This window comes from Hetaerina americana, unplaced genomic scaffold (assembly GCF_022747635.1).
Source record: "Hetaerina americana unplaced genomic scaffold, ioHetAmer1.1.p SCAF_4, whole genome shotgun sequence".
NCBI classification, from domain to species: Eukaryota; Metazoa; Arthropoda; class Insecta; order Odonata; family Calopterygidae; genus Hetaerina; species Hetaerina americana.
Genome location: NW_027286985.1, coordinates 95,615,497 through 95,687,585, shown reverse-complemented (window position 1 = coordinate 95,687,585; position 72,089 = coordinate 95,615,497).

Here is a 72,089-nt window from a genome sequence, read left to right as displayed (position 1 = left end):
CCGTGAGAATATTGCCCGTCGCATCAATTCCGAGCAATTTTGTGAAAATCGCAGGATGAATTTTAATGGTGGAACTGGAGGAGCTAAGGGGGTTGCCGCGAGGAAGCCGTCGGGCAAAGAAAATATGGCATCGTTAAGAACGCAATCCCGGTCCCCCGTGACTCGTGCGGCTTTAGGGATGTTCGTCGCCGTGCCGGGGGGGTGGGGGGTGGGAAGACAGCGGTGGCCATCGCTTCGGCCATCACCCCCGGACGCGTGCACTCTTCTCTCCAGTAGTCTTCTTCCCTCTGCCCTTGCCCCGCAAAATGACCCCGTGGTCCTTTTGACCTTACGGATGAGAAGCGCGGCGGAAATTTCAGCGGAGATGAAAATAAATGGGAAGTGATCTCCGGCGCTTTCGGCGGTGGGGGGAGTGGGTGAGGGAAACGCCACCCCCCGGGCCCCGTCGTTGGAAGTCCTTCTCGTTGCTCCTCCGCCCGGAGGGGGAGGGAGGGCGGCTTCCGGAGCCGACCGTCCCCGGGCGGCTGGGAAACTCGCCGGTGGATAAAACAATCGCTGCTCTTGGACTGATTTTCGGGTCGAAGCGACACTGAGGTAGTGCCTGCATCCCTGTGATACTCGGTGAGGGTTGACCTATCCTCATCCACCTCTGAGAATGTCTTCGAATAGAGTTAAGAATTGAATAAATAATTTCCCGCGTAATTGATAATAACGATTACTTGGGATGTAAACTAGATTGATAATTGGACAAATTTACATAAAGAGAAATTGAACGCCCACCATTTGATTCCCGAGCTAATGACGGCATTCTGTTAAATAATATGAAGACTTTCCGCGCCTGGGCTACGGAAAGTCAAATGAAAACCGAACACCCGCCATAACACACCGTTCCCGCGAAAGGTGGCAATACTGTTGTCACCTATCGATACCGCCATCGCTGCGGTAGGAGAACTGCATAGTGACAATTCACAGGGGCACACAGTAATTGGATGATGCCCTTGTTGGAGCGCGGACTGGTTGTTGTATCAGATACTCGGTTTTCCTTTGATTGCAGCTCACGGAGTTCATTCTTTTTCCGAGAAACATTTGTCAAATATTTTAGCGACCTGAAGACCACTCCCGGAGTAGAATTTGCAGAAAATGCCGAGTATGAACGGCTAATACCAGGAATAACCAGAATGAACAGATGGAAAATATCGGCCGGGTCACTCCCCGACATCCCCAATGCAAACGCACCACGTCCACTCGAATCGGAAAGAGTATGACACTCGGAAGTACGTAAGTGAAACAAAAACGAAAACTTATGCCCACATACGAGGCGATATAACAAAGCTTCATAGAATGTATTGATGTGAAAAATACTAATTTTCAAATGCAGTTTCATCCAACCAACTTCTTACGTATGGGCTTAACTAGGAGCCAAAGTGTCGCAACAGGCATGATTAATCCTCCATGGATTCGAAACTGCGACTTACGGATTAACCGATGCAAACTATTTAGTTACACGTGTGGGATACACATATGGCTGCCGTATGTTCCGCAACTGCCAACCCGCCAAACTGACCTCTCGGAGGGATTTTTCCCTGCGAGTACCCTATTCGCATTTTGCCTCATTTGGCCTGCAGTTGTCCAGGGAGATGTGCACTGTTTCCATGACCCGAGAGAATATCCGTTCGATGGACGGCGGATGGAGACCGGAAGAGCGAACTGGAAGGAGAGTGGCCCTCCGGCGCCTAACCGTCCAATTTCCCGTGCGCCGCCGCACGACTCGTGGGCGAAACATCCGGACGTCGCCCCCCCTACCCCCTCGACATACTCACCCTCGCCCCCCCCCCCGGGGGGATCGCCTCCAAACGCTGATGATTTGAATACTTCCATCACCAGGCTTACACTCCCTCTCTCTTAGCACTCACCTTCGTTAAAAGTAACCCTCGCTAAAATGGTTTGTATAAAAGTATTGGGAAACGTTTTGGAAAAATAGATTTTTCAGATATTGTTACAATGCCAAAATTCTTTAAAGTAAATCCCTTCCGGGTCGACAAACTTTTACCGAAGCGGCTTTTTCACAACTCAAAGGCTCCCTGATAGGCGGATTCCGGAAGGTTCTTATGGGTACGCGTGCAAACTTTCTCGACGGCACTTAGGATCACATGGTGGTGTCCTTTGAGGGAGGGAGGATTTCACTTTTAAGAAAAGGAAATAGTCTACTGGTGCCAAGTCGGGACTGTAAGGGGGTTGGGAAATCGTCACGATGTCATTGTAGGTCTTTGCGAGGAGAAGTCGACCCTGCTCTTTGTCGTCCGTCTAAAGCCCTTTGGGACGAGTTTAGCGCAGATCTTTTGCATCGCCAAACATTCAGTGATAATGGTGTGCACTGTCATTTTATCAATGTCGACACGATCTACGATCGTGGACACACTTAACTGAATGTCTGAATTCAAGTCTTCACCCACACATTGCACGTTGTCCTCGGTTCTTAACGTCGACGGCCGTACAGGGTGGGGTTTGCCCTCTACACTCTCTCGGCCATCTTTGAAGACCTTGTGCCACTTAAAAACTGCAGTTTGTGGCATGCTTTCATCTTTGAACACTTGGCAAATCATTCCCAATGCCATTGTACCCGAGTCTACCTCTGCAACACAAAATTTGATGGCGTACCGCTGTTCACTCGCTTGCTTCTCTTCCACCAAGTCACTTGACAGGGGTAAACTAAAAGCACGATTTAGCCTGAACGAACGCTCGGAGGCGATTGGTGCTTGGTGCATGTTAAACGTCAGACCCCTCATCCCCGAGCCTGCGCGGTGCGAGAGCGCTGCGACGTATAGTCGCACCAGGAAAAAATTGTTCCCGATACTTTTTATCCATGCCATTTATTTTTCCCTCAGTGTACCTACACATTATCTCATTTCAGCTCTTCAGTTGACCTAACTATTGACCGCCTAGGATGTTCTGCAACGATTCTTCCCATCAAACTGGTTTCCAGGAAGAAATTTAACTGCTGAAATATGTTTGTAATTCCAAATGTTTACTCTTTTACATTTTTATTCACATGTTGCTTTCAGCTTGATAGTTAGATTATTTACAGTCCATTCATTCCATTTAGTAGATTGAGCAAATGAAGATTCACTTCCCTGCCGCCTTGCCTCAGATTCAATGATGATGCAGACAATATATCACTGATCCTCTTTATGTGATTCCTCCCTCCATTACTCAACATTAACCGCCCTCGCTTCGATGAAATGAATAATAAATGTACTCCTAATGCGTCACGTGGGCCCAAAGATAAACGGGGGGGGGGTTAATCGATAGGTTGAAGGGCAGAGTAAGTAGATATAGCGACCACTGGGGATGTAGAATCTAAGAGGTACACCACTAACCACACGTTAGGTTCAATACAGAGGCATTTTTATCCTCATGATTTAATATTCAAAAATGTTTTTTTGTTTTTCATTACACGCGATACAATTTTCATTTAATTGATTTATTTTACCCGCGGCAGCCATTGAACTTTGGAACATGGTCAGTTTTCCGGTTTCCAAAATGAAGAAAATAGCTGCCGCCTCGTACGGTGTTTCTTCGCATTTCGGGGAAAATAATCGTCTCGCAGACAGACGGAGTAATGGCATCAAGTCAATGAAACTTTTATTGCATATATATATATATATATATATATATATATATATATATATATATAATAAGCTTGGACAACAACAACTAATATAAGAACACATAAAAAGATCATTCACACGTTATTTCGTGATCAATTCGACGGAATTCAGCTCCGTCTTCATCGGAAGAAATAGAAGTAATGACTCCAAATACATATATGTATATGTATATATATATGTATATATGTATATATATGTATGTATATATATATATATATATATATATATATATATATATATATATGCACACACATGCGTTTTTATATATACATTATACTTTAATAGCAAAACATGAAATTTAAATGATTCATGATAAATTCCGTGAATTGAAGAGTTCATGACCCCTCTTCACTGAGCGTTTCTCGTACAATAGACATTAGAATGTCCCACTTGAGACGCGCCCCAGGAAAAATTTGGGCAAGAGGTCTGGTGTTCCCCATTCCCACCCAGAAAGTGAAGGGAAGGGGTGGTGGCGCCCGGGGTCGTATTCCCCCCGGGGAGGGGCCGACCTCCACCTCTTTTCGTTTGGCCCGTAGGTCCTCCTTAAAGATTCGCCGCCCCCCCCCATCCGGGCGTTCGGGAAGGGGGCGCGCATGCGGAGGCCCCTCAACCCCCCTTCCCTCCACCGTGGTTGATCGCTTGCTTAGCAGATGGCTTCTGCTGCCCTGTCCGCAGTGGGCCGGCCTCTAATCTCCCGGGGAACGTCCTCATCGTCTTCGGGTTAATTAAATTTCTTTTGAGTCTCTCGGTGAAATGATTAATCGCCGTCACGTTGTATTCTCTAGAGATGACCGGCAGAGGAAAAAATACCGCGGCGATTTAGGCATGGCATGGACTCAACACTTTGGTCGTGCCACGCATGTCCCACGATCCCACCACCACTAGGCAGTTCTGTTATAGAGGGGCAAATACAAGTACACATTATAGTTGAGGAATTCCCTCTGCATCCAAAACGGTTCCCGCAGTGTCGTTACTTTACTTTGAGGAGGAGAAAAAACAGAACATTATGGTCAACTGCCTTCAGTAATACTCTAACTAGAAGAAATTTGGATGCATAAAAATCTGAGCTGCCTAAGTGTCCTTAAAGTTTTCTGATGCATGCACGAGTACTATCAAATGACTGCCAGGACGGTTGTCAAGATGGTCTCGTTGACTGGCCTAATGTCTTTGAAACGTCCAGACACTTCCTCCGGAAACGCCAGAAGAGAGACGTCGAGTGTTTCATTAACATACAAGGTATATACAAAAATATCGGTAACAACTTCTTCCTCATATGTGCATAAAGTCCTGAATTCAAATTTTCTGTTGAGTGTGCGCATGATGGTAGATCGTATTGGTATTTAGAGGATGACAGTGAACACCATTATTCCTGCACGTTTTGCGATGGGAAAGATCTGCGCTAAACTCGTCCAAAAGGTCTTGACAGGCGACCAAAATCAGAGCTGTTTGTCTGCTTGCAAATGCCTTCTGCAATGGCATCGCGACGATTTCCCAACCCCCTTACAGTCTCGACTAGGCACCAAAAGACTATTTCCTTTTCCCAAAAGCGAAGTCCTTTCTCACTCAAAGGAAACCACCATAGGACCCTAAGTTCCGTCAAAGAAGCTTGCACGCGTACCCTTAAGGATCTTCTGGAGTGCGCCAAACAGGGACCTTCGAGCTATTTAATAAATTTGCATTTTACCACAGAATTCCCAAAATCTCTGGCAAAGTGTAAATTTGTTTTTCTCATAATGGCGAACTTCCGCTACATCTTGCCTGAATCTGTTGAATGCTTCGAAGAGACTTCGAGTTGTGGAAAAGCCGCTGGCAAAAGTGTGTCGACGCCCAAGGCCAAGTTAAACTTTGAAATTAGAAGGAATGAATCAGGGCGCATAGCGCCGTTAACTTATTTATGCAGTGTTTTGGGAAAGAACGGTGATAGAACGGGAATAGTTTGGGAATCAGTATAATAATTTTATTCGGCAAAAAATGCTTTCAGAAAGAGGTAAGGATTGATGATGGGAGGTTAGCCAAAGCTTTGATATGGAGCCTGCTTTGGTGCGGCGAGGTAAAATAATGCGTACACTAATTTGGAAAATATTTGACGTGAACATTTTTATTTTTAAATTTCGACGAACTCGTAGAGTTTAAGGCAGAACCAAAGAACATTTCTATGCATCTATTTAAATTTTTGGTATATTCTGCGGTTCACATATTAAAATATTCCAGGACACGTGGGGTATTTTGAATTTCAATATTTCCAAAAGTAGTGATCACCCCACACAAGTACACAGCATTCAGCTTCTTAATAAATTATAAAAACATTTTTATTTGACATTTATTTTGGTTAAATAAATATTGGTCATTTGTACAACAGCAGCATATTAAAATCTATCACTATCATTATATTGTTTTCCTTTATTCCTCCCTAAAATATCTATAAATGTCCTCATCCACGTTAAATCATATTCCGTAGCCAAAAATGTGGCGCTCAAATTGATAGTGAGCCGAGAAGTGGTTGTGAACGCTGGACCCGTGGACCCTCGCGTGGTGCCCACTTCTTCGTCGGCAATCGCAGTTTCGAAGGACATACGATATTGTAATAATTTAAATTAATGGCATAAAAGTGGTTTATCACAAACAATGTACATCAGTTTACAATTGAAACGTCAATTCAGTTACCACTGACAAGAATCGTTGTGGCTAAGTATTGTTGCTGCAGTTTATCACATGCAGAGTTTGTACAATAAACTTTAAATTATATATAAATAGATAATAATTTTATTTAAATATTTTTCTATTTTACTAATATAGTTATACTCATACAGATACTTTGTCTGAGAAAATGTGTTCCCATTATTAATTTTCCAGATTGTCTCAAGAGTACTTCGTCAAAGGTTTCAAATGAAGAGTAAGCCTCTTAAACAGGGCTTTAATAAAGCATTCAAAATCCTCGCTAATTCCCATCATAGCGTCCACGTTTTCTGTTTGATGGATATGGACCGATTCCAGAAGGCGCTGCTCGACTGCAGAGCTGGCTGGGGTTTTCGCGCTCAGGTGTACCGATACGGACGGAGCGCCGGCGAACGATTGTCTCCAGACATTTCAATCATAAATCCCTATCTTACTTACAATTAAAACTTAAGTAAACTTACAATTGTTACACTTACTTACTTACTTACACTTACGAACTTACAAAAGTAAACTTACAATTGTTTCGTCTTGATGTGTGCACTCTCCTTTGAGGCTGTTGAATTTTGGCGCAAGATTGAAAATCGCGCGTCAGAGATTTCCTCTTAAAGCCTAATCGACTTCAGCTCAAAAAATGAAAACGGCTGAAAAATGCCATTAGAACCTGAAGCCTTGAATTTATCCGAAGCGGGTGACTTTGGTGAACCCTTGAAAGAGAGCGTGGCTATTTCATGGACGCTGCTCACATTCCTCGTGGATTTCAACCGGTATTTTGCAAAATTCCCGGCGAGTTTTTGTCTCCCTCACCAAAGAACCATCCAAGGTTTTTTTGCTCTCCTCGCCCCTTTGTCAAGAAAACACCAACTTCCACCTCCACCTCCATCTATCCCTCCCCACTCCACTTCTCCCTCCCACACTCCTTCGTTCCATCCTCTCTCTATCTTTCGCTCCCTTGAAAACTCCGCGCTGTCTTATTCCCTTTTGTTTCTGAACACTCTCTCTCCTTATGTCATCTCTCTCCGTCCCTTTGTTAGTCCTTTCTCTCGATTCACCCCCTCCGCCCCTTCTCGCCCCCGACAGGCAGCACACGCCCCCCTTGCTGCCAGCAGCCTTCCTTCCCGCCTCCGATCTCACAACACAGTGGGTAATTGTATTTAAAGCCCCCGTCACTCAAGGTTTCAAACTCTACCCGCAGAGGTTGACCAAGCTAATTTAAAGGTCTCCCTTCCAGATCCCATTATTAATCAAATATTTATGATTATTCAATATTATGTTAAATAGTTCGCAGTCGAAGTTAATGGAATATTATATTTTTTTATTTTTATCTTTTCTTCTGCCCTAATTCATTAATTGTAATGCCTCCTTTAGCGAATAAATCTGGCCAATCTTTTCACTAGCTGTCTTAACTTTGTAGATAACTGAAATCAATTAACAATATGGTGATATTAATATTTACGCCTCCTGAATAAAAATGTTTATACGCCATCGTTTTAAATGTGCTCAAGATATGAATGTTTTATACATTTTCCCAACACCGGGGAATCCAAAATATTAGAGGAGCTATGCTGGGAATCACTCACGGAGCGAAGGTTGAATTACAGATTAAATCTCTTTCACAAATTGGTAGGATATCTCTTCAGTCATGATGCTGAAAATGTGTCGTTGGCCTCATCGTACAACGGTAAGAAAGATAATGCAAATAAAGTTAGAGAGATTAAATGGATAGATTAGATGGGTACAGATTATATGGATACTGATAAATTTAAGTTTTCATTTTTCCCACAAACGATAAAGGATCAGAAAAACGTTACTCGACCGTAGTAGAGGGGAAAAGTATTTTATGTAAAAGGTAGTCTGCCTTGTAATCACCCTCTGCCACACACCTTTGCAATGGCTTGCAGGTTACCATGACAAAATCAAATGTTAAAATAATAATAATAATAATAATGTTCTGGGCGTCCGTAAGTCCAGTTTATTTTCGAATCGACGCATCTTCACGCGATGTGCCTGCGATTTCCATTTCGAGAGACTTGGTCGGAGTCGCGGAGGCGGTCAAGTATTCTCTTCTTCTGCGATGCAGATGTCAAAACGCTGTGGATTTCTTTCGACTTTGCCCCCATCCCCGCCACCCTGGCCCGGGCCGACCGCAGGAACACTGGGGTTATCAGTCCCCCCACTCCTGACCTCTGGTTATCTTCCTCCATTGATCAATAATTCCGATTTTTTCACCTTCCTTCCTCAAGAGATAAATCAATAATTTCAAAATAAATTTAAAACTTAACATCAACTTGTTTAAAATCAATTCTAGAAGCAATTCGAAATGACCTAAGGTAAACCAAAAGGTTTTTGGCCCAAAAATACTTTTTAAGTATCGAGGGAATACACATGCGGTTTATGGGATTCAAAAACGATGGGAAGAAATATGCTTGCCACTGCGACGTTTAGTTCACGGTTGTATGGGAAAACACGACACAAGAATGAGGCTTCATGATACAATAATATGTGGTGGGGTAGCGCGGGGAACTGTTTCGTCAGAAGCGCATTGAGTTCGTTATTGGCAGCATGATTGGTAGACGGGAGAGTTGTGGCGTTAAATTGAGCAGGAATAGTTAAGCGTATGAGTGTCTCACTCAAACTCATCCGCATGATTGCGGTGCGAATTCCATACTAGTTTAAAAATGGATAACACGGTCAAAATAGCAGGCTCGAGGGTGACTAGGGGTGCCTAGGAAGGACAACTAGGGGGGGTGAAGGGTAAATGAAGAGGGGGTGTGGACAGGGGATGAGCGGATATAGAGTGCATGGGATAGATAGACGAGGAGGGTGGGTAAAGGGCTTGGGCGGAAAAGGAAACAGAGGGTGGTGCAGAAATTGGCGCTCGGAATGGTGCTCAGGAAAGTTGTATAATCGGATGCAATGAGTGATGCTGGGCACAAAAAACGGGCGCTATGTGTATCGGCCACCGAGGGGAATAGAATATTTTACCCTATCCAGAGTCAAACCTTAGGATCAATCTGGTCAAGTCTTGAGGAAAAATGAAGTCGCCCTGGTTGTTTGGAGTCGGTATTTGATGTTGATTGGTACTTGAGGCGGGGGAGGGGAGGGACCCTTGGTTATTCCTTAACTTTCGGATCTTTTACCTTGCGATGGAATCAATAATATCAGACTTTCCGCGTATCTCCCTCCGCGTGCTGCTTCAGCATGTCCTCTCATTTCGACCGCCGTCTGGAGGTACGAGGGGACCCTCGGGCAAGCACAAGTAACCGGCGGACGGCAACGGAATCCTCCGTTCGTTAGCTTTGCACCCGGTAATAATGCAAAGGACACACACCAAAAAGAAAGAACTATTGACTCGGTCATATTACGACAAACCAAACATACATAGTCTGCATTAAAAGTATCGAGAAAAGTTTCGGAGATATAGATTTACTTCAGATATTGCTACAATGCATCAAAGTTCTTCAAAGTACATCCCTAGAGCGTCGACACACTTTTACCAGGGAGTTTTCCACAACTAAATGGCTCCTTGGTAGGCGGATTCCGGAAAGTCCTTAAGGGTACGCGTGCAAGCTTCTTTGAGGGCACATTGGGCAGTGTGCTTTGAGGGAGAGAGGTTTTGACTTTTGGGAATAGGAAATAGCCTGTTGGTTCCAAGTCGGGACTGTTACAAGGTGGGGGGATCGTCGCGATGCCGTTGCAGAAGGCATTCACAAGCAGACAGAAGGTCGACTCTGTTCTCTTGGTCGTCCGTCCTAAGACCCTCGGGCCGAGGTTAGCGCAGATCATTCGCATTGCCAAAATTTCAGTGATAATGGTGTGCCCTAACATCTTATCAATGCCAATTCGATCTGCGATCATGGACACACTTAAACCGACGGTCTGACTTTAGCGCTTCACGCGAACTTGTCAAGAAAAAATCGTTACTGATACTTTTTATACATACCTTGTATGTTTGATAGATTTATTAACTATGATAAGTACACCGGGTAACATCCTAAAAAAACCTATTGCATTGTCCTAAATGCTTTAATAAGTTTATCAATGAATGTAAGATGAGCCAAAGCCACAACTAAATGTTTTCGAGTCCATGTTGCTTGTTTAAAATTTGATTCCAATTAATTACACCTTTGCTAGTTTGAGTAAACGTTATCATAGCCTAGCATATTTAATTGATAATAAATTTATTATGTTTCAATTCTGGAGTAAAAGGCTCGAGCATTTATCCACATGCTTGTATATTATTCCAGAGAAGAGGAAATGAAAATATACGGATAATCTCCAAGCACGAAATGAAACGGTAAAAGTAACGCTTTTCACCTGGACATGCGTAGGCAATCTTCTTCACTGAGAGGCTCCTCATGTCGGGAGGGGGGCAGGAGGGGTTGGGGGTGATGCGGAGTGGCGGGTTGGATGTTGGTGCGTGGGCCTCTCGAGAACCAGAGGGAATTTGATTGTGGAAACGCTTCACATAAAGACACAATGATCGCCTTTCACTTTGGTATACAAGTTCAATTTCGTGTGCTCATATTCGCTGTTTTCCTACCGCGGAAGATGATTCCTTTACTTTGATTCCATGCTTATGGAGTTAATTTCAATTGGAGTCACGTAAATGGGCGGGGACGGGAACTGGTGCGGTGCTTCTCTTTTATTACCCTGACAGCATATTGTGTGAGGCCGAACCTTGTGATGACACGTGTGTGGAGAGGAATAGTGCAAGTGACATCCCCTCCCCCTTTAGAGGTAGAAAAGAAGTAGAACTGAAACTCGATGTTTGCTTCGGGTTGAGGCGGGCCCTACGAATTGGACTGCACCCTCGGGAAGGGGGAGGAGTTTCCCGGGGCAGGAGCGTGTTTTCCGATGGCTCTCGAGGCGAAACCCAAGTGCCCCCTGAAATTACGTCCCCGCACCCTGAGTATGCCTTCTTGTAATCTGAAGTCCGAATGACTCCAGCTTGATCCCTAATTACATGACGATCTGCAGCGTGCTTGAAAACCCGTGACGACCTGACTCTCGTCCACTTGGTGGGTCATGTTGGTGCCATTGAGTGCGGATGCAGGTGAGGTCAAGCCTAGTTGCATTTTGAATTCCTTCGAATATTCTTGGCAAAGGACGGAAATAGAGGGTGGCGCGGATTCGGGTCTCCCACCCTGTTTGCATGAACACGTCCGGCGGGGTCAAAGGGCGATCAAGGCACGCGAGGCCGCGTGTCTTCTTTCCACCCCCGGCGCCTCCCACCTCCCCGCCGTGCAAGAACGACCCACTCGAGCCTCGTCGCCCTTGGGTTGACCTCGGGTTGACCTAGGGTCACTCGCGCCTCCGACCTCGTCCGAACATTTATCCGAATCCAGCGCTGTTCTGATTTTTCAATTAAGCTGGCGAAAAGGGAAGAAAATTCCTGCGAATTACGCTAATAAAAAATACTTATTCATATAACTGTAGAGTCATTCAATTTCACATAGTCTGGCATTAAATCTCAAATAAAGGCAGAGGTATCTAGCGCCGATGCAACCAAAAATAGTTTTCCTTATTATTCCAGTACTAGTGATCGAGATATCGTAGGCACCTCAGTAGCAAGCAATAATTGATATTTTATTACCCTGTAAGCCACCGCTAGGGGATGTGGCAGGGGTTAATATACACCAGACTAATTTTGGCCCGAATATGACCCCTACCGCGGTCGGACAATATCATTCTGATCCCTTATCGCTCGTGGAAAAAATGACATCTTAAATCTGTCTGTTCTACACTTAATCTATCTAATTTTATTGACATGATCTCCCCTACCGAAGAACGATGGAGGTAATAATACATTTTCAACATCACTGTTAAAGAGACATCCTTCTAATTTATGCAAGAGCTTCAATCTATAGTTCAACCTTCGCTCCGTGAATGATTCCAAGCCTAGTTTCTCTGATATTTTGGATATGATACTAAGTTTAGCGTAATAGCGTTTTAGAAATCTACCTCCTCTACGCTGCACGCGATCCAATTCGGCAATCAATCCAACTTTTAGAGGATCCAATATACGTCCAGCATATTCTAAATGAGGCCTAACCAGCGAAAGATAACCTTTATCTTTGACGTTTTCATCACATTCACCCAGTATTCTTCTGATAAAGCCTAATCTTTTATTAGCTTGTCTACATATTCCCCGTGTGAATGAGGTTTTGAATGAATGAGGTTGTCGCTGAAATGTCGATTAATGGTTAAATTCAAAAGCGATTACGTAATCTTAAGATATCGTTTTTACAATCCTCAAATCTTGGATCGGACTCTGGGAAAACCTCTTTCAATTCAATAAATTGCCAATCAAGAATTCAGATTTTGCACATTGATTCGATGCATTCGGTAATGGAAAGTATCACAACAGATGGAAACTCCCGCAGTTTGAACAGTAGAATATTGGTCTCCTTTTGATAACCTTCGGCTCTCGTGGTCGAAAAGGCGAAACGAGGGAATCATTCCCAGGTCACGACCCCTCGTTCCTTTTGAAACTTAAAAGAGCGTACTATGCGTTCGGCATAGGAAGTGGAGTTAAAGGGTGGATGGAGGGTTGACGATAGTGCTGATGGCGAGAGGCGGGGGGGGGGGGGCGTAGGAAGTGGTGGGGAAGGTTCAAAGGGAAAGGTAACTCGATTGATACCTTGAGTGCGGCGAATCTTCTTCGTTGAAGGTAGACGCGAGCAAACCGTGGCGAGTGAGAGAGGGAATCGAGGGAATGAAAATAGCTATCGAATAATACTTAGACTGGCTTCGTGGATGAAATGCAGAATAATTGGAGCAGATAACTAAGGCGAACATTAAAAAATTACTCTGGGACATAAGTAAGCGATAGCGCACAAAATAAAACCCGAGGGCGTGCTCCTTTTTACGAAAAAATAACGACATACGTATGCGTATGGTCGAGTGTCCTCACTTTTTTCCCTATTTTGCCTTAATATTTGCTGAAGGGAATTTGTATAAACACTGCGTTGGTAGTAATTCCATGGGCGGTATTCCTTTCACGGCCAATTTCGTGCATCGTTGAATCAGAGTCAATGTAACGTTCTAGAATTATATGAAAACAATGTGTTCTTTCTGATCATTTTTTAAAGATGAAAACACAGGCGATTTCAACATATATTGATCACCCTCACCACCGCACGATGAGGACTTTCGGGATTTAAAAAATATTATGGGACAATATTGTTTCAAAAAATTGTTTTTAAAGAATCCAAATAACTTAAAAATAACACAAAAGCCGTAGCATACAAAAATATACGTGATTCTCAGTGATTTTTCGTAGCTCATCACTGGTGTTCGAAAAGACAAGCGCATTATTTCGACCAAGATATCGTCGGCTCCAACTGAGCAGGAGAATGAAGCTTGCTAAAAAATTGCAGGGCCAGGAAAACCAGTTCATCTTCTTCTGGAATTCTATCTTTCAGTTGGTAGTTTCCGAAACCCCGTCATTTCTCGTCTCGTACAAAAATGAAGAGCGCTATTATATGCGTTCGTCTATTCACGAGCCCACCAGAAGAGACTCCCACGCACGCGGCATTTAATTTACGAGAGGCGCTAAAATATCGCCGAGTGTTTTACTCTTGACCGAATGTTATCAAATTAATGAGCGATTTATTTTAAAAAAGGGAATTCGCTTTAAATCATCAACAGAAAAATGTCGTTCAAGGACACTTCTGAACTGAATTTGAACCCTCTTACAAAAAAAAGTCGATAGTAAATGCTTAAGTCCTGAAGTAAAATTGAGCAGAAAAATATACTGTGAAGTTTCGAAGCCACTTAAAAGATAAATCACTGATAACAAAAAGAATTAACTTAAGATAATTGTTCAAAGGAGGTGCTAATTAAGAAAAAAAACAATCCAGTCCCTGAATATAGTCCGGTGGTTTAGGATGCCACCTTGTAGTCGAGATGGACCTCCGGGAATACGACGAGAAAATTGTCATCTTGATATTTTGAAAAAAATCCCTGGAGGAACTCTGCTTTCTTTACTTTGAATTATCGAGTAAACTAGAAGCATTCTCTATATTCATTCCGTTTTATAATGTCAAAACATTTTCCCGCGTCAACTATATGCAATTCGCACACACATACGCATGGCAATCTGAGCGGTAGCGAAGCTTCGACGAAAACTAGCCACTGTTCCGTAGAAACGAAGATTTAAATATACACATCAGAAAAACTCGAGCGATGAATCCTTGCGCGGGTTGAGAATAGTTCGCGAGGAGGAGAACTGAGCTGCGTACCCGAATTTCTCACTCCGATGTTGCTTTCTCGGTGGCGCCACCGGGACAGGCGGATAGGATTCGTGCCACCTCTAAGCTAATTATTTACTTAGATTCTGGCCACAATATTGTTCGGGGCTAGTCGACTACGGATCCTCGGCCCCTCGCCCCGGCCGGGAATGTGGAGGGGTCGAAAGGGCGATCCCCGTCTCCTCCCGCACTCCCACCCCCGAGGCTCGTGTCGATGATTGTTTGTTTGACGATGTGGGAGGGGGGCGAAGGTGCCGTCGTATCTTCCTCACGAGTCCTTAAACGCACTTGAGGATTAAAGAGGAACAAGGGGAGCAAGAGAAGTAGCGCTCTTCGGCTTTGTAAGGCCTGAACAGGGAGCGAGGTCATAGCTGGGCCCGAGGCGGGGGAGGGACAGGAGGGGCCGGGCGAGCCTCGGGCCCTCTCTGCAGAGACGACGGGACGCTGCCCGATTATTGTGTGTGTATATGTATGTGACTTACAGGGTAATAAAATATCAATTATTAAAAATTCGTCAAAAATATGTTCCAAGCGGTCCAAGTTTAAAACTCAGTTATTAGCTTAGAAAAATGCTTAATAAATCAACCAATTATCTCAGGTTTAGAAATTAGTCAGTGTCAACTAAACGTTTAGAGTTGCACAAGCAAAACTCTCCGCAGAGGTATGTGTTATAAATGAAAGGATATATGAATTAATATCTGATAACCTGGAAACAATTTCTCTTTTTCTCTTGTTTGACAATTTTTTAAATTATTATAAGCAAAATAGTTATTCTCATGAGATGACTGACATCATTTTTTCAGGATTTTCCGTCTAAAAACATTGCGGTTCATAGTCGAAGAGCTCGGTTTAAATAAAATTATATTGACTAAGAAATTTAGAGTTGACACTATAATGATGAGATTGTCGCCTCCATCAGATGGCGCCACAATTGCCATGAACGTCCATCTTCAGGATGCATTTCGAAGATCGCAGTATGTAAAGTTGTGCTGACTTTCAAACTTAGAAGATGCTATAATTCCGGATACAAATAATCTCCGTAACTATATAATTACAGTATTTTTCAACCACGCACGAGGTATTTTGTAACTACCAAGAAATAATGTGTTAAAATGCATTTATTAATTGATATTTTTGATATTTATTAAAGTGAATGAGGAACAAAGCGCCATTGGCTCAATAATCAGCAAATTTGATTTCAGGATTGCACAAAGAAAGAATAATAGTTTTCCGGGGCCGTGCAAATCTCATCTAAAATTGCATTCCTTCTCTAGTGCTGAGAACTTCAAGCAAAATGAACTTTCAAGCGAAATGAACAGTAGATCACTTTTTGACGAAATGACGAATATACGGGCGAGATTTGAAAGCTAAAGATGAAAGGGGATCAAAGTATCACTCCTTAATCCCGCCTCCACCTGCTAGCCCAAAGGTCATATGTCCGAATCCCGCTAATGCAGGTGTTCCCCGATCTAGGATCTGGATATTTGAATGTTTTTGCTGTTATTTTAATTTTAAACGACCCCATTTAAAAGCCAAAACGACTGTTTGCGAATTAATACTAAATTGATGAATAAAGTTAAGGTATTCTACATAAAACTACTTATTGTAAAAATGTGCACTGCATTGAACTAAAATCAAATATTTATAGAAGAAACACCATGATCTGATCCAAATTTGTAGCTACAAAGTTTTTTTTACAAGTTGGAATAATATTTCTGGAACAATGGTGAAGTGTATTGTTACACTGAAGATCATTTTGCGGCAGAGAAAAATCCTTTACTCGGTTTAATGGGAAGAACGAAATGCATATTATATCGAAAGGTAGCCACTGTTGCATTATTTCCCATGATTTATTCTAACGCTGTGGTGTAAGGAAATGATTGTCATTTTATGTATCTGAATTGTAGCCAAAATTTCGCAATTTTACGGGAAGCTATACTTCAAATCCTAATGGTATTTCTCCATGAAATGTTTCATTCGTATTTCTCTCATCCGGAGTTCCTTTCGGCAGTGAAGGACCGCATGCTCCCAGTTGCATCCAGCACTGCCCTTCTGGGATCGGAAAAATTCACTATATAATATTGATTTGATGAAAAGTGAACTAATTCTACAGTCTATTCCGACTTGCAAAGGAAATTAGTTATATATCCATCCCCACCACACGCCCTTTGTGGCTGCTTGCTGGGTATTATGTAAATGTAGATATCCAAATGCATTGAGAGTATTTCGACTGATCCAGGAAGTCTGCAATTTCTGCATAGTTGACCTTGAGTTAATTAAAATAATGCGAGGCAAAGCATCATCGTGCGGTACAATGGTAAGATCACCTGATTGTGATGGTTTCTATGGTGTTGCAGACAAGCACCCATGATGGCACCCGCTCGCCCGCCCTGAGCTCGGGCGCACACTTCTCGAGATTACGCCCGCACGGACTCGAAGCTGTTGCGCGCCAGAAATGCGTCTCTCGACGGTCGGCTGCTCGTTTTATACCCTTTGTATTCTACTCTGCCTCGCTCTCTCCCTCTCTTTCGCCGATTTCTGAGGAAAAATGGGCGTCAAAATGTTAAAAATCCCCGAAAAAAATCACCACCTATGAACCAGCAGAAAGAAAAAGGATTCGGTCAAGTTTTGTCGTTTTCAGAATCACCGTGGAAACCGCGAACAGCACGACTTAAAGGTAATCGCCACTTTCTAAACCATCTTACGGTGACCGCACGACATTCACCTAGTTGGACGCCGATGGTCATTCGATGCTTGGTGATTGGGCGCGTGAGGGACAGGATTCAATCTCTTTTCAAGGTTACAAATCATTGTCAAATAAACACGTGCTCCTTCGGTTGTTGGCACTCCCATCTAAAAGGAGTGCGAGCGAAACTTAATCGAGGGTCGCCGGAAGCCGGAATTAACCAGCGCTGAATACGTGCAGGACCCGAGAACTGTCGTGGAACAAACTTGGCGGCTCGATTTGATGAATTCCACGCCGGCATCTCCGCCCACCCCACCCTCCACCCCGCGCCAACCCTTAGCACGCGACCCTCTCCCACTTCCATTCATCACACATGCCCTCTCCTCCAGAGGAGGAGCCCTCTTCGCCCAACGACTTCCATACCTCCAACCACCTGTTCCGACGAGAATTTTGAGCGTCTGTTTAATGCAAAGTGCAACCATTCGGTCCGAGAGACATTTGAGGACTTCCGTCCCCCTCCCCCCACACCCGCGCAGTGCGCCCTCCTTCCCTCGTGACGTCATGTATCGCTGCCCAAGGAACACGAGGAGGGCACGGGCGCCCCGAACGCGATCTATGCGTTCCAAGGTTTGGTTCATGGCAAAAGAGGTCGCCTCCCTCCGACGGAAGGAGGTCGTGTGCCACTTCGGCGTGTATCGGCAACGTGAATACTCGAATGAGCAAGTGAGTGGGCTCAAGTGCGGCCGTTAAGTGCCAGGGCAGGGAAAATGCCAGGTGACTCAGGAAGATATCAGTTAGACTACATTATGGTTGGGGACAAATTTAAGAACACCGTAATCAATTAGCAGAGCTTCCGGGAGCGGATGAAGGCTCGGATAATAATTTAGTAGCAATGACGTTTACCATCAGATACAAAAGGATAGAAGAGGCAATACATTTAAGATATAGAATGTAAAAGCAGAGGAAGAGGCAACAAGAAGGAGTACCAGAAAGCTATAATGAAATCTATGATTGAGGAAAGAATGCTGGGTAATGTGGCAAAAAATAGAAGGGCATCAATAAAGAAATACCGAGCGTCGCAAACGAAACTAAAGGAACTGTAACTAGGGAAAGGACAAGGAACCCTTGAATTGCGGACAATATGATTGAGAAGGTAGGTGAGAGTAGAAAATGGAAGAAAATAAACTCGGAGTTTGGTAGAAGGAAGTATAAAAAGTGTTTATACTTCCTTCTACTTCCCTTTGCCCTAATTAAATAATTCTATACAAAAGAAGTGTGTTAGAAGACGCAGAGAGAGTATATGATAAGTCATCAGAGAAAACATAAAGTTGGTGAGCTATAGCAGAATATCCTTCATTTCCTTTTTCCTTCATGTATATAGTATATACGTACATGAAGGACAAATATGGCTACATGTGTACATAGTAGCTGAACTTATTTTCAGGTCCATCAATAAGAGGTTAGATAGCAGAGTAAATGAGTACTTAGGGGATTAACAGTTTGGGGTCAGGAAGGGAATAGGTACGCATGATGTTATCGTAGTAATGAGGTCACTAATAGAAAGGAGCATAGAATAAAATCAGGATGTATTAGCATTTTCCGTAAAATTCGAGAAAGCGTTCGATAGAATGAATTGAGTGAAATTTATGATTGGATTGCAGAAAATAGGAGTAAATTGCTGAGATAAAAGACTTATCCGCATTCTGTACATGTCTCTGAATACTCAGGTACGAGCAGGGGATGGAGAGTCCGAGTGGGCAATGCTAGAAGGAGGAATAAGGGAGGGTGGTCCATTATCACCGGTGCTGTTCAAAATATATGTGAAGGAAATGATTAAAAAGGAATGGGAATAACTGGAAATAGGAATGCAATCACTGGGGAATCCATAAAATCAGTAAGGATTGGTGATTATCAAACATTAGTTTGTTAGTCAGTCAAGGGGTTGCAAGCTTTGCTGAGTGTTTTGGAAAGTCAGCGGCTTAAGTATGAGATGATAATAACTGTAAACAAAACAAAGGTTATGCCTTTTCACAGAAAGATAAAGTCTAAGTTAAATATTACAATAGGATGGCAAAAACTAGTGCAGGTGGAACAGTTTGGGGTCAGGAAGGGAATAGGTACGCATGATGTTATCGTAGTAATGAGGTCACTAATAGAAAGGAGCATAGAATAAAATCAGGATGTATTAGCATTTTCCGTAAAATTCGAGAAAGCGTTCGATAGAATGAATTGAGTGAAATTTATGATTGGATTGCAGAAAATAGGAGTAAATTGCTGAGATAAAAGACTTATCCGCATTCTGTACATGTCTCTGAATACTCAGGTACGAGCAGGGGATGGAGAGTCCGAGTGGGCAATGCTAGAAGGAGGAATAAGGGAGGGTGGTCCATTATCACCGGTGCTGTTCAAAATATATGTGAAGGAAATGATTAAAAAGGAATGGGAATAACTGGAAATAGGAATGCAATCACTGGGGAATCCATAAAATCAGTAAGGATTGGTGATTATCAAACATTAGTTTGTTAGTCAGTCAAGGGGTTGCAAGCTTTGCTGAGTGTTTTGGAAAGTCAGCGGCTTAAGTATGAGATGATAATAACTGTAAACAAAACAAAGGTTATGCCTTTTCACAGAAAGATAAAGTCTAAGTTAAATATTACAATAGGATGGCAAAAACTAGTGCAGGTGGAACAGTTAACATATGAGGGGCAGTCAAAATGGAAGGCACCTAAGGGACGAATACATAACCCAACAACTTCGTGCGCCTATGAGTTGTGCGACTCCTACCACAGCGTGTCGATACGTAAGGACAGTGTTGCCACCTTTCGCGCGGAATGTGTGATGTGGCGGGTGTTCGATTTTCATTTGACTCCCCCTAGTATTACGGAAGTGTTTTGGACCAAAATGGTTAAAGTAGTAGGGACCTACGGAGAAGAATTGCACTAGACAAATTGGATTTCACAAGGAGACAGGGACATTGAATAAGGATGCTAAGAAATAGCTCATTAAAACTTTGATAAGGAGTGTAGATATGTATGGAACGGAAACATGGTTATTTAAGCAGGATGATAGGCGTCGATTGGAGGATTTAAAATGTGGGTGTGGGTTTGGAGAAGGTAAAGTTGATAGAAAGGAAAATAAACGGGGAAGTGCCAAGAATGGTGGTTGAGGAGAGGGATTTATTGGGAGCAATCCAAAAGAAGCAGGAAAGATGGATGCAAAGCATATTGATCGGCTGTGGGATGTTGAAGACTGTGAAAGAGGGAGGAATGTTAGGCAAACGAGGAAGGGCCAGGAATAAGATGGAGATGTTGGCCGGAATGAAGGGAGGAAGGAAGTATTCGGAGATGAAGAGGGACTTGTTGTAGAGTAGGATGTTGGGTTTTGTTTTAAGAGAGACAAAGTAATTGTTGCTGTTTGGTAAATTATCCACCCAAAACCTAATTTAACCGATAAAATACCAATAATAATCTTCTTTGTTGAGGGAATCCAATATTATGGCCCTTATTAAAATAGTCGCAATCTGTGGATGATACACTTTGAGAAAATAATCCTGATGAGATAACAAGTTGTCTAATTAGGCGCCATGTGTCAGCGTGAATAAATATCAAAATATCAATGGGAAGTGCCAAGGCAATGCAAAAGCGCCCTCGCCTTTTGCAGCAGGACGGATGAGTTAGTCACCACCATTGTACAAGACTTGTTTGCCGATTTTCAATCGCCGGGACGACATAGGTTTGCTGAGAACGGTACTTAGTGACTGCATCAATTAATCATTATTTAAAAGATTACTTTGTAAGAAATTCCATTTTTAAAATTACCAAAATTTGAAAATTAACTACAAACCCAAACCCAACAATAGTTAAGCGGAACCAAAAGTGCATGTGTATTTTTTTCAAAAGTGCACTGATTTTGGCATATATGTCTGTCTTTATTTAAATGAACCTCCGTGCAATTTAAAATAAAAGTACATCGAAAATTAAATTTTAAATAAATCACCACTGCGACAGTTTAATTTTTCAAAAATAAATTAAAATATTTCTGTTGGGCGAATACGTATGTTTTGGAAAATTTATTTGCGTTGCTGTTCAATCGAGGGCAGTTTCAACGTGATGCTCACAGTTGACCTTTGGAAGTCCAATAATTTCATTCACATATTTTGAGAGATGCTGTGACGAGGTCATTACCACAGATTCCACGACCGCAGCATCTGTGGTGCCAGCTCACGCCACGCCATCGAAAACAATTTGATTTGTTTGCCTGCAAAGTTTGTTTCTGCCTAGGATTCCCTTATTTGCCAAAAAAATCTCTCTTTGCATTCAATTTTCGCCAGCCTTCTTGTTCTAATCTTTTTTTTGGACACTTCCGTCGGTATGATTGTCTCCAGCGCAATTGCGAAGCTTCCATTGACGTCAATTTATTGCAAACAGCGACATCATTTTTCCCTCCTTCCTTCTCTCGCCCGGTGCGGCCCAACTCCACCTCGAGTGTCGCGCCGATAAGTAGAGCGTAATCGGCAATTAGGAGCGCCTTGGGTTCCGGCCGAAAGAGGACTCTGCACCCCGCGGATTTTATCGAGTGGTGCGAGTCCGCCCCTCGTCACCCTTTGCCCCGTCCTTCAGTTATTTCCGGCACGTCGAGTGTGCGCGATTGGAAGCGCTCGCGACCGCGAACTCTGTCATCAAGGGGGAGCCGCCCTCCCATCCCTCCCTTCGTTTTGGGGCCTTCCCTCGTTCCTCTCCTGCTCTCATTATGCTCCAAATTGCGGCCGAAATGGGACCCTCGCCCTCCGAAATTAAAAGCCTCTTTGTCTCTACATGGGAAGGCCGACCTTTCGATTCTTGTTGGACATAAATTTCAACGGAAAAATTCTCCTGACGTAAAAGACTAAAAGGGGCTAAATATTTCAGTCAGAGTATACACTAGTTAGATTGTTTTCATCAATACCGTTCCCTTAAATTATTGTATGACCCGTTAGTCTCGACATATACGTGACTATGGTAGGGTAGTTTTTATTTTAGAATTCAGTCTTTCATGAATTCTGGCACTCTTTTCAAGGTTGCGTTGACGCTTCTCATTCTATAAAAAAACACTCGTTAGTCAGGAGCTGTTGATGGAATATCAACACGGTTTCCAAAAGTGTTAATCCTGCGAGACGTAACTTGCGTTTATCTTCTCGATTTCCTGATTTCAGGAGAAAGCTGTTCCAGTGGACGCAGTTTTTCTAGATTTTAAGAAAGCTTTCGACAAAGTACCTCATCATGAACTACTCACAAAGCTAGAGGCATATGGCATAGATAAACATATCCGGGGTTGAATTAGAGACTTTTTGAATTGTCGGGTGCAAATAGCAGTGATGGATCGAATTATCTCAAATGCAGTAGAGGTTACTTCAGGTGTTACCCAGGGAAGTGTTATCGGACCTCTTTTATTCCTACTTTACGTTAACGACACTGACTCTGTAGTCACTAGTAAGATACGTTTATTTGCTGGATGCAGTGGTTTACCGTTGTATCCATGATCCTGAGGACACAGCAGCCTTAGCAGATGACCTTAATGCTATACAACGCTGGTGCGATGACAATTAAAAAGAAAATTCCGTCCGGAACGCCTACTGCATCAGGGACACTTACATGGAAATTATTAGACTCAATTAAATACATGGGCGTTACCCTGGTTGCTGTTGTTTAATGATCATAACATAGACCAAATTTTAAATGTCGTAGAATTTCTGCGTGAGGACTTGCAAATTCATATTTGACCCCGGCAACCAGAATTAAATATTTAGGAGTTAAAATCGACCCATTAGCAATGACCCTGCAATTAACCCGCTATTCGTTACGTAGAGTCGAATACATTATCCAAGTGGTCAAACGCATTCGCGCGCGAGATATCCCCTAAGCAGCGGGATTTATTTCATGGTGTGTCTATGTGCTTCGCCTTCCGTTGTTCCTGATCACCCAGACAGCACAACGCGACACCACGTAGTTGACCCGCCTGTGGGATGAAGGAACTTGGCACCAACCTAGAGAGTTCTTAAATTTTAAATATATATTGGACGTATACTCAGATGCTACGCCATGGCAAGTGGCATGGGTAATCCCCAAATCTGGGCACTAGAGGAGGAGCGCCCCATCCTACAAGCAGAGGCACTGGGGGCATTGATGGCAGCGCATCATGCACTGAGTATAGCAGAACCGGACACTTATGTTAATGTGTATTGTGACAACCAAACTGTTATTGCTAGTTTTATTAAAGGCAGAGGAATTGTATTTAACTGCCTAGATGTAATTGATTTGTATATGCTATTAATAAAGGAATCGTCACGCAATGTGACCTGGAGGTACGTTCCCTCGGAATTGAATCCGGCCGACCGTCCTTCTCTGACCGTCCTACTTCCCTATGCCCGCTCGGCCTCGGATTCGGGGACCGGGTTGGTATATAGTTGGGACGGAGCCTGATTCGAGTCAGTCGATCGAGATTCAGCGAGTGGAAGGCTCATGGCTTCTCCTGGGTGGAACATATACGGGGAATACGTGGACAGGTAGGATATATTAGAAGATTTTAGAAGAATGTGATGATTAAGTTAAAAAATAAATGTTATCTTTTACTGTTTAAGTTTCATTTATGATATGCTGCTAGTATATGCGATCCTCATGCATTTTGATTGATTGCTAAATCGGATCACGTGCATCGTACAGAAATTAGATTTACAAAACGTTTTTATGATAAACTTAGTGGCGTATCCAAAATATCAGAGCATGTAGCCTGGGAATCACTCACGGAGCGAAGGTTAAATTGCAGATTGAATTACTTGCGTAAATTGGAAGGATGTCTGTTAGGCAATGATGTTGAAATGTTTTATTACCCTCATCGTACTACGGTAAGATAGATCATGTCAGTAAAATTAGAGAGATTAAGCGTATAAGAGAGTCATTTTTTCCACGTACCATAAGGGATCAGAATAACTCTGTCCGACTGCGGTAGGGGTAAATACATTCGGGTCAAAAGTAATCTGGTGTTTATTTATCCCCGTCCACAAACCCTAGTGGTACCTTGCAGCATTACTCAAAAACAAAAATAATCATATGGGATGGATCACTGTAGCTCCATCAACCTATCATTCATTCTAATTGACAGGGAATACGAGCAAACGTTGAGTGTATCCCTTGAGAAAAAATTCTATATACGTTACTACTTTTTGAATTTTTCGTTTAAATTCCACGCCAAAACTTACTTTTTGCCGGTGTCATGCAATTGATATGCATTTATTAGTATCACTGATGTTGTATTATTAACACCTTAAAGAGTAGTGTATTCTTGCTGTAAGGAGAGTTAGTTTAATGGGCATTAATGCCATGAGAGTTATGCTATTAGTTGGAGTGCATGTAAAAATAATGAAATGTGGATTCTTTTATGTGAAGAGCAATTGCCCTCGTCCGTGCAGTTCGCGTGCCTAAGAGCGAATTGAAATCGCTTGCTCCCGATAGTGAGACGTTATTTCGGACGAGCCAGCGAGGAGGAATGCATTTCATTGCGCAGCACTACAACTGGGAGTGAAAAGCAGGAATGCAGCCGCCACACGAGCAAGTACTAAGTGTGCATTCGCTTGAACTATTTCCATTGCCGACGATGCACGCGAGGTAAGCAAACATTGAATGTGAGCATGCACAATATGGAGCGGCATATCTTCTAAGCACTACAGATTACTTCCAATGCGTCCGTCTCCTTATGGATATAAATCGAATAATTGGCTGTTTTTTTTCTTGTTTTTCCCTAAACTCTGAGAATAACTTTTCTCACCCTTTTAATTCCCATTGGTGTTATCGCTCTTATTTGGCAACTATAAACATTTACTTTAGCTTCTTACTATTATCATATTAGTACACAAATTCACTTCATCAACTTCCCCAAACCCTCCACCCTTGTGTAAATGGAAACTGATAGAATCAAAACATGTCACCGCATTGAAATTTCTAAAGGGCGAATCATGATTGAACCCGTTACTAAATAATTGGAGAAAAGCAGTAAGACTCTCCAACGTTCACGTGATCGATCTTAACTCTACTGGGCAGCGTAGTGTGGGGTCTATTCATTGTGAAATAAGTGAGAGGTCTTAGCGTAGATGAGACATATTTTATACTATATTACTTGAGTCAAGAATTTTCAAGTTCTTTACTCGTTCATTCATTCTGGTGGACGAAGTTTTTCTGACGTTCCAGTCAATATTACGGTTGGTTATTTTGTGGAAAATTCGTTTATACATCTACAGAATACTCCGAAATACCAATGCAATGGCGTGTGGCGGAGGGTGTTTGGTCACCAGCATTCACTTCACTTCTAGACAGATAACAGTTCGAAAATGCACTTGAACAAAGGTAACCAGACGAATGATGGCCCTTACAGGCGACACTATTCAAGAATACGATACTTATATTCAAATCACACGGGAGAAATGCTATAAATTTGGCTCTATTCTAAGATCATGCACGATATTGGCAAATTACATGCGCCACCAATACTAATTATCCCCTTCACGCTTGCGACGATATTTGGCTGCTTTTCAGTCTTTGGTTAATGCGCAATTATTTCGGGATTTATTAAATATTATTACTAAATAAGGAGATATTTCTGAGGCCATCGTTTTGTATACACGAGGAGGGACTTGATCAGGACCTGGCGTTTGGACTGATATATTTAAGTTAACGTTCGATTCCAAGAGAAGATATTACAATTTCAAATCTAGAGCCATGGGAGTGATCGGGTAGCGACTAGCATTGTTTCTTGGAACGATTCATAAAAGCCCTATGAAAATAGTGGTCTAGCGTAATACCTACTTCCAAAATGATGGTGAGTTTTCGTCAGTTGCGCTTTAGGAATGGCACCGTCGATTTATTTCCCTGAACCTGTCATACATATGACCAAAACGCTTCAATGCTATCGTTTAAATATTCACCTAACTTTAGATTTTGTAATCTTTTAACGAGTTGCGACTTTCCTTTATTAGCTAACACTTTAGCTGTTGCGTAGTTTTGAATTATTTCATGTCGTTAATTGCTAGAGTTGTCCTTGCGTGCTCTCCTCATTTTCGTATACAAGCACTATTACCTCTGGTTTTTAAGCGCTTTACGTATTCCCGCATTGTACCATCTACGTTCCGTTCAGCCACTTTTCAATTTACCAGGTGTATATTTTTCTACTGCAAACCGCGTGACGTGAACTCGGCAAACTCTCACTGACTCGGTTGCCACTACTTTTCTTAAATAAAGCATAATACTCATGCAGGTCACGCCTTAACTCGTCGTAATCGACCTGGTCAAACAAGTATATCATTATTGATTGAATTGAGCTCTTACGGCTAGTAAGTGGTATTGAATAAACGAAAAACTCCAATAGCCGTAAACATGTGTTCACAGTGTTTACGGCTATTGGAGTTTTTCATTTATTCAAGTACGTATATCTTTCTTTTGGGTTTCTGATTTTTCTCTATAACCATATTCAATTTAATATTCACTATCCTGTGGTCACTAGGTCCCTCAAGTGTTGCTTTATTTAGGTCGTCTTCGCAAAAATTTGTTGCTATAGATCAAATACATTATTTCCTCTGGTAGGCAATGGCACCATAACTTATTTAATGAGTGCGATGTAAAACACGAAGAAATGACTTGCATGACTACTTGTCCTTACCTCCTGCTATAAAACTATAGTTGTCCCAGTCTATGGAGGGAGGATTGAATTCTCTCCGATTGTAACTCTCCTATTGTTGCGATAGGAATTTAAACTAGAGACCTCTCTCTCCAGTTGTAAAATTGACCTCAGGAATCAGGTGATCTATAGTAGGCGCAAATGTAGAATCTTCTTGACCTAAGCTTTTTATGGAGCACCAAACGCTTGAAATCTTGCTATTAGGGAAGAACTCAGTTCTGCTTCGTGAATATCTTTAATAGCTTTGAACACTCTTCCTCCAATCCCATTTTCTCAGTCCCTTCTGTACATTGCAACGCCTTTTGGAAAAATCTCCTTGTCTTCGATGTATTGCGATGACCAGATATATGTTTCTATAATTATGTCAGTTTCGATACTTTTAATGATATGGTAAAATTTTGCTATTTTGTTTTTTAAACTTTGGCACTTGATTACCACCATGAGGATAACTTAATCCGTATACAATAATTGCGATTTTCCTTACCGATGCTAGCTACTCTAGGCATTATGCAAAAATAATGCCTTGAGTAGCTATGATCATAGAATGATGCCATCGGTACCTTCTCATTATCATTCACTAAATATAACCTTTCATTGCATTTGCTGTCACTTGTGCTGCAATATTTATAAAAAAGACCCGTAGAATGCTTGTCGAGTGAATTCACATTATTTAACTTACTCTCTAGCCTATAAAATATCCTAAACTCTCCTCAGATGTTCCTGCGTCATGTGCACTACATTTTGCGATGTATCTACAATATAATGCACCCAAGAGCGATTGAGAAGTTCCCTGCACGAAGAAAGGACGGGCCGCAGGTCAATGAAGTCTACTCCCATACCCCGATGTAATTGGATCGCGTGCAGAGTTGAGGACCTAGATTTGTAAAATGCTATTAGATAAAATTAGTAGCGTACCCAAAATATTATAGCAGCTAGGCTGAATATCACTCACGGAACAAAGGGTAAATTACAGATTAAATCTCTTGCATACAATAGTCGGATTCTTCTTTAGCAATGATGTTTAAAATACATTACTATCCCCATCGTACTACGGTAAACGAGAAAATGTCAATGACGTTAGAGAAATTAAGTTTAGAAAAGATAGATTTAAGATTTCATTTTTTCCACGAGCGATAAGGGATCAGAATAACATTGTCTGACAGCAGTAGGGGTAAGAGTAATTTTGATCAAAATTAGTCTGGTGTGTATTCACCCTCTGCCACACACCCTAGCGGAGACTTTACAAAATTCAAACTCAAAATTCCATTATTAATACCTTCAATTAGGTTTCAAACCATATTAGCCCGGTTAACGTGTGGCACAATTAATCAAATAGATAACTTTATCGGGACTAATAATAACTCCTCTGCGACTGACCATTCCGCCTTATTCAGGTTCACGAAAGAATCTAGAATATCTCCGGATTCGCGAGTAGAGGTGTACTTAGTCCCTTAATGGGCCAATATGTGTAGCTTTGTGAACCCTATGTTCTGGCTCCGCTTTGGTGGTGCCATAGGGGCGTGAGCAGTGGCTGCTATGGTGATGTCACCCGTTAACACCTCGTACCTGTTAAGAATGAGGATGGGATCTGTCTCTACACAATCCAATCCTCGCCACAGCATAACCTTCCCATGTTTTTCTACCGAAACAACCCTCCAGTCGTACAATTCACTCAGAGTCGCCACTCTTACAACAAGGAAACTCACTTGAGGTTTTTCCTATTATCACCCAGCCGCACTACGCAAACGGGCGAATACGTGTGGTTCCATTGGTATGGTGGGCTTTCGATTTCCTGCCCTTCCATCCATCCCTCTCCGGATGTAACACCACCTCCTAGATCATGGGCCGGAGCTCCCGTCACCATTCTCTCCGACGTGGCGACGCAAGCCATTAGAGCCGCGCAGTCACCAACGTTTTTAAGCATGGCAACATGAGACCTACAGGGATGAAGCCATCCTAATTTAACGGCAAGTTCCCAAAGAAGCTAACCTGAATTCACCAAGCTAAAACTCTCTACCATGTAGTATATGAAATTAAATCACACGAATTTGCTAAAAAGTTATGCTCTAAGCAAAAGCCTACGCTAGAATAATAATGCTGAATCAAGATTAGGTCTTCTGTTAAGGGGAAAAAGAAATAAAGAAAAGAAAGAGAAGAATCACCAATAACCATTCCAAGGAGCAAGACACAAACAACTACGACTCACTAAGACTACCTGTACCAACACACATAAAATTAGTAACTAATGGCACAAAAACTAACAAAAATGCTTTCCAGATTTAAATTAACACTACAGTACGCTTCGATAAAGAAAAATTGAGCACAGAGTTGATTCAACTGAAGGAAACATCAGATATACAGGCAGGTAGGCCCGGGTATGGTCAAACCGGGTCTTGGTAGGGAGCTGAAAACACGTATGCAGTCGTCGAAAGTCAGGAAGAGAACGATGAGTAGATGGATGTGAACACGCAGAGGAGAGGGGGTACTCAAATTCCCTGTTGAAGTTATCAGGGGTCTTGGCGATATACAGGCATACCCTGTATACCGCTTCCAATGTCAGTTTATTATCAGTATTTATTTTTCCAGGTGATACCCTCCAACGGAGTCAACTTATTTAAATTATATCTTCCGATTTCCCACTTTCGTTGTTTTAAAATGGTTTGCCATAATACTTTTCCCAATTTACTCCATGGTAACGCGTGTAAGTACGATTGATATTTTTTTCCCCATGAAGGACCACGATAATACAGTATTAGTATGCCGGCTATTTAACTTAAACCCGAGTTCAAATTAAGACTCTGATATTCATGGGTAGCTCTTGAACTATTAAAAACATCAATGGGTTCACATTGAGTGCACACCGCACGTTGCTTATCGAGGAATTTCGGGAGTTTAAAGATGACTTTGAATACTCAAAAGGCATCCGCTGACCCCTGCGTTTCGACTGATTAATCAAATGGCGTTTTTTGAAATTCACTTTTTGCCATTGAAACCTCTTTGAATGTGTAAAAATTTCGCGGTTTGATGGGAGGACATGAAAATTGTGGAAAGGTGGGTGCAGGAGGTGATATGAGGAAGCCACACGTTCAGAGAAACCCTGGCTCTGATTCATCGACGACATTTTTTTTCTCGGAACGTACGTTAAAGAATCACTTAACTCTTTCAACTTCTCCCTCAACGACCCCTCCTCTTGAACTTTCATTCGCTACTTCACAATAAATTTCTTTGATATCGACATCTCCTTCAATGATAATGAATCACAACGGTCGACGGTCTCTCCGCCACTTTCATTCAAAACGCCCGACCCCACACATCCCTGGCAGAGAATTCATCATCAATCATTCTCATTTCATCCCCGCCCACAATTTTTTATTCTTTTATAACCAATCCTATCTTCTGGTAAAGGTCAGTCCCATGGAAAATGGATGTAGTCTATTTTATGCCAACCTTTACCGCGGACAACTTGAGGAACAATTTCTCTCCAATTATTCATTAAAACCAATCATCTGTCTCCGATATATCAACTACAGTATTTCTCTGATCACAAGAGGTGCAGAACACCATAACAAATTCTCTGCTTTCTCTGAAATCTGGCGTGTAATCACCCCCTGCCACACACCTGTGTGGCAGGTGGCTTGCAGGGTACTATGTATTGAATAAATAAATAATTCAATGACTCCTCTCTTTTCTTCCCTCGCACCGTTTTCCCCTTTAAAATAACTATTCTCGATGGGAATATCGCCTTCAATAATATTAAATTTCACACCCCTGTTCAAACCAAACGAACAAAGAAACAACAACACCTCCATCACAGCAGCTATCATCCCCCACAGGCCAAACATTTATTTTCATACTCCCTTCATATTTTAGCCTATGGCGTACTGATTAACAAATGCCTTGGCTGGAAGAGTTGTTCAATGCTCAGGGTACAACAAAGAGTAACTATAGATGGTGTTAGCTGAAATGCAGTAGACGTTCCCCTGGGAAGCGTTATCGGACCTCGTTTATTTCTTCTTTACGTTAACGACATTAACTCCGTGGTTAATAGTAACATGCATTTATTTGCAGACGATGTAGTGGTTTTCAGGGACATCGGTAATCCTGAGTATAAATCAGCTTCATCAGATTACCTAAATGCTATGCAACGATGGTGCCACACTTGGCAATTAGAATTTAACTTAAAAAATTGCGCAGTGATGAATTTTTGAAAAAAAAGAGCAATTACAATTGCAATTACACCCGAAGTGAGTTCTACTGCATTATATCTAACACCATCTATGAACAATCTATGCACCCGACGATTCAAAAAGTCTTTAATCAGCACATTGTATTTTTATCTATGCCATTTGCTTCTAGCTTTGTGAGTAGTTTACTATGAGGTACTTTGTCGAAAGCCGTTTTAAAATCCAGAAAAACCGCGTCCCCTGGAACAATGCTCTCTCCTGAAATAAGGATATCATGAACGAAACGCGCAAGTTGTGTCTCGCAGTATTTACCCTTTCGGAAACTGTGCTCATGAAAAACTCTTGACCATTGAAGTATCTCATAATCGGACTAGCAAACTGTATGTTCCATGACCTTGAATGATATGGATGCGAGGGAAATACGTTTGTCATTGCTGGGTTCCTCATTGTCTCCATTTTTAAATATATGTGCTACATTAGCCGTTTTTCAATCACTGGGAACCTTGTGATTTACTAGCGACTTCTTAACTGTGGTTTCTAGATTAGTGCAATTTCCGAAGCTAGTTTTTTAAATATACAAGCGGGTATTTGATCGGGCTCGGAAGATTTATTAGGCTTAATATTTTTAGGCAAACCTTCTATTCCATTAGATGAGATTTCAAGTTTGGGTATCGTTTGGCGGAAACGATTGCGAAAGCTATCGGAGACATTCGGTGAGACATTAGTGAAGACGCTTTGAAAAAAGGAATTTAATAAGTTGGACTTTTTCAAACAACTGATTACTCTTTTCCTTTCTATCTGCACTGATTGAACTTTGCTGTGGAGATGGGGAAGGGGAGATAGGGAGTTGGCGGAGTTGAGTGGGTCAGAAAAGTTAGCGGAAAGTCTATGTATAACGGAAGGACATGTAGGGGAAATGCTGGCTGTGGTCTCATGATTTTCGAGGATGGAAAAGAGTCCTCTATCTGTCTACCTTTCTAGATCAATAACATTATTTATTACTACCCATCATACGGGCTAATTAAACAAACTCTTCATGTCCAGGCTATAATATTTTTATCTGTCTATGGTTTCTGGCATTAATGAGTAGTTTACCATTAGATACTTTGTCGAAGGTTTTTGTAAAGCCTAAAATAACGTCCAGTGGAATATTGAGATACTAGCCAGAGATTTTGTTAAAAAAGAATTTCATGAAAATTTGAATAGGGTTTTTTGATTTCGTATTGAGAATGTGGAAGAAATTTTTTAAAATGCGTCATTAATGGAGTAGGGATTAACAATTTGGAATAGGATTTCCTGCATTTCGTCCCCCCACAGATTACGATAGAGTTTAACTCACGCCTGATCATAGTTGAAAGATACTCTACGAGTCAGAGAAATCGAGCGCCCACTACCGAGAATCAATAGATCCTTATCAACTAGAGAATTCGATTGACGATTGAAGACTCCATGATAGAGGAAGTGGAGAGACAGCTATCGCCGGAAAATTGAGCCAAGGAGGAGCGAAGGCCGGAGGGACGCACGTTGGATGGAGCAGGCTTAAAACAATACCCCGTGCTCAATGTTCGCATTTAAGAGTGGAGGTGTTCCACTGGATGCCCTTATGTGGGGGCTTTGAGAAGCAAGGCAGAAACCCCGGCCCGGCGGAAGCAAGATATGTGGGGCGTGAGGGAATTTGGCGATAGCTCAATGACTTAGGAGGGTGATTGGGGTTTCCCCCACCAACACCTTCCTAATGCACCACTCCTATCCCTCAACCACCACCGGCCCTGAGGCCTTCTTACCCACTTTAAACCTCCCTTCCCCCCTTGCTCAACCCCTGATATCCCGGTAACCCACTATAACCCCCTCCGCCCATTCCTCGCCATGCCTCCTCTATCCCTATCCATCTCCCCTAACACTTGAACCTATCAAGAAAACAGTTCCTCTCCGCTGCCACCGCTCTCCATATGATTAAGCCAAACTGTCCACCAAAACAAAGCGGGAAACCGCGTGACTGTTCTCTTCATTTGTTTTACTGTTTAAAAATATTTATTATATTATATCGTAAATTGTGTCGAACATTGCCATAGTTTTCCAAGTGTGTATTCATGTGCATAAATAAATAAATACATATATAGTATGTGCGTCGTGGTACTCCAGGGGTAGAGCGTTGGACCACTGACCCGGGTTCGATTTGATTGGAGGGCCCGGATTCGATTCCCGGGGAAGCCTCTCTGGGCACCTGCAGCTCCACCAAAGCTATGTCATTTTTCGGATACCAGATTTTCCTTGGAAACCATGACCGGCACTGGTAAAGGAACTATGAGGAGCTCCCTACCCTGATTGTTAGTGTCACACGCCGTCGGGGTTAGTACTGGGTGAACTCAATTATCACCTACCAAACCGACCTTCGGCTTGATATTATATATAGTATATATATATAATATATATATATATAATGTATAACACTTAGCACTAGTGGACACAGACAAAAACACAGAAACACACAAAAAAGAGACTCACTATTTTTCGAATTTTCGGTGGTCGTTACCACCTTTATCAAGGAAGAGAGGGACAGAACTGCAACCAGAAAATTCGAAAAATAGTGAGTCTCTTTTTTGTGTGTTTCTGTCTGTGTCCACTAGTGCTAAGTGTTATACATTATTATTCATGTCCGTGAGACTTTCAAAAAGTGTTATATATATATATATATATATATATATATATATATATATAGATAAATACATAAAACTTGGACAGCAATAAACAATATAACAAAATATAAGAACGCTCACACGTTATTTCTTTATAATTTCGACGGAATTTAGCTCCGTCTTCCTCAGAAGAAACAGTAGTACACCCGTATATACCACCATATACACCATCACAATACATATGTATACAGGGCAAGTCGGGCTTAGTACTGGGTGAACTCTACCATCACCCACTAAACCGACCTTCGGGTTGATTTCTGTGTTTATGGTTTATATATATATATAGTATATATATATATATATATATATATATATATATATATATATATATATATATATATATATATATATATATCAGCTTACCTGATGAAGGCCGAAAGCTTAAACTTTCTTAAACGTGATTGTTCTTTTACGTGTTCTCTATTTATATTTTTGTGTTCTATTGTTCCGTCCAAGTGGTTTAAGTCCCATACAAGAAAATGTTTTTCTCTTTGAAACAAACCATTCCACCTTCCCCACCTATCCGTTTTGCTTGTGAGTCTGGAGTGTGTTCCTCACTTTCTCTCTCTCTCGATATATACATATACATAAACATAAACATATATATATATATATATATATATATATATATATATATATATATATATATATATATATATATATATATATATATATATAGAGAGAGAGAGAGAGAGAGAGAGAGAGAGAGAGAGAGAGAGAGAGAGAGTGGTGGGGAAGGTGGAATGGTGCGTCTCAAAGAGGAAAATCTATTTCTTGGGACATAAGCCACGGACCTTCGACATGCCATCCCGATACTACTCCAATTGATCTATCGAGAAAACGCACTTACTATTACTGAAATCCTAGGGGCATTAACGCAACAAAGTGTGCCGATTTTTGACCGAAGGATAGCGCTTGGTAGCTTATTCAATAATCGTATATTTATATACGTATATATGTGTATTTTTATATATGTGTATATGTATATATATATGTGTGTATACATTTTTATATATATGTATATATTTACTTATATATAAATTTAATAATATTGTGTTTTATTTGAATAGTAAGGGAAGCAAATGTACAACGCTATAAAAAGTATCCAGAGTGCGTTTAAGACGCGAATAGCCAGAAGAATAAAATGAGGTTGACTAGTTGAAGGTTCGTAGTTCAAGTCCTGGTAAGAAACATTTTTCTGCGCCCTATCCGCACCGTCCAACCTTCCTTTATTGTAGCATATCGAAACCGGTCATCGTTCTAAATTATATATGCTGGAAAATTCCATTATTTGTTCATGAACTTCCACAACATCACGCCGGAATTTACGTGATTTGTCGCATTTATTTGAATTAAACCTTCTTGTAAAGTGAATTTCACGTTTACTCTGTAAACTTTCCATAGCTTCGCACTGCATTTTGCTGCGCACTGCGGCTTTCTATATACATGTTTAAATATTTTTCGATTTTTCCGCCGAATTAGCCTACCTCCTGTTCTCGCCCATAAATTTCCCCAAATCCTACTTTCTCGTAATTTCTGTTCATTCTTCCAAATTCCATTTTATACATAGTCTTCCATATTTTATGTTTTTGAATCCGACGCTACAGTTCATTATGACTAAATTTTGATCAGATTCCGCATCCACTCCCAGGAAACTGTGTGAATTGATCACGCTGTTCCTAAATCTGTACCTTACTGTTATATGGTCAAACAGATACCTTTCTTAATCCCCGGGCGTTTTCCATGCGTATCTACGTCTTTTTTCGTGGGTAACACAAGTGCTGGTGGTGACTAACCCCTGTCTCCTACAAAATTCAATTGCTTTCTCCCCGCGGTCATTCCTTGTACCTAAACCGTAGTCCCCCACCTCATCACCATCTCTTCCTTCGCCTACTGTCCCATTCCGCAATCCCCCATCGCTATCAACTGTTTCCCTTCTAGGACACTCCTGACTATGCCCTCTGACTGATCGTACACCTTATCGACTTCTTCCTTCTTAGTTATTTCCCCTGTTTAGTGATATTCTTTCAGTCGCTTTTTCTATGCCAAGTACGCCTCTTTCTAACTTTTTGTTCAGTATTATAGTCATCATTCACTGTCTCTCTTTCCCTCCACTGTATATTATTCTATAGTTATCACTCCAATAATCTTATCCTTCCACTTCACCTCGCACAACATGAAAACATCTAAATCTTCTTTCCCTTATGTATCTCGCTTTATATTCGCTGAGAAGACGTTACAGTTTTCATTCAATGTCCTAATTCTAAAGGTTCGGCCTTTCTCCGTGTCTTCTGTGCTGATTCTGTTGTTTTATTTTACATTTTGCAAGGAATTAAGGAATTCGTGAGATGACGACCACCGAGCACGATGGACGGATGGTTTGGTCTAGTCCTATAGTTACCAGGACTCATTTTCTCTAAATTGTCCATCATAAAAATTGTTAAATTGATAATTGAAGTGGTTTCCCATTGTCTTCCTCATAGGTATTTTTAACTCCATTTTTAACGCCATCACTCAATGGCCCCCCCACTGTGGTTAGACGCCTTTGCAACCGCCTCACTGAGGAATAGACGCTACGCGGTCTAACTTTCATCTGGTTCCTATGCTTTGACCTATCTGGCAAAGGTGACCCTACCAGGAGAAAATTGCCAATGAATTGATGCCGATGCAGCGAACAATTGTAGTTTAAGAAGGTTAACTGACATTTGGTGACCTAGTCCAGCTATCGGTATACTCGTAAGCGAATTATCTTCTTAGGTGTTGATGATTGTACAGCTTTCTACAGTTGCCTTGATCAATCACTTCTTGGAGACTCACCCAAAATGAATATGGCAAAAGATGTGTGAAAAGGGGGTAATGGGGGGTGGTCGTCGCAGCAAAAGTGATCGCCGCCTCTGGACACCGGCCCTCCGCTTACCTGCGCGCTCCCTCCGCCGCCGTGGCACGCCCTCGCCTTTGAGACGGGACGGCGCCTCTCCTCGCTCCCTCCCTCTCTCTCTCTCTCTGCCCGCCACACGACTCTCCGCACTCGCGATCGCCAGAGAACTGACTGCGAGGAGCGGCAGTGGCGCCAGCCACCGCGCGCAGCCCTCCCCGACCGCCCCAAACTTCGCCCCCCCCCCGCCGCACGCACGCCTGTTGCTTCCTCCCATCCCTCCCCTGGGCCCTGCCTAACCCTACCTACTTCAGGGGAGCATGAACCCTTCCCTACCACGACACTGCGAGCCCTTCCCTACCTTAATGTTCGTTTGGCGCTCTCCCAGAAGCCAGACCGCCCGAAGGACGGTAGGTTGGACCGGCTTTGCTTCCTATGTTTGCTTCCACCATTTCTTCGTGGAATCGTACAACCAAAAGATACGGACTCCTCCGGCTCTTCAAATCAACTATTGTAAAGCGCTTACTGCGTTCTCTCTTTAAAAAATTCCAAAGCCTCTGAGAAATGTTTAACAAAACTATTGGTGTCTTTAATCAAGTTCCGCAAAGTTTTAAGCAGGTACAAATTTGACTTAAATTATGAGTCACCTTCTTACGACCCTGCTGGTCAGCTACGCCTACACCCTATCCCGCAAGCCGTCAAAAGGACGTATGGCAGGGGATGTTAGTTTACCACCCATGCAATATTTTATCTACTACACCCACATGGCACCCCACAGTGATCTACATTAAGGGTCCGTGGAATGATAGGGCGACTGAACATCATTCGTGGAACATCCGTTACACACATTACAACTGTAACTCTGACTTTTGGTAACTACTCCACTTGCAACACAAATGCGGAAACCCATTAAAAAGGGCGAGCTCCCATGTAACATAGTCGCTCATTACATGGCAGCATTCTCCTCATGCAGAACGGACAATTCACAATTGAATTAGATCTACAGATAAATGTATTTACGCGGCACACCACCACCCGGCCTAGGAGCGCGTTAACTCCACCTAGATCGCTGATTCCCCCTTTAGTATTAACTGCTTGCTTTGTTTGGTTTGAAATCGTTTTCCAAGGGTTTTGCAACATTCCACAAATAATCCGATTGCAGGCTGTCATACTAACCACAAGGTTGTGACTAATGTTCCTTTTCTTGAATGCCTGCATGGTTGGATGGTGCGACGCCTTTGCAGTTCTTGCTACCACCAAGTGCCTCCCGATCATGTTTTTTGGTCACCTGGCAAGGGAGAAATCAATGGATATCCGTGTTGACATTGATGGCACTGCGATAATTCAATCCATTCACCTTAAGAGAGTAGTTTAAACAGTCATATGAAACGAAGATTTCGACAATAACCTGAAAAAATTGACGAATATATATAGTATTTCATATACATGGACAAGCTATCCAAATAATTCGGCTTTAAAAGAAGAGTACTAGGTAAATGTGATGAAAAGGTAAAAGAGAAATGTTATCTTTCGCTGGTTAGGCCTCAGTTGGAATATGCTTCTAGTATATGGGATCCTCGCGAAGTTGGATTGATTGCCGCATTGCATCGCGTGCAGTGTACAGGAGCTAAAATTGCAAAACGTTGTTATGATAAACTTCGTAGCGTATCGAAAATATTATAGGTGCTAGACTGAAAATCACTCATGGAGCTAAGGTTAAATTACAGATTGAATTTCTTGCATAAAATGGAAGGACGTCTCTTTAGCAAAGATACCAAAGAGACGGTGGAAGAGATCATGTCAAAAAAAAATAGATAATAAAGAACGAATGGTAGCAATTTTACACAAGATAATTTTTATTGTACGACCGGGTTTCGATGTATTGCATCATTTTAAGGTAACAAAATGAATTCAAGTCCCGTCTCATATACATTTTTGCATTCCTGGAGGAGGGGTGGATTTGGTAAGTAATATGCGATTGACGAATCACCCAATTGGACCTTTGAGACACTGTGTACTCTTTTTCCAACATGTTTCAAACTTTTTATTTCGTATCCTATTGGTTGGTTGGCCAACCTTCCCCTCTTCCCCGTCCATCCTTTCCTACCACATCAACCCCTCTTAAAAATTATCAAGAGGAAAGTTGCTACCATTTGTTCTGATGTTCGAATGCCACCACATCACGCCTGAAACTACTTTATTTGAAAATTACAGATATTAAGTGTACGAGAGCTTTAAGATCTCATTTTCCCCCCGAACAGTAAGGGACCAGAATACGTTGCCCGACCGCGCTAGGAGGGAAAGGTGTTTTGTATCAAAGGTAGACTGGTGTGCACTCACCCCGTGTCACATACCCTAGCAGTGGCATGCTGGGTACTATGTAAAATATGATACATAAAATAATGAGCAAATATTTTCACACTTTATGTACCGGAAATGCATAACCGATAAGCGTTATTATGCCCTACATGATAGTCCTCACCCATTGCTATTCTTCAGTGTCTGCATGTGCAAATAATTTTATTTTTCATTTTTTAATTTATTTATTTATGTAACCTGCAATTCACCAGGTGTTTGGCAGGGGGTGATTACACACCAGACTAATTTTTTACCCGAACCTGACCCAACATCTGGCATCTGGAAAACTGGCATCCTAAATCTACCTGTGCTACACTTCATCTCTCTAATTTTGTTGACATGATCTCTCCTACCGTAGTACGATGGTGGTAATAATACATTTTCAACATCACTGCTAAAGGTACGCCCTTCCACTTTATGCCAGGGCTTCAATCTGTATTTTAACTTTCGCTCCGTGAGTGATTCAAATTTTATTGTTTGTTATCCGCCATTCATCATTATCTCTGGTTATGATTCAGTAAAAGTCAGCTGATTTAGCTGCATCCATCCTACTTTCTATCTCAATTGAGAGCCGTTCACTGATCAAATCCTTATCATAGAACAAATTGAATTACCAAAGGCGAAAATTTCGGATCTTTTAAGCTCAATTACTTGTTTTTTTACTCCAACGTACGAGTATATCAGTATGATTCATACCTTAATACTTCATCACTTGAACGAATCCCTTCAAAATCAGTCACTCTAACGTAATACTCTTACGAACCGCGCCAAAAAATGATTTAATAAAAAATTGTCTCCGAATCCGCATTTCTTTTAAGTCATCCGTCTTCAAAATCGTTGTTTGACGAGAGAAAATGGTCGAAAAAACCTCCGATTCGAGGGCGTGGGTCAATATTTCTCCTTCCTCGTTTGTTTGCTTTGCCTCCTTACCACTCCCCCAACTATGGCCCGCCGAGGATCCCTCTCCCTTGGCCAGCGAGAATGGGGCGGCGCCACTTTAGGCCCCAACCATCCCCTCGCCGATGACCCCCGGCCACGCGCCCCAGAGCAAGGCGAGTGCACCCTCGGCGAAGAGGCACACCCGGGGGTCGAGCTCCCGTCCTCCTGGGACAGCTCCCCTTCCTCTCTTGTCCCGCCCGACGCGGAGAAGCAGGCGCGCCTAGGGGAGGGCCGGGGAGGTGACGCGCGCCCAACAGAGGGCGTATCTGAAAAATCCGTCTCCCGCCCTGCCTGCCTCTCTAAGGGGCGCCATCTTTGCTCGGAAATCGTTGGGGGTGGGGAGAGGGAGGGGCGGGGGATGAGGAGGGGAGTCGGGCCTCCCCTTCGCGGGCGGCCGATGCGCTGCGAGGCGAGTGTCGCTTAAGTCTTCAAACATTTTGTTCAAAGGAAATATCATTCCTTCTCCCCACGCTCCCAGAGCCGATTCCCACAAGAAGGCACGGCGCCATGCCGTCACGCAGATGGCAGTGGAAGCAAGACCGAAGAAATTCTCGGGGTTCGAATTATTTATTTGGCTTCAAATTCAACGACGTACCCACGCCTAAATGGGGTGAGGTATCATAGAGTAATCACTCTAGATATAATAACAATAATTTGATGCCATTGCTGGAGTATTTTATTTAATTAAAAAAATAGTTCAGTGCCCTTCAAGCCAACGCTCGTGTGTGTGGCAGGGGGTGGATACATACCACACTAATTTTGACCCAAATATGACCCTAACCCGGTCGGACAATGCTATTCTGATCCCTAATCTTTCGCGGAAAAAATGATATCTTAAATCTATCTGTTCTGCACTTAATTTATCTAATTTTATTGAAATGATCACCCCTCCCTTAGTACGATGGGGCTAACAGTACATTTTCAATATCATTGCTTAAGAGAAGTCCTTCCAATTTAAACAAGAGATTTAATCTGTAATTTAACCTTCGCTTCGTGAGTGATGCCCAGCCTAGCTGCTCTAATATTTTGGATACACTCTGAAGTTTATCATACCAACGTTTTACACATGTAGCTCTTCTATGCTGCACGCGATCCAATTCGTTTCCTCCATTTAATTTTCAAAGTGAAATATCTTTGCTTCAGTATGTATGTGACGTTTATATTAAGCATCGTTGAACGTCGGTCAGTCAGGCCTCAATTGATGGGCCCCGGATAAAATGCACTAGCCTCCGGTTTCACGGCCAACTCTCCGGCGGAAATGAGCGTGGAGAGTTATCCGAAGGAAAAATGGCAATATAATGGGAAAATGTGTTAGTGTGCTGAGGAAAGAAGAAAAAAAGCAAAGGGTCAGGGCTGTTAGTGTGCGTCAGAGAGAGAGAGAGAGAGAGAGAGAGAGAGAGAGAGAGAGTGATCTATATAATACTAGAAGGACTAATATTCAATCCATATAAATTGTTAAGGCTCATACGAGAAGGTTAAAGGCAACGCGGCAAAGGGTAAGGCTCTTACCCTTGGCCGGTTATGGTTTCCCAGGAAGATCTGGTACCCGAAAAATCACGTAGCTTGGGTGGAGCTGCAGGTACCCTTGCCCAGGAATCGAACCCTCCGGTCAGTAGTCCAACGCTCTACCCCCTGGACTACCGCAACCCACACTCATATATATATATATATATATATATATATATATATATATATATATATATATATACATACACACACACATGTATATATGTATGTATACATATATGTATAATGTATACGAGGGTGGCCTGTTTCCGACTAACAAAGATACAATACATTTTTTCTGAAATTTTTGTGGTTGGAAACTTTTCAGAACACCCATGTACACACGCGCACACACACACACATATGTATCTTCAATAATATATGAGCTTCTTTCCCTATAGGAAGGTGGTTTAGCTACTGAAGATTCGGAATACGAGTGTGTCCTATTCTATATTTTTCTCTGTATTTCTGCTGGCTAGCGCCATCCCGGCCCTTCGTTTTAATCATTATTCGCATCCATGAGACATATCACACATTCTTACTATATATATATATATATATATATATATATATATATATATATATATTTTTTTTTTTTTTTTAAGTAATCTACCGGTTAAGGTAGGTTTTTGGATGAACACAACTACCAACAAATATTTTATTACTCCTAACTAAACACAAAATCCATCATCCTACTCTATATCAGGTCCCTCTTCATCTCTGAGTACCTTCTTCCTCCCTTCATCCCATCCAACATCGCTATCCTGTTCCTTCCCTTTCCTCTTTTGCCCAACATTCTACCCTCTATCACAGTCTTCAAATCCCACTGCCGGTCAAAACACCCTTCATCCACTTTTCCTGCCTCCATAGGATTGCTCCCAACAAACCCCTCTCTTCGCCCACCATACCAAGTACTTCCTCATTTGTTTTCTTCTCTGTCCATTTCACCTTCTCCATTCTTCTCCACACCCACATTTCAAAAGCCTCCAGTCTACGTCTATCCTCCTGCTTCAATGACCACGTTTCCGCACCGTACATAGCTACACTCAATATCAAAGTTTTTACGAGTCTTTTCTTAACATCCTTACTCAAAGTCCCTGTCATCAACTCCCTCCTCCTTGTGAAAGCCTCTTTGCCTAGCGCAATTCTTCTCCTTACGTCCCTACTACTTTGACCGTGTTGGTCCAAAACACTACCGAGATACGTAAACTGTTCTACCTGCTCTAGCTTTTGCCCTCCTATTTTAATGTTAAGCTTGGCCTTTTTCTTTCTAGAAAATCGCATAACCTTTGTTTTATTAATATTGATTCTCATCCCATACCTGTCGCACTGAATTTCCAATTCACTCAGCAATGCTTGCAGCCCCTTGGCTGACTGACAAACTAAAGCTTGGTCATCAGCAAACCTAACTGATTTTACGAATACCCCGCCCACTTTCATTCCTATATATATATATTGCTTAGATGGATCATCAGTCGGATGGTATTGGGATTGCAGGAATATATACATATTGTTGGGAAGGTTTGTGAGCGAATAGGACAGGGAAGGGGCAACGACGTTGCTGGGAGTGACATTTATTGGTGAACGTGATTTAATTAATGATGTTGAGAGGTAATCAGGTTATGGAGGGTTAAGGAATCTTGGTATAATAGGGAGGGGGGTCTGTTTGATGGCGGGAGACGGGCGAGCCGAGCGGAAAGCTTGTTGATGGGTCGAGGTGGATTATGTTGATGCGTATTTTTATTTTTTTTTAATTTACGGAGAAAATGGAAGTTGTAGGTGAGAATTGATTGATGTGGATGGAGTTTTTTTATTGATTATGAGTTTCCAGAGGGATGGAAAAAAGAGGCTTTGGGTGATTTTTTAAGCTGCAGTGAAATATTTTGACCTGTAAAGCAAGGAATCCATTTATTCGGTAGACAACTGTTCGTCGTGGAATGCATCTTTGGAACTATCACGCCGCGGTATTCTCTCGGATGAATTTACTGTAGATGAATTTTAGTTTGTTGACTAGGGTTTCGGGAAGGGCCAAGATTCAGGTTTTAAAGTAACGCAGTCATCATAAGGAATAAATAAATTGTATTCAGTGGAAATACGAGAGCTGCCCTGAAAGTAACATATGTTTTTAGAATAAAATATACACCTAGTATAGAGAAAAAGTTTTTTTTATAAACATTTGACAGGCACTTTCTTAATTTATTTTTCTGAATAGTTGCCATTCAAATTGAGACATTTACAACGATACACAAGCTTTTCGATTCCGTCCCTGAAGAAATCTGCCGCCATGCATTTTAACCATTGGTAACCAATAGCGAGAGTTTCGTAACTGTAAATCGATGATTTTCACGATATTTTTCGTTGATTTTCACCGTCAGTTCGTCTGTAACGAGGCTAGGCTATTTCGGTCCTCGTCGTTAACATTGGTGCTCTGGTAATTTTTAAATTGAATGCACCACTGCCTCACGCCACCTTCACTCATTATTCCGCCTGTGTATACTCCTCAAAGTTGCCCATGAATTTCCATTGGAATGTGGTTTTATGCCAGTCACAGATATATCAATCAGATATCGCACTTCACAGCTCGCGGTATTTTCTATTGCAGTGCAAATTTTAACAGTCCGCAGTGGGCAAAGTTGTAGAACAACAGTCTGCACACCACCACAGCAGGTTGCGTACTGCGTGTAGAGACGTTTAGACACCAAGAGGGTGGCCCTAACTCGCCACCATACTATGCCGAAACGTGAGTTATTTTCTCTTCAGCTTTCGTAGAATGTCAATTCCACCAAATATTCGATATATTCACTAAGTGGAGTTTACCGATCTTATGACAAGGATTGTTCGGAAGTAAACTGGTTGAATTAAAAAGATGGCATACATTGGTGAAATATAGACAACACTCGGGCGCGTAGCAAAATATGAATGAAGCAAAACCTCATACCTTTTTGTTTGATGCAGGAAAACTCTCGGTGACAGCTGCACTCTTTGGTATGAATCGGTAATCAAGAAGGATTAAGTTTTTAAACCGTGAAAACAACTTCATTGCAATATTTAACCAATCGGTAACTCCTATTTGCGATTCGAATAAACCTTGGATTTGTTATCAGGTCGCGGATTTTTACGGCGAAGGGAATTACTAGAGGAAAGAAACCATCCGTTTCGCTCATCGAACTTGGATATCTATGATAGATTTAGCAAGAATAATATCAGTCTGAACCAGAATCCATGGAGGAGCTGATCACGATTAATAGACATTCGCGTGATTCGATATAGGTGAGACGGCAAGAAGCAATCTTATCATAGCTATTAGTCCATTAGAATACATTGAAGTCATTTCAAGCAGAGGTGCAGAAACAAACAGTACCAGAAGCATGTAAGTAACGAGTGCCTTCCTTGAAACCTCTTCGAAGTACGTACAAAGTTCTTATAAAAAATATGGGAAACAATATTTTCCTGACGTGACTGTACATTGCACCTCGCTCGCATTGCGCAGGCTTGGTGGTGGAGGGTCTGACCATTAACATGCATTAAGCACCAGTCTTCTGCGAGAGTTCTTTTAGGCTGGATCGTGTTTCTAGTGGACCCCTGTCGAATGACTCGGTACAAGCGCTAAATGAAGCAAACGATTGAACAGCGGTAAGCCATCAAATTTTGTGTTGGACTGGGGAATTCGGGTTCGGAGACGTTGGGCATGAATCGCCAAGTGTTCAAGAATGACAGCATGTCACAAAGTGAAGTTTTTGAGTGGCACAAACTCTTCAAAGCTGGTCGAGAAAGTGTGGATGACGAGTCCCGCGCTGTATGGCCGTCGACGTCAAGAGCCAACGACGGCGCGCAACCTTCAAGGGGGCCGCCAGAAGGGATATGTGGGTCATTCGACAGAGGTAGGATGTTTAGGGAATGGAGGAAAAGTGTCGAGAGAGATCCGGCGTCGGAATTAGCCTACTCTTCAACGAAAAATGCCAAGGGGGTCTCACAGCTTAACGTCCCATTCGACGGACGGTGTATTCTCTTGCAGTGCTCTCCACATAGCACCTCAAGTAGGGATTGGGATACCACTGTAAATCCGACCGGAAATCGAACCCGGGTCCTCGGTGTTGGAAGCCAGTATCGTAGTCACCATACTATCCCGAAACCCCGTATTCTCCATTTCATCGGTTCGTCAAAATGACGTATATTTTATATTTTATTTTTATACTTACGTATACCCTGCAAGCCACCACCAGGACACCAGTGACGTATGAGTCGCTTGCAGTCATTGCAAGTCATCTTTTGAACAATCAGCAAAATGTTTGATTCAGGAATTGACACCAAGCATCTACTAACTTATGTTTCCAAGGTGAGTTTAAGGTACCGGATGATCATACAACTTGAGGTAGATTTTAAAACGTAAATTTTACCCTCAACGCAGAAGTCCTTGAGAATTCAAGCTACGGGAGATGCAGTCTGAGAAGAAATATTTTACGGTGTGGGTGAACCTGAAAACCGATTCGCAGCTAAGAAAATTTATAAGCTAGACAACAGACTAGATAACGCCCACACTTCTCCATCTGTTTTCGCGATTCTCAAAAGTCAAGCAATGATTTTTTTTCAATGAATTGGTCAAAGTGGTCATGCCTTCCTTGAAGACTCCGTATTGGTTCCTTTTTGATCTCCGAACGATGATTTCCTGCAATAAAGTAACGTTTGTCCCCAGGGCTTTCAATCTCTCTTATACCAAGGAACACCATAGCAGATGAAATGTAATGTAATTCCCTTGAATACCTTACTTACAATTTCGCGCTGCAGGGTGTGAGTAAATATGTCTCTTATCACGATGCCCGTTCAGTAGAGAGTCATCACTAAAGTAAAATGTATCAATCAATCAAAAAAACAAGGTATCTTTCCAGCAAATTATTTATTCGGTACAACTAAGTTCAACACGTAGGCGTCATCCTCAGGGGCTACAATCCTCAGGACGCCAATGCTTTTAAACTAGTTGGACCGAATAAAAAATTCGGCGGAAAGATACATTGATATTTTGTTACTTCAGTAATAATGGATTTCCACAAAGTTAAGCCTGAAAACATCAAGTACATAAACAGCAATCAGAGTCATTATTTATTTTAACAACTCATTATATCGTTAGCCTAATGTGTGTTGTGTGTGGTAAAATTTCTTTTGATTGACTCCAATCAGGAGGAACCGTTCGAGGTTGAAACGTTCAGTTTACCTACGACAGCGATGGAGGTAACAAGTGTAGCGCAGTGGGCTGCATTGATATTTTTCTTTCGCCCGACCAAAGCGTCAACAGCCGAGGCCTAATTGAAGTGCAGGAGTCTTTTGGAGAGTCATTTCTTTCCTATCATAGCACAGCTAGAGATAGTCAATTTCAAAGGAGGGTGGACCCGGAGGTCCAGTCACAATCTTAAAGGGGTTAACACTAACTCCGATGCTGCCCTTGTGAAAAGTTGTGGAATTACACTAAGGACAAGCTTAGAAATAATGAAAATTTCATCGCCTGCCGCCTTGTTGACAGAGAAATTGCAGTTGAGACGTATTTTTGTGAAATTGGTTTCATTAGTGCTAATATCCGAACGACATGACATTCGTGAGCAGGGTTTTTCTACAGTTGAAATTGATGGCATTGGTGGAAGGAAGAGGAGTTTCTTTAAAAGGTAATCGCAGTAAATAGAACTTCACTGCGACATTTTGATACTAAGAGCAAACAACAAAGATTTATGTATACATTTCCGGCATTATCAACACCAAACACCGCCAAAGTGATTGCTTCTGCTGAAAATTTTATGGTAATGCCTTTTTTTCCATTTTCAGGGAATGTTGCATCACTATGTCAAAACAGCACATATAACTGTACAAGTATACGGTGGGGATGAATTGGAATAACTCAAGTTTAATAATGTATCATAAAAGAGCACACTGCAAAGCAATAGGCTGGATGCAGCACCACGATAACGCAAACATAGTCACACATCGCAAATACAATTGTTAAATACCTCGCGAAAATCAATATAAAGTATGTTCTTCATTCTCCATGTACATAGTTCAGATGTAGTCCCTTGTGACTTTTTTCTATTCTCCAACGTGAAGCGACACCTTTGCGAAAAGTATTTTTCATTACCAGAAGCATTGGTAAAGGATACCAGGTGGTGGTGGAAGGTGATTTCGGTGGAAGGTTACCTATCAAAAAATGGTTTCCATTCTGTCTTTGATATCTGGAAAGAAATGTGAGAAAAATGCACTGTGTATCTCATGGGGTCTATTTTGAGAAGGTCCCTCAAATTTTGAGTAACGAGTCAAGGTATATTGTTGAAAAATATGGTCATTACTTATCAAACGATCCTCGCAATTAGTCTTCTGTTCCTTAGAATTTTGTTGTTCCCTCCTTGTTTAGCTACCGTGGGCAGTCTCACATGCCAGGGAGCATTTCTCTTCAAATTCTAGCTATTGATTACACAGTGTCAGAGTCCCTCGGGGATCGATTAGTCCATGCCTACTCTGCTCTTGAATTCCTGCACTTTTATGGTAACAGGATTGGATATTGGGTTTGATAAAGGTCAATCCACAGTCGCTGAGGAATAAAATATAATGGAGGAGTGGGCAATTTTCAATGTCTACAATATGAGATAGATCGAGTCATTTTTATTCCTGTAGACCTTCGATATAATGATTTTCTCTCACGTGCGCCCCAGGACAACCGACTAACTCTCCCAATCTGCTCCTTCGCCGATCGATGACATATTTGGTCGGCACGAATAGATCACGGCAAGCATTCGGAAGTCAAAAATGACAGCTTTTATTGCCCCTGAAATTCACGACCCGAGGTCCATGTTTCGTGTTGCGAAATGCTTGCATTGATTCCGAATTCAAAAATGCCTAGTTCAAGGCAATTCTTTGGAAAATATTGTTATCAAAAAAACTTCTTGGTCAATAGTTAAGAGAGAAAATAATAAGGAAATAAGATGGAGTGATTGCTCTTGCGTAAAGACGACGGCCACTTGTGGTTTGCGACACTACGCTCAATTCAAGATGGCGGCGGAGGATTTCCCCGACGAAGTTCAAGTCGCTTAAAATGAGTTTTTCCTTATTCTTCGAATGAAATAAAATTGCATTTATTAGTATTCATTTTCAAAATATAAGGCAAATAAAATTATTTAAATCTCGTATCAATGAAAAATAATTTATGCCTTTAAATATAATGGCTTAAGAAAATCCTGGAAAATTTCCAATATGAAACTTGAAGTAAAAAAACAAAGCAAAAGGCCGTAAAAATCTGCCAACTTTCTTTGGCTTGTATTTAATGTTGCGGTTGTTGGTGGTGGGGTGTTAAAATGAGTGAGAAACGCATCGTTAGAACAAGATTCTTGTTACTGCGGTCATTTGCAAAAGAAAATCTAGTCGAATTTGGTTGCAGGCAGAAGTTAGCCATTACATTCACGTAATTCCACTTATCATCGCAGATTTTCTAGATCTTAATGAAAACAATACAATCCTAGGGAGATCTGAAAGAATAAAAATAAATTTCTACAATAATAAAACTTATCGTCTCAATTTCTCAACGACTGCTGGCCATCCACCTTCAGGTGTTGCAAGTTACGAACGCAAGTGTGGTAGTCATGCAACCAGACATGCATTTAAACACGTTATTGCGCTTGATATCTGACAAATGTGTGAAACTCCAAGAGTCCCCGATAAACACAAGTACCCATCAATTCCAGGACAAAATTTGATGGCATAAATGTGTAACATCGAAGTACTAGGAAATAAATAAGAGGAAGTTCAGAATTCATTTTAATGTTTCACGTCAAGGTCTCTTTTTAATTCCTTTTATTTTCAACACTCATGATTGTAATCTTAAGAGAAAAATACTCGTACTTTATAATATTTATTGTTTTTTTAGCCTTGTCTAAGGAAAAGGTCTTATCCATATTATTAATGAGAAAAAGGGTAGAGTCAATTAATAAAGTTAACCAATGATTCATGAAAGAAAGATATAGAGACATGCCATATTTAAAATATGAAAATGGCTCTTTTGAATATAAAATATGAAGCCAGTTAAAGTAAAATCATATTTTTCGCACCACTGTAGTGGTAAGGTGACTCGTATGAGCACTCACTCCTTCCACGCTAACTCAACGACAGGAAAACCTGGCATGAAACATCGGACTAAGAGAGAACTTCATACAAGTACATAACTCACAAGAGAATATTTTGAGGTTCCTACCACACCACTGCCTCTCTGCCCCTTCCAGATACCAATTGACGGCGAATCCACCAAGGTCGGTTAAAGCGCCCGTGCAAGGCACTAGAGGCACGGCACTAGAATGGAGGTCACCCCCCTCGACAACATCAGACAGTCCATCTCCTAACTGGGCCGCAGTTTTCCAATCTCAGAGTCGATTTCGATATACAGGCTGATCATTGGCCGTGGCGAAGGTGCAATCGCGCCGACGAGTACAAGGTTTGTATAAAATAAAGCGGGAAACGTTTCGGAACGATAGATTTATTTCAGATATTGCTGAAATAACCCTTACTGTTGGTCGATTCCCCGAATAACTACTAAGGCACCTACCCAACGGGAAACTACACATTACTTGTACATTTTTTATGTTTTCTTCACGTTTTTCATAAAATATGTAACAAAACTTGATACAATGTCCGTAGTTTTATAATTGCAATATTTTATGCTATCTATAAATAAATGAAAAGACTAACTTTGTAGTTCCACTCGAACAATTTATTCAACTGTGTGTGGAACTAAAAAGTTAGTCTTTTCATTTATTTATAATGAATCGGTTCCATAAAGTTACGCCAGAAACCATCAATTATTTTATGCTATCATTTTCGTTTATTTGGCTCATGCTTTCAAGCCCGAACTGACTGGCTTAGGAGGACCAGAATGAAGATCATACCACTATGTAATGTGATAAAGATTATCTTCCATTGTATGTTGCATTGATTGCCTTAAATTCTGTTATATATCATACATGATGAAGATTATACAGGGAGAAGCAGAATGGACTCCCTAGTTTTAAAAAATCTCTAAAGAGCGCGAAAGTAAATTAGCGAAGTAGGAGTAGTAGCGTTAGCTGGAAGAGACAACATCATTTTTAGTAGTTGCCATGCTATGATCTGGTAAGCATAGAGGCTTTGTCGTGGAAACGTTCTTTAAGAACAATAATATCGTGGTGGCGACGGACAGGGTGCTGTGGTCTTTACGATTAAGCGCATTTTCAACTCTCCGGCTGAGTAAAGAAGCAAAAGTTTCATTACTGGGCGATTGAAAATCCTCGTGAACTTCACTCAAGACCTCTTTATAGCACTGAAGTGACAGTTCGGTGCGCTGTGTTATTCAAAGGCATTATTGGGCCTTGCTTTTTTGAATGTCGAGGTTCAAATGTTACTGTGAACTCTGCGCTATTGTGAGATGCTGGAGAACTTTTAACTCCACCAAATGGAAGAGTATGATGATAAATATGACACAGAGGCCTTTTGGTTTCAACAGGATGGTGTCACGGCTCATACCACCCGTCGTTCACGCCAAATTCTGCAAGAACAATTTCCCGGCCGCCTGATCTCTTTACGAGGGGATGTTCCATGGCCCCCTCGCCCCCGAATTGCAGCTCATGTGATTTTTTTCTTTCAAGATATATGAAAGCTGAGCTTTACGAAGTTCGACCAAGGACCTTGAAAGCTCTTGAGGAGGTAATTACCAATTTCATCGCTGGAATAACGCAAGATATGCTGAGAAGAGTTTTCGAAAACTTTTTCGAGCGACCCAGCATGTTCATCGCTCACCTAGGTCGTCACCTGGAATGAAAGTATTTTGAAATCCTAATGAAAATAAAATGGCATTGGATGTAGTTTTCAAACATGAAAACCTTTTTTAATTATCCAGGTAGATATTTTTTACAATTTACCCGTCAAATCATGGAATCCATTCTGCTCTAACCTGTACTGCTAATACATGGATTTGACGAATGGTATTAATTAAGGCATTCTCGTAGTTGCCGGTTTTATCCAAATAAGCGGGAACATGGAAGGAAAACCGTTTGTCGAATGCGCATTGAGTTCGGAATACCCCTCGATGTCGGCCGCAGCCAATCCATGCTCCAGGCAGAGCCTTGTAAACCAACCCGTCGATCTTTATCTTCGATTGAGACGATGCCACCCTAGAGTGCCCGCCAGGTATCTGAAGGACTATTGAGTCTGCAGGCGGTGAGGACGACAAGGCGCTTTATGTATCAATACATGTAGGTCTCTCCGCGGGAATCATAATCAATTTCACCCAGCCATAACTTGGTAAGGTCTTTACAATCTGGTCTTACTCCTCAGCACTCGTCCCTTCCTTTTACTGGCTCAGGAAAAATTTCATTTAACTGTGGAATCAAAAATATATCAAAATCATATCACAATGTGTCGTTCAGACATCTTGGCCATCAAAGTTTCATTCCTAGAAAAATTGTGCAAATGCTGTGATGATTTTTATCATAAGCTCAGTGAGCATCCTAGAAGAGTTCTACAAAGGTTAGAATTAAAGATGGGCAGTCGAAATAAAGAAAAGCAAAGAAAGTATAAGGTTTGTGCAAGAAGTATCGGTAACAAGTTTCTACTGACTTGAATTGCGTCAAGTGCTGAATTTAGACCGTCGGTTAAGTGTGTGCACGATCGTAGATCGTATTGGCATTGATAAGATGACAGTGCATAGCATCATTACTGAAAATTTGGCGATGAGAAAGAACTGTGCTAAAATCGTCCCGAAGGTCTTGGCGAGCAGCTAAGAGCAGAGTCAAGTGTCTGCTTGCAAAGATCTTCTGCAACGGCATCGCGGCCATTCCCCAAACACCTTACAATCCCGATTTGGCACCAGCAGACTATTTCCTACTCCCAAAAGTGAAATCCTCCCTCCCTTAGAGGACACCACCAAGGGACCATAAGTACCGTCAAAAAAGCATGCACGCGTGCCCTTTATATAACTCAGCACAGCCGAGCCCTTCCGGTATTCGTCTACCGCGGAACCTTCAAGTCGTGGAAAAACCGCTGGAAAAAGTGTGTCGACGCTCAATGGATGCACTGATCGAACAGTATTGAAGCATTGGAGCAATATCTGAAATAAATCTATTTTTCCGAAAATTTTCTCGATACTTTTTATGTAATTCATGCACAGCCTTAGAATTTGATTTTCAGACACGATGCGATTAGGAGTTAAATTCAAACATGACGAAGAAACTCGACTGATACGGAGGAATAACCATGGTAAAGTATAACGAGGGAGGCTCTAGAGATGAGGGGCGTGATGAACAAATGATTAGAGGCATCTAAGGGAGAGAGGGCGTGGGGGAATGCCGAGGGGGGGAGCGAGGATTAACTCTTTAAAATTGGTGAAACACAACACGCGCAATAGGGTAATCCTGAAATTGAGACCTTTAATATTTTTGGGAACAGAAATAATCGTTTTCTTTCCACAATTTATATCTGATCTTAGTTATTTTTCTATTCTTCTTTTTTCTACATAATTACCGTTGCGGTCGATGCTTTTTGTGGGCGCTGAGGCAGTTTATGTATTTATATTACGTCACTTCAGTTCGCTTTACTGTCTTTGGAGAAGTGTTTAGCATAAAAATTCACATCGTCATTGTCTCTTGTTTCGGGTGACTGAACCTGGTCGCGCTCCATTTCACACGTGAGAGCAAACAGCAATCAAGTGAGTGGCGGCAAAGCCGCCAAAGCTCAAACAAATCCAGTCTGCCAGCAGAATCACGGCAACTGTGCTTTGGAATCGTAATGAGGTATCGTTGGCTCCTAGAGTCACAATAAATTGTTAAAGGAGTTGTGAAACACTTGAAAAATTTAGATGGGTGATTCAGAATCGGAGAAGAGGATGCTGAGGAGTAGCAGAAGCCTTCTCCATGACAACGCTCGACCCCCTCACCGCCCGTAAAACCGTTGCCCTAGTGCAAGAGTTTGGGTGGGGCATCATCACCACCTCCTCAGCCATAAGTCCGGACTTGACTCCCAGTGACTACCACTTATTTCCTAGGCTGGAAGAAACTTTGATCGTAAGGCGCTTCAACAATAAAGATGAGGTGAAAATGAGAACCAACGCTTCATCAACGGCATGGCGGCGAGCTGGTATGACATCGGAATACAAAACTACCCCAGCACCTACAAAAATGTGCTCTCCACCACTTCGGTATGCCTAGACTCTCAGCACCTTGGCTACTGCCACATATATAAACCTCTCATCCTGACGCGGTGACTGCCACTCTTACCTCCTTCTTTTTACGAGAGATCTGGAGGCACCTCCCTTCCGTTGTGTGAATCTCGATCGACTGATCCAATTCAGGCGTCGTCCCACCTATATACCCACCCGGACCCCGAATCCGAGGCCGAGCGGGCATAGGGAGGTAGGACGGTCCGAGAAGGACGGTCGGCCGGATTCAAGTAGTAGTACTTTTGAGGGGGGGCGACCGACAGCTAAGGTCATTTGCGCCATAGGAGATGGACAGGAAAGGATGAAGGGTGGAGAGAAACCCGGCGTCGGCAATAGCCTACTCTTTACGAAAGGCGCCAAGGGGTCCGCAGTTTAACGTCCCATCCGACGGACGGCGTACTCACTCAAAGTGCCCTCCACAAAGCACCTCAAGTAGGGATCGAGATACCTCTGAAAAATATTCAACACCGGATTCAATTCGGAAGGAATTGTCACGCAATGTGACCTCCAGGTCACATTGCGTGACAATTCCTTTATTAACGACATATATAAAGACATTACATTAGTATTATTAAATATCACACCTCTTCCCCTTGAAAAGCTATGCAACACTGCCGTGTTGTCCACAAAGATATTAATGGCGGTGTCAGGCTCTGCCACACTGACCGCGTGGTGTGCCGCCATTATGGCTGCCAGGGCTTCAGCTATTACAATCGGTGCTTCTTCCTCCAATGCCCATACTTCTGTTGTATTCAGCATAGGTATTGTCCATGCCACCTGCCATGGCGTAGCGTCACTGTACACGTCCATAATATACTTATAATTCACAAACTCACGTGGCTGGTGCCAGGCTCCTTCATCCCATAGACGGGACAACCATGTTGTGTCGCGTTGCGCTGTCTGAGTGATCAGGAACAACGGTAGCCGAAGAACATAGACACACCATGAAACAAATCCCGCTGCTTTGGGGATATCGCGAGTGCGGATGCGTTTAATCACGTTTTTAATATAGCAAATCCGTCTTAATGAATAACGTGTTAATTTCAGGGTCATATCGACGGTGTTAATGTGTACGCCTAGATATTTAATTCTGGTTGCTGGGATTAAACGACTTTTCTTAAGATTTATGGTTATTTGTAGGGTGTCGCGTAAAAACTTTACCACGTCTGGTATTAAGTGTTCTGTTTCCCCATTGAACAACAGCAACCAGTCATCCAAATACGCGATCATTACTATCCCGAATTCGCGGTATACTTCGTTTATCACTGCACGCGCCCACCGCTGCATGATGGCTGGGGCGAGCGCGTGGCCCATGGGGAGACGCGTCCAGACGTATGTCTCTCCTTTGTGATAAACGCCGTAATTATGCCTATGCTCCGGAGCAATAGGTATTTGCCAAAAGGCGTCTTTAAGGTCTATCTTAATCATGAGTGATCCTGAAGGGATGGACTCTAAAGCTTGGGCCGCGGATTTTAAGGTAAAGCGTGGCGTGCGTATGTACCTCGTCCAAGCCGAAAGATCCTGTATCACTCTGACGCCCCCTCCTGCCTTTGGAATAGCGATGAGGGGGAACGCGCTGGTTGCCCGATCCATGGTCAGGATGCCTTGGTTCACCAGCCGTACAATATAACTATCAATAATAGGTGTAGCCCTGGTCGGCACAAATACGTTGGGGGCCCCTTGTGGCTTGGGGAGGTTTGCCCCGTACGCCAATGTCCGTCGTGTTGAAGCACATGCGTAATGATATCGCCCCGCCGGCGGGAAGTATTCCACCTCGGTCTCCTCGGGCACCTGCCGCTCCTGGGGACCCGTGTGCTGCTCGTCCTGCTGTATCCCGTCTTCTTCCTCGGGGTCCGCTTCCTCCGGTTCGTATGGGATGGCCCCAGGCGGGTCGTCCGCTGTTCCCTGCGGCCCAGGGATTCGCCACGCACTTGCGTCGTACTCCGGGTCACTATCCGTGGAACTGACACTAGTTACTGTATCATCGTCTTTTCCCTCACCTGGTTCCTCTAATGATGAGTCGGATGCTGATGACTCCGTCTCCCATTCCTCGGGGTGTTCCGGCTCTCCGCTGTCGCGGAAGAGCAGGAACTCCCCCAAGGCCTGGATAGTAGGCAGCCGAGCGCCGCCCGCAGCCGCAGGTGGAATCGGCTGCCGCACTCGCACTGCCTCAGTTTTCGTATCTGGTCCCGGACCCACGGCCCCCTCCTCGGCGCCCACGGCCTCGAAAGGGTTGCTGCTGTTGGGTGAAATTTCTGGGTCTGTTTCCTGTAGACTGCGAGGGTCCTCTTTGTTGTTGCGGCGGAGGCTGTACTACTATGGTCTGAGGCGGCGGCGGGATGGCGTTTGGTGGCAGCCGCAGCAGTGCGTTTCCCGCCGTGTCGCCTAGTCTCATGGCCACCTCCCATCCGTGGGCTTGCACTATTGCCAGCACACGCATTCGGTTATATATGATGTATCGGGATGTAGTTGGCGTCGTCGGCCAATCCGCTATTAATCCTAATAATGCGTCGAGTTCATGCAGGTCACGGCGTGTGAGACGCGGAGAAGCTCGAGCGTTCTTAACTTGTTGCGCTAACCGGAGAACCTCCCCGTCATCTTCGGGGGGGTCGATCCAAGTCCCCGGGCCGCTATACCGGAACGACGCGAACGTGATATCTTCTGGCGGCAATGCAGGCGTGGCTGAGCGCGGTTCCTGGCCCTGGGTCAATTGTAATTGCGGAGTAGTGCGTCGTAGCTCCTCCTGCCCCTGTTTCAACTCTGTCAGGCTTTGAGTTAAAGAACTCAACTGAGTCATAACCACCTGCCAGGGAATCGGCTCGGACTCTCCCATACTTAGCACAGGTGAGGGATTGTTTCTTCCCGGGGATGACGGGCTGGAGCGCTGGCGGGAGCTCGACCTGGCCCTTGAGGTGCTCGGCTGTGGTGACCTACCGCGTGCCACGGACACTTGTTTGGTTTTCGCTCGCGTTCTTTGGTTAAGCACAGGGCTCGTCGATCGGGAAGACATGCGTGGTTTGGGATACCGCCGCTGGGAAAAGGAGAGATCTGGAGGCACCTCCCTTCCGTTGTGTGAATCTCGATCGACTCGTATTTTGTCTCACCTGAGGTGACTATGGCTTGAGCTACCGACTGGAAGACGAAGCTCAAATCCTGGCTTCCAGGCTTATTAAAGAAAATCTCCCCAGAACAAAACCGTCCAAGCTCAATCTTATTAATGATGAACTCGTCCGTGGTGCAGTTCATGTTCATTCATGGCATGTGAGCCTTCCGATCGTCTTTCCTATCCGTCTCCGTTCTCCCATAGAACATCGCTTCCGAGAAGTTAAAGCGCATCGAGTTCGCGATCTCGTAGTAGTAGTAGTAGTAGTTTTGATGGGAGGCGACCGACAGCTAAGGTCATTTGCGCCATAGGGGAAGGACAGGAAAGGATGAAGGGTGGAGAGAAACCCGGCGTCGGCATTAGCCTACTCTTTACGAAAGGCGCCAAGGGGTCCGCGGCTTAACGTCCCATCCGACGGACGGCGTACTCACTCAAAGTGCCCTCCACAAAGCACCTCAAGTAGGGATCGAGATACCTCTGAAAAATATTCAACACCGCCGGGATTTGAACCCACGCCCTCAGGGTCGGAAGCCAGTACGTTAGCCCCCGCACCATCTCGATCCCCTTCGCGATCTCATTGCCCGAACAATCGCAAAAGCGATCATCTTCTAGAGATCTGGCATAAAACTTACATTTTTCCATATATGATTCGGTTATATTATCGCTATACAATGTATTATATTATTACGTTCCCTTCTTCGTTCAAGGCTACATTCTACTTCTACCGAAGGAGCGCGCGGTGAGGCCCAACGAAGGCGACCTTCTCCTTTAAAACCTCTTCCCTTCAAAAGCCTACCCACGCCTGACTGCTCTCGTCTCTCCCTCTCTGGTGAGTCACCACCTTACCCAATGCCATTCTGATCGGCCTGCACTCCAGCAGGTGGTCCATTTCACTCCCACCAACCTCCGCCTATTTCAAGATCAGGAGGTCATCACGGTGACTCCCAGCACAGCCCGGGGCTGATGCATCCCCCTCTGCGGTCGCTCGCTCCACTGCTCTGAACTGCGCAATGCATTTGTAGTTCAAGTCCGAGCCCTTCCCAATCTCTTCCCTGCCCACCCACGATGCCTCCTAGCATTCTGCACCATCCATCATTTGCCTCAGCTATCGCGATTTACATCATTTGCTCCTTAGCGCCTCCCCAGCACTCCACTCTTCTTTACTCAATTCCGTCGTCTTGTCCCGCTCGCTTCCCGCGAATCGATTGGAATCGTTTTCGGAGCCATATACTTCTTAAATACAACTCATAGATTTACGCTCAGCCACCACGCTTCATGATACCGATACTCAGTAGCCACGCTTACCGACACTCCACAATCTTACTCTGCACCCTGAGGCCATCTTTAAAGACCCCTACTTCAGTCCACATTCGTCTGTTTAACTCTGCTCGCATGCGCCCTTTGGCAATGATCCTGTCTCCACTTCTACGGTAAACCCTACCGCGACCTAAGTGACAGAGTGACCTCCACCCTCGGAAAATATATGGAGTGGAAAGATATGATTTATCGTATCTCCCACAGACAGCATTTCCTTAGGAGGTGCCATCCGAGCCGCGACGCAATTTCTGGTGTTGACAAAGCCGCCGCCCCTCGCCTATTGTCTAGGAAACACCTTCCCTAACTTCCTCCCGCCTGACTTGGAAAATAAACCTAAGCCTCAGTGCGACACCCAAGCTTTTTGTCTATCTCCAACCCCTCCCCCCATCCCTATCTCTCCCGTTGAACCCCGCACCGATCTCAACTCACTCAAACCAAAATCTCCTTCAGCCTCGATGACTCCATCTCGTACGCCCTCATCTAAAATCTTCCTGTTCCGCAATTCATCCGACACCCCTTCAATGCCTTTCTCTACGCCGACGATGCATACATATTGCCGGGAGATGGAGCTCGTTACCAAAAACTATATTTTGGTAGGTATACCCTACCTCCCTCTACCTCTCCCTCCCCATTTTCAATTCTCCCTGTCCCCCTCTCTCCATCCTCCCTCTCCCTCATTCTCTCCTCCTATCACTCCCCCTCCCCCACACTTACTTCCCCTCTTCCCTCCCCTGTTTTACCCCCTATCTCTATCTCTTTCTCTCTCTCCCACTCTCTCTCCATTCCTTTCCCCCGCCTCCTCTCTTCCCTCTCTCTCTCCTCATTCTCCCTCCTGTCTCCCTCTTTCCCTCCCTCCACTTGCTGTCGCGAGGGGAGGGAATTAGGCTGTCACACCAATCCAAAACAGAAGTGAAAGAAATCAGCTTTAGGAACGAAAGACATAATGGTTTTTTTAATACTCCGTAGGATTGACTCTTCGTACAATAGTGGCTACTTATGGGATCAAAACGACGTAGGGATTAGACGATAATCTGTACAAGTTACCAAATGTGAATCGACATCTCGAAGAAGATATTTGGTCATTAACAACTTAAGCGTATTATTAAGCAAAAATCCGAACTGGAAATGTTAATTCTTTGGTAAATTTTTGCGAATCAATCTCATTTGAGATTCAAATCCGTAAAGATCAACCGTTTAACTAATACCTAACCTCCAATAAATGCTATAGATTCAGAACTGCTTAATTATCTCGGCTTGTCTCGACAAATATTTCCTAATTGCGTGATTGAATGGATAAATAACACAAGTCTGCATTTTCCATTAAACCATGGTTACAACGTGTTCCGACATTGCAAAGTCATCTTCAGGTTTTCATGTGCATGCTGGAGGAAATGAACTGGGAGGTCCTTCATTCTCGGGCAAAGCAAGGGAGGATTTAAGACTTAAAGAAAGGTACAAGACGCCTGAGTTTTATTGTGGCACAGCGGTAATTATTATGCCACAAATTGTATCGATGTTAACTATGATAAAATCATGCCACTAAATTATATTGGTACTCATCGGGATGAAACAAAGAAATGGGCACTGTCGCAGTCAGATTTTACGTACCCTCGTTCTTTCTTCTCAAAATATGCAAATATAGCAGAAGAAAACCCGAGACTCCAGAAAAATTAAATTAACTTGAATATTAGACCCTGAGGTCGCGATAGTCCAGGGTTAGAGCGTTGAACTACTGACCGGAGGGCCAGGGTTCGATTCCCGGTCAAGCTTCTCTGGGCACCCTCAGTTCCATTCAAGCCCTGTGATATTTTGGGCACCAGATATTCCTGGGAAACCTAAACGGCACAGAGAAAGGAACTGGCCCCCTTTCCTTAATGTATGAATTTAGGGCTTCCCGTATAGGGCTTAGTACTGGGTGAACTCTACCATCACCTACCAAAGCGACCTCCGGGTTGATTACTGTGTTTATGGTTTATGTGTTGTCTCCGGCGTAACTTTATGGAATTTGCATAGCACATTGAAATGGCATAAAATTATTGGCTTTGTAATTCCTCACACTTTATTTAAAAACGCGACCCAGGTTTCGACGTTGAACTTCATTATCAGTTGAATGATCTGATGATGCTGATGGTCGTCATCGCCTGATGATGACGCTCAACTTCGAAACCAGGGTCGTGCTTTTAAATAAAGTGTGTAGAATTACAAAATTAATAATTTCATTTCATTTCAATATTTATGGTCTTTGTTCGTTCGCAGGTTTCTGCATACATGCATTCGTCTGGTCGATTCGGAGGCTGGCTTGTCGCTTTTCTGTCACAGGCCTGACGAGACTGCGTCTATACACAGTTTCGGATAAAGGATGCATGCGTTCACAACTATATTCCAGATAGAAAGGAACAGTTAAAGCAGTAGGTTTTTGAAGGCGATCCGGCTACAAAGAAGGCGAAAACGGTGAAATGAGCCGACAAGGAGATTGCCATGGTTTTTAGAGATGCTCGCGGAATCATCAACGTCGATCACGTGCAAAAAGGACAAACGATACGTGGAGAGTAGGCATTATGAGTCGTCATTGCACCTGTTGAGCGATAAAATTGAGAAAATGCGCCCTCTTTCGGTGAAAAAAAAATTCTCTTTCATTAAGAAGGGTGCACACCAGCGTTTCTCCGATGGCGAAACTTAGTAAATTAGAGTAAAATCAATGGCAGCATCCACCGTATTTACCAGATTTGGCCCCCAGTGAGTTTTCGCATATACAAACTTGAAAAAACTGGCTCCTCCCAGTGCAGTCAAATAAGGAAAATGCAGGGAAGACGTTTCCTGCCATAGCGAAGTGGCTCCTATCGAGGGCCAGTTAGGGTGTAGGTAGGGCCGGTTAGACTGTATGGATTCACAAGAATGTAAAATCGTTGTAAATAAGTTGCGCATTTTCACATCACCTTTCTCCAGTGACACTTCAAATCGAGAAGACCATATTCTCTCCATGAGAAAATAACAAGAAACGTTCACTTCCCTAAACTTCGCGACACCTCGCGAACCAAATGGAAGAATCATAATAAATTAATACTCTTTCTACGATTAACTGTTATTTCTAAGACGTATTCACTCTTCTCCATGATCTGTCTGTCGACGTGTCTTCCTTTTCGATCACGCTTCGTTCGCCCAAGTAATTATTTTCCTGACGTCCTTTCTTTTCTACATTGTCGGAGATCTTTAAAAGGTCGTAAATAATCCTCTCTGTATCAGAGTCTATTTATATCCGCCATTTATCTCGTATGCGTCATACATACGAAAATCGACTGCGCCTCGTTCAAAGCTTGAAAGGTTTTATAGTCCCTGATAATCGGAATGACCTACTTCCTGGGGGTTCGAGTAAACGCAGCTGTTTGCTCGAAAGACCTCCGACGCCTCGGCTTACAAAGGATTCCCCGGCATCCTTGAGCGAGCAAAGACCTTCTCCGGATAAGGGCTCACGGGAAATACTTATCTGAAGAATAAAGTCGCTCATCAACGAAACCAAGGGCTCCGTTCAAAAAGCTGCTCGAGCACACGAATCTTTCAAGATGATCCAGAACGTCTTCTTAGTTCATCTATTGTTTCTTACTTCCTATATGATTACAATCGCTTTCTTCTTCACTTCTCATATATTAAATTATTTATTCTGAAGGCATCCTTTGAATAAATGCACCAATTGCTGCATTTCCTTGGTTGATCATTTGGCATCATACCTGTTCTCCGCCTAGCAGAACTGAAATGAACTTGAAAGAATATAACCGCTTTCCATTTTCCTGTTTACCATTTCCCGAGCTTAATGTTGAAATCACGTCCGATAGCGGAAAAAATCTCCTTTGATATTTGATCACCTTTCAATTATCACTCTTTCTCTTTGTTGGTGTTGTCGCACATTTCCCACAAACACCAACAAAAAATAAATCTCCAAATATCTCCTCATATGAATAGTTTCTCGTTTGTCATCATTGAATCCTTCAGAGGCAAAGACTTCTTGTCATTCGTCACCCTGCTGGTTATCTTTATTTTATGCTGTTTGCCCGCCAATCTTCGGTAGTGAAACTCCCGTCGACTTCATCACAATGAGTTATCGATCCGTGATCGCTTTGTAGCAGCTCTCCGAACTCTGTATCCTCTTCCAGTCCACCATCTCTCTCTCTCCCTCCCTCCCTCCCTCCCTCTTTCTCCCCCTCCTTCTCTCTCTATTCTCCCGCTGATCCTCGCCCTCACACTTCCTATGACTTGCTTCTCAGCGTTCATCTCAGTTATTTCACTGAACACCATTCTTTCGCTCCACGTTTCCTTTTCCACTGGCATCACATCATTGCCATTATCTCCAGTTTGAATGTTATGATTCTCATAGCTTTTCATGTGTGACTAGTGCAATTTATTTCTTCGTTTATTTTTCTCTGACGTTATTATATGTCTATACTTTGTGAAGAAATAACCATTAAAATGTATATTTATCTTTCCTCAAATTCGTAAGGTTTTCGCAGGACCCCCCTTCTCTTCGTGGGTGTTTACCTGCGTGGGTTTTTACTAGGTGAGCACGCCATGCTCTCCCTAGCTTTTCCCCCAAACCTTATTCTTTGCTTTGACTTTCCCTACTTTATTGTTTTATTTCTTCAATGTAATTTACTTCGTGTATGGGTGTATGTGTAGGTGCACATTAATTTATATAATTATATACATGTGTGTATATATATATATATATCTGTTTCTGTATATATGAGTATTTATTCGCCGTTTGGCGTGATTTCGTGTTTGAATGTGTATTTGGCCAATGTGGCTCATCTCTTTCTTCTGGCTATGCGTGCCACGAAACGCACTGTTCCTTTCCTGTATGATGTTGTATGAATTCTAACCCACTCTCTTTTCCTCTTGTGTGTGATGTATTTCTCCTTTGGTGGGTTAAACAGCCCCCTGACACCATCTCTTGGCTAAAGAATCGGGGCGCTTGGCGACATATTAGACCCACGGATCTCAGGGTAAATTACGTTTCCTCGATAGCTGCCTTGATAGCAGGACGTGCCTGTGTTCACCGAGTGTCTAAAATCGCCGGCGTCCGAGGCTTCGGTCGCCGGGGTTTGGAGAGCGGCACTGCCGGACTCTCTCGGAAATCGAGGTTCCGATCGTGTTTTGTTTCGATCGGCGGTTGACCGCCTAGTTCATCAAGAAGCGCGCAGTTTGACTCTCGACTTCTTCCGCCGGGAAGGCTGTACTTTTGTTTTGTTTAGTGGATCAAGACTGACCTTGATTCCTGGTGTAGAGCTTAGGCTCCTTTTGTTTGCTACCGCCGGGTGCGTGTGGCGGGGAGGGAGCGTTCGTGAGTGTTTTATTTCCCTTTAAAGTGCTCGTTTTTTTTGTTGCGCTTTCCTTCTTCATGCTAGTGTGCTGAATTTGATTTCTTCAAATGGCTGTGCGCCGTTTAAACACGCTCGCCTTGCAAGTTGACGAGAAGGCGAAGCCTCCTACCCCGTTGGAGGTCCACCTCTTCACGTTAGAGTCGCTGGGCCTCACACCCGAAGAGATAGTGGCGATCCAATTTGGATACAATCGTCATTTGATATTCCTGAAGTTGGCAACCGAAGCTGCAATGACTAGGATTTTAGACAATACTCCGCGGAAACTACCGTTTCCGTCTTTAAGTGACCAGAGGACGACAATAACAATTGACGAGACTTCTGGCAGCCCGTGTAATGTCAGGGTTCTTTGTCTCCCCGTGGAGACCCCATTGGAAGACATAACAGGCGAGCTCCAACGCTTTGGTAAAATACATCGCTCGTGGGAGAACAGGTGGGAGGGAGAAAATATGGCGCGGGTGCTTACTGGCACCAGGGTTGTGCGGATGACGGTCGAGAGAAATATCCCCTCGTACCTCCACATCGGCGGCAACCGGGCCATCATCATCTATGAGGGTCAGCGCCGCACTTGCGCCCGCTGTAATCAAGAAGGCCACGAGCGCAAGACCTGCCCTCGGAACCAGGTAGGTAAGAGCTATGTGGAGGCAATGACGATGCCCTCCAACCCTAACGCCGCCGTGGAGATGGACGAGCCCGAAGTGGCTGTGGAGGAGAGAGCGCGGTCGCTTCTACTCATCGAGGGTGCGGTCCCAGCTGCTCCCGTTGGTCCCCCGCATCTCCCTTCAATTGGAGGGAAATGTCAGCGGGAGCGAAAATCGTCAACGGAGGAAAGGGAACCGAAAAAGAAGAGGACAGACAAACCCAAGCTCCTGGTCTCGAATACCGTTCTACAAATGGTTCACATACCTACCACCTCGCCTAATATCACACGACCTCCAGCCCCCGTCTCCGTGAGCTCGTCAAATGAGGAGGGATGGTCTTTCGCCCCCCCTCCCCCCGCTCATGCCATCGACGCCCTCGCTACGCAATCCTTGCATCACGGGTTTCAAACACCCCAAGAACCTCTGGTGACAGGTGAGGAGGATGCATCTGATTGCGATGTTTTCCAGTCCCCAAGAGCTCATCCCTCGACCCCTTTATCATTGACTGTAAAGGAAGCGTCACCGACCCCGGAAGTCGACCCGCATACAAGTTTCCCAAAGTCAAAAATCCCACATACCCCATCTTCTTTCCCCATTAAGGACAGTCAATGTGTCGACGATCTTCCCAGCGCTTCTCAAGATACGGACCACAAGCAACTATCTCCCCTGATTTTTCCCGACCACAACCCTTCCGCAGATGAGCCCCAGTCCGCCACTCCGACCCTCCCCGAGGGTGCGTCCTGCCCCTTGGCGGCCCCCAGCGGTGCTCCTTCGAAGAAGGCCCCCTGTGGAACGCTGCCGAGTTACCTGGTCTTCGTGGAGACCACGGCTGGCTCTTCCTCTTCGGACGAGGCCGGGGGGGAGGGATGTGGCGAAATGCCGCGTCCTCGCTCGTCGACCCGTTGGACGAGGCGTCCCGGGAAACGGCGAAGCACTCGTCGCCCGGGGTCGAGTCGCGACCGGAGCGACGCTAGCCACGATCAGAACTCTGGGAAGTGATGTCCGGTAGCCACCCGGTGCCGGACACACTTCGTCCATCGTTGAAGAGTTTTTTTTTTGCTGAATGACTGATTGAATCGATAATTTCAACCCTGCCATTGATAATTTCTTACAATGCATAATTTTCCATTGCTAGCTAAAATCTCCCTCCTAATATCTGTGGACCTTGTCTTCCTTTCTTTTTTTTCTTTCTAAATGTTAATGGTCAAATTCACGAGTATGCGTCTGTATGCATATGCTTATGTATGTGCGTGTGGATATGCATGTGTGCGTATGTATGTACAAGTGGATATGTATGTGGTATATGTATCATATATGTATCCATGTATACACTTATACTAAAGAAAAACATGATGTACCCATAATCTGTGACCTGATATTATGCATAATGCTAACAAACTCTGTAATATTCTGAACCGAATAAAATAATTTATATCATAGCTCAAGTGGTTAAGAGCATCCGCCCGGCAAGTGGAAAGATCCGGTGTTCGAGTCCCGGTCAAGAAAATATTTTTACTCTTGTGATCCGTTCGATTCCGCCTTCCCCACCTCTATTGTGTTCGTCCTTTGTGTGTTCCTATCCATTTTCCTTATATCTGTTTCTGTATATATGAGTATATATATATTAGATGTGCATATACGAGGTCTGTAAATTAAATAATTAGACTGATTTTTTAAAATGTTTTCACTCAAATAGAATTACAATTTTATATTTTCACCCTGAAAATAACTTCCTTCTGAAGCCACGCAGCGTTGGAGACGGTTCTTCACTCTTCATGGCAGTACTGGAACTCCGATACTGGAATAACCTTCAACTGGACGGTTGCAGCCGTTTGAATGTTTTCGAATGTCCCAAAATGAGTTCCCTTAAGGTGATTTTTCAACTTCGGGAAGAGAAAAGAGTCACAAGGACTCAAGTCAGGCGAATAAGTAGGCTGAGGAGCCACAGGAATGTTTTTATTGGCCAAAAACTCGTTTATTGAAATTTCTGTGTGACAAGGAGCATTATCGTGATGCAACTCCCAGTTTTTCCTTGATATTTGGTCTCACACCAATGACCCTTTTTCGAAGTTTTTCAAGTACGTCCCGGTAAAAGTGTTGATTAACCGTTTGGCCTTGAGGTAGAAACTCTTTGTGGACGATTCCGTGGATGTCGACAATACAAATCAGCATGCACTTGATCTTCGACTTCGTTATCATTGGATATTTGGGCCTTGAAGAGGTTGAAGCGTGCCACTCCATACTCTGGCGCTTGGTTACTGGGTCGTACTTAAACACCCAAGACTCGTCACCAGTGATGACACGTTCCAGAAAATGGGGGCCATTTTAAATCGAATCCAAAAATTCAAGGCACCTTTCCCTCCTGATGTCCTTTTGGTCTTGGATTTTTCTCATCCCCAATTCATTCGTCAAAATCTGATAAACGGTCATGTGAGTCAAACTCAACTCTTCCCCGATCATTATGACTGTCAACCGACGATCTGAACGCACAAGATCCCGGATTCTGTCGACATTTTCATCGGTTCTTGAAGATGAAGGCCTTCCTCTTCGTGGTTCATCTTCAATCGACTCTCTTCCTTCTGAAAATGTCTTAAACCACCGAAAAACCTAGGCTCTTGACGATACACTACCTCCGTAGGCCTGCTGAAGTTAAGCAAGAGTATCCGTTGCACTGTGCCCAAGTCTGAAGCAAAACCTAATCGATGACACCGTTGCTCGATATTGATGTCACTTATTTGTAGAACACAATAGAAAAAATTGTTTCCCAAAAATATCGCTACGGACAACCAAATGATTCGAGCGAGTTCAAACCCGTACTGAAGGCGGATCACATGCTTCCCTACCGCTCCTCCAAGCCCAGCGCCTCCAGTGTTGCCAGATCGAACGCTACGTTGCCAGTAAAATTACTTAATTTACAGACCTCGTATGTGCGTAATGCATGTCTGCCTGTCTATATGTATTTACATAAGTGTATAGGTATTGTGCATGCATGAACTCATCAATTTAATGGCATTATATAGTGTATATTATGATGGGTTAAATAGAAGAAGAGACAATTTAGTCTCAATTTTGCCCTAATAAATACCTCTATCTGCCTATAACTCTTCTTCGTGTACGTAAGGCTCCTCCACAGGCCCTTTCTCACGTCTTACTGTCTGGAAAGTAATTTTCCCTTGTCACTTTATCTACTTTATCTTTTTCATTCATCGATAGTACCACGTTTCCATCGCCCTTCCATTTTCTTTTCTTAGCTAATAATCTTATCGTCTTAGTCCGCAGACATCTGTAGGAATTTGGACTGCCTAAATATGTTTTAAAGAATCGCTTCATCCTGCGTCCATGTTGGTTTTATCCGTTGTAAGTACTTGCCTCTTCTGATAGAGAGATAACCTTCTTCGTCATTTCTATTTTTTTACTCTATCCCTCCAACTTTTAGCAGCATACAGGGTTCGTCCGGAAAATAAGTGTACTGATTTTTTCCCGCCGCTCCAGGCGCGCCCAGCACCGCTCTGACGGGCTGCGATTGGAGGGGGGTTTGTTGGCAAGCGACGCTGAAAAAGGCAGTCGGCTCTGAGCTGTGGTGTAGTGAGGAGCTCTGTTAACGCGAACCTCCACGCTCGACCCACGTCACGGAACGCGATGCCGAAGTTTTTGGAGCAGCGTTATTCCATCAAATTTGCGGTAAAGCTTGGGAAATCGTCTACCGAAACTGTCGGTATGATTAACCAGGCTTACGGGGAGTCAGCCATGTCCAGAAACATGATCTTTCGGTGGCACAAGATGTTCGTGGAGGGCAGAGAAGAGGTCGACGACGAACCACGGCCTGGACGCCCATCAACGACACTCACCGACGAAAATGTGCGAAAAGTTCGCGATGTACTGAACTCTGATCGTCGTCTTAGTGTTCGGATGATAGCAGAGCAGTGTAATGTGCCAAAAACAATAGTGCACGAGATTAAAAATATCTGGCAAGCGATCAAAAACATCTGGCGGCTGCATCACGACAATGCGCCGTCTCACACCGCGCTTGTCGTGTCGGACTTCTTGGCCAAGCACGGCGTGGCAACGCTGCCGCACCCGCCCTACAGCCCGGACTTGGCACCACCGGACTTCTTTCTGTTCCCGAAGATAAAGAGGAGTTTGAAAGGAACGCGATACGGGACTTTGGACGCCGTCAAAGAGGCCGTGACGACGTGTCTTCGAGAGGTTCCCGATGATGCCTTCGCGGGAGCGTTCCAGGAATGGGAACGCCGCTGGAACAAGTGTATCGACTCACAAGGGTCCTATTTTGAGGAATATTAGCTTAAGATATGTAAAAGTGTGATAAATTTTTTTTCCTGAGCTCAGTACAACTATTTTCCGGACGAACCTTGTAGATGAATTTATCTGTAGTGCCAACTACTAATGTTATTCAGCAAATCTTGTTTCTCCCAACGCTTGTAACAATAGTTCCTTGATATCTTAACTCTTTTGATAACTCATAACTCTTGATATCATAACCCTATTCCAGCGTGCCGTGTCTTAGTCTTACTAGGAGGTAATCCTCCTAACTTTGACTGAAATTATATTATTTTATATTTTTATACTTAGATATGACATTCTTTCATCGCCTTCTCCAAAAAAGGTTACATTTTTGCAAGACTTTCTTTATTTTCTGCACGTTTAGTAATTTCGCCCACAAATTGCTACGGACTTACGGGCTCCGTCCCCAAAAATAAGGAGAATGATTTTTCCCCGCCAATGCAGATGGCTGAGGAGGGGTAATTTGTGGTGGGAAAGGTAATGAGAGCTCTTGAGACTGGAACTGGAAAGCAATGCGGCCCACTGATGTGGATCGCGTTGTTTTCCCAAGATCTCCCACAACCTTTCCGAGTTCTTTCCATCACGAATTCACAATGGCATTTTCCATGGAGCAATTATATACGATAACATTGTGCATTAAGTATAGAAAATTGAGTTCGAAGACCATGGTCATGGTTAAGGATGCTTATGGAGATGGAGAAATGTCCCAAATGATGGATTTCTGCTTGCACAGGATGTTCTGGGAGGGTAGAGAAAAGGTTTACGATGAGGAATGCCAATCAAAAACGAAGTGTGATGCAAATGTGCAAAAAGTGACGCTCATACACAATTCTGATTGACCTCAATTATCAGTATGTTAGCAGCAGAGTGCAATATTCAGAAAAACACAATGTATTGCATTCTTACAGAAGATTGGCCATGAGAAAGGTGTGCCAAGATGGTCCCCAAGATGCCGTCGGAAGACTGCTTGTATGGAAATCTTGCCTTAAACCTCTTGGACCTCGGTGAAAGTGACCCGAACATTTTATAATGGATGGTTTTTGATGACGAGGCATCGGTCTTTGAGTACGACTCAAGTGCAACCCTTCTGAGTACCATTTTGTACCTCTGAATTATGTCAAAGAGGCCATGACGAGGTGCCTGAATGATAGATGCCTTACAGGAAGCATACCACAATGGTGGAGGCACTGACATTGATGTATCGATACTTAAGGGTGTCTTATGAATACATTTAACAATTTGTATTTTGATCTGTAATAAATATTTTTCCCCAGATGCAGCCTACTTATTTTTGGGATAAACCTTTTATAACTTGACGTCGTCTATTACCTTGCTAATTAAGTATCAACGGTGATAATAAGAAAACCCTTCCTTTTTCTTCACCGCATCTATTCACTGCTGCCCGCTCCCCAAGTAGAACGTATGGCGATCTTCTCTCGTCACAGTTTATTCCATCGTCATTTCATTCTAGTCCATGCTGTCAAATGATTTTCTGTGTCCTCTTCTCTTCAATGACTCTGGGAGAGAGAGAATACTCCTATACTTCTTCTGAATTCAAATGCGATTGAGCGGAAGAGTATCTTAGTCAGTCTCTGACTAAGATACTCTTCCGCTTTCTTTTACAGTATTATATACTTATTATTTTTGTCAGAATCTTCGGCACATGGGTCGTTAGACCTATCTGTTCTGAACATTTTACATTTTTATGCCAATTTATTTTTTGTTCAAGGGCAATTACATTGTTCAGTATTTCCCCTATCACATAGATAGTATCTACATCTATACAAATACTCATCGAATCACCAAAAATGTGTTTGGCAGAGAGTGTATTCACCAGGCAGAAAGTGTAGCAGATAAGAAAGGATAAGGGAGAGGGAGGTTTTTTTAAGGGAATTGGGAATTTGAGAGAAAAATAATCCACTTAGAATCCCTAAAAATATGTACATGGTGATGCGCACATGCACAGACTCGTATTACCGAAAAACTTAGTTTTAAAAAAGTATTAATTTTACCCAATGCAGAAGTTCTCCCAAGTATATTGGATATTAGGGAATAAAAAGAGCATCAGTCACTTATATGAGAGCCCAATGCGACGTAAATAACTGAAAAACAAGAAGGGGAAAATTCCATGAACCCGTAGCCATGCAACTTAAGGTCTCAACCCTTGGCAACACAGGTAGAAAAAGTGACCCCCTGCTGTTATCAGTGGACTACGGGAAGGATAATCACCACTGAGAGAGACAACAGGAGGAAAAAGGAGCTTGAAAATACAAAAAAAGATCTAAAGGGAGTGCACTAGGTAAGATGTGTTTCAGTCCTAATCGGTTATGAGTGATGAGATTCGCCAGCAAACACACGAGACAAGGGTAAAATGCATGGATATGCGAGGGGGTATCGTAAACGTTTAATCATTAATGCAAAATTAATTTATATATGTTATTCTTAAGACCTCTCCTTATAATCACCATCCATTTCTCCGAGCGTTTTTTGCCATTCCGTCAATTTAAAGCTCCGCAGATTTGGTCGAAAACCATTGTTCCACCTCTTGAATGGCGTAACTTGTGCTGCCAAATGTCAATGCGAAGTCGACAACACTAATTTGAATTTGTGTTGCCGACCCCGATATGGTTTTCTGAGTTCTGGGAATAAGAAAAAGTCGCTTGGGGTGAGATCTGGAGAATAGGACGAATGCGGCAAAATTTCAAAGCCGCATCGCCTTAATTCCTCAACGGCACCTCGAGATGAGAGAGCAGGTGCTTTGCCGGTAAGAAGACGGTAGCGTTCATGGTGGTGATCATGACGCGCCGTTTCTTTTTCAGAGAAATCTGTAAGATAAATCACACAGCTCTTGTGAAGCTGAGGGTGCCCACAGGCAAGCCCGGGAATCGAACTCAGGTCCCCTGGCCAGTAGTCCAACGTTCTATCCCTGAAATACCTCGTAACGTATGTGAATAATGAATATTATATAAAATATATATATTTACACGCATATAATATATGCATTATTCAAGTATATATACTAGGTAGTTCAGAGATAGAGCGTGAGACCCATTGTGTGTGTGTATATATATATATATGTATATGTATGCATATATATATATGCTTACAAAATGGTACCAGTTTGGTGGTGTCTTCTTCGTAGGATTGGATGGGGAAAGAAGAAACGGGCGGTTCACTCAAGAGTAGGCCAGCACACGCTGCAACAGGGAGCAGCGGCCCCTTCCAAAGGTCATAAATCCACATCAGAGAAGACCCACCCCTGCCTCGCACACACTTCCCCCCTCCTCTCTCTCTCGGTGTTCCGGAGCCGATAATTCTGCCGCCCGGAATAGCGATCGCACGCACAAGGGGGCCAGCCCCCCTCAATCGCCGAGTCCAAGCACATACACAAGCACCCTTCTCTTTCTTTCTTTTCTTCTCCCTCTGCCCGCCCCCTCCACCCCCCGCCCCGTCTCCGCCTTCATCTGGCCGAAGACAAGGTCTGCCGGCGCCCAGTCACCGCATCCCGGGGGGCCCTCCCCCTCTCCCTCTCGGGAAATTTGATTTTTTCTTTGAAGGTCACGTCCGTGGGCCGATTTCCCCCACTTCCCCAACCCCAGACCTC